General features: G+C 43.4%; 1 protein-coding gene and 2 long non-coding RNA genes across 3 annotated transcripts; 1 reads left to right on the top strand and 2 right to left on the bottom strand.

The window, feature by feature from the left end:
- Positions 1–19,648: 19,648 nt before the first annotated feature.
- Positions 19,649–30,830, bottom strand: LOC307037400 (secretory phospholipase A2 receptor-like). Its single transcript, XM_079678249.1, has 8 exons — positions 30,727–30,830; positions 28,461–30,089; positions 27,750–28,247; positions 21,974–22,061; positions 21,622–21,791; positions 21,018–21,246; positions 20,087–20,425; positions 19,649–19,981 (listed from the first exon to the last, which is right to left on the bottom strand). Exons 4-8 carry the CDS (start codon positions 22,008–22,010, stop codon positions 19,824–19,826), a joined length of 933 nt encoding a protein of 310 aa, XP_079534375.1. The 5' UTR covers positions 22,011–22,061; positions 27,750–28,247; positions 28,461–30,089; positions 30,727–30,830; the 3' UTR covers positions 19,649–19,823.
- A 7,940-nt stretch (positions 30,831–38,770) lies between these two features.
- On the top strand, positions 38,771–44,403 carry LOC307038211. Its single transcript, XR_013807924.1, has 2 exons — positions 38,771–42,357; positions 44,217–44,403. It is a non-coding gene; the product is annotated as an uncharacterized lncRNA (long non-coding RNA).
- A 1,468-nt stretch (positions 44,404–45,871) lies between these two features.
- Positions 45,872–48,390, bottom strand: LOC307038212. Its single transcript, XR_013807925.1, has 2 exons — positions 46,831–48,390; positions 45,872–46,610 (listed from the first exon to the last, which is right to left on the bottom strand). It is a non-coding gene; the product is annotated as an uncharacterized lncRNA (long non-coding RNA).
- Positions 48,391–72,089: the final 23,699 nt, after the last annotated feature.

Raw genomic sequence — 72,089 nt, forward strand, 5'->3', positions numbered from 1 at the left:
TCCAAGTCCTCCGACAACGTCTGATGAAAGCCTGGACAGACGGACAGGTAACTTCCTTCTCCAATGCAGAGAACAATGGGGGTTGAAAACCATATGCACACTGAAAAGGGGAAAGACCAGTAACGGAACTGATGAGGGTGTTGTGGGCATACTCCACCCACAGGAGTTGTTTTGACCAGGTCGTTGGATGATCGGAAGCCATGCAGCGGAGAGTGGTCTCCATCTCCTGATTCTTCCGTTCGGTCTGGCCATTGGCCTGTGGGTGGAAACCGGAGGTGAGACTGACCGTCGCCCCGAATAGTTCACAAAACTCCCTCCAAAACACAGAGGTGGACTGGGGCCCCAGGTCAGAAACCATATTAGTCGAAACCAAGGGCGACGTGGGACTGGTAATGGATGAAGGAGGCCAGCTGGCGCTTGGTGAGATGGTTTGTGCCGATTGCACACAGGACAGGCGTTCACAAACTCCCGGGTGTCAGCCTCCAGCGTGGCCCACCAGAACCGTTGCAGGACCATCCCTCTGGTACGCAAGCGAGGACGCCGATCACTCGAGGACGCCGATCACTCGAGGAGCAGGAAGAATAGTGTCCGGAATACCGCAGGTGTCTCCCTCCCTCCCGAACTTCCGGGACAGAGCGTCGGCCTTCACTTTGCGGGAGCCCGGGCGGTAGGAGAGGAAAAAATTAAACCGGGTGAAAAATAACGACCACCTGGCTTGCCGGGAATTCAGTCTTTGTACCGACCTGATGTATTACAGGTTCTTATGGTCGGTCCAAACCTGAAATGGTTGTTCTGTCCCCTCAAGCCATTGTCGCCACTCCTCCAACGTCAACTTGACTGCTAGAAGCTCCCAATTCCCCACGTCATAGTTTCTCTCCGCTGGACTCAATCTCCTCGAAAAGAAAGCACAGGGGTGGAGCTTCTGGTTCTCACCAGAACGTTGCGACAGGATGGCCCCCACCCCTACGTCAGAAGCATCCACCTCCACCACCAACTGACCAGCGGGGTCTGGTACTTGCAGGATAGGAGCCGACGTAAACCGGCCCTTGAAGTCCTGAAAAGGCTCCTCGGCTGCAGGGGACCATCGGAACGTGACCTTTGACGAGGCCAGGACGGTGAGTGGGACGGCCACGGTGCTGTAGCCACGGATGAACCGTCTGTAAAAGTTGGCGAATCCCAGGAAACGCTGCAGCTCCTTCCGGGAATCAGGAACCCACCACGAGGTAACTGCTGAAACCTTAGAGGGATCCATCTCCACACTTCCTTGACCCACGATGTAGCCAAGAAAGGCAACCGAAGAAGTGTGAAACTCGCACTTCTCCGTCTTGACGAACAGCGAGTTCTCCAGAAGTCTCTGGAGGACTATCTGGACTTGGTGGGTGTGTTCTTTGAAAAAATCAAAATGTCGTCCAAATAAACAAAAACATAACGATCCAACATGTCCCGGAGTACGTCGTTCACCAACGCTTGGAAAACTGCAGGGGTGCTGGTAAGTCCAAATGGCATCACCAGGTACTCATAATGTCCCGAAGAGGGGTTGAAGGCGGTCTTCCATTCGTCAACCCTCACAGATTCGAACAAGGTGATAAGCGTTTCGTAGATCCGGCTTAGTGAAGGTTGTAGCCCCCTGTAGTAATTTGAACGCTGAAGAGATGAGTGGCAGGGGATATCGATTCTTCACCATGACGTCGTTTAGACCCCGATAGTCAATGCAGGGTCTCAGGGTCTTGTCCTTCTTCGCCACAAAAAACCCCCTGCTCATGCGGGTGATGTGGAAGGACGAATAATTCCCGCAGCCAGAGAGTCATTGACGTAAGTCTCCATGGACTTCCTCTCCGGTGCAGAAAGCGAGTACAACCAGGCCTTGGGTGGGACTGCGCCTGGATGTAGCTCAATGGCGCAGTCATAGGGCCGATGTAACGGGAGAGATGTCGCCTTAGCCTTGCTAAAAAACCTCCTCAAAGTCCAAATATTCTGCCGGAACCCCTGTGACATCCGGAACCAGGTTCATATCCACAGATAGTTGAGGTGCGGCGGCCTGCTTGAGGCAAACCTGATGACAGGAGGAACTCCAACCTAGGATGGACCCAGTTGCCCAGTCAATGTTCGGGTTGTGGCGGCGGAGCCACGGATAACCCAAAATCAGAGGAATTTGGGGGGACCGTAGCACATGAAACTGGATTGTCTCATGGTGGTTCCCCGACATGAGCATATGGACCGGTGTTGTCTGGTGTGTCACCATTCCCAGCAGGTGACCATCCAAAGCATTAGCCGGTACCGGCTGGAGCAGCCGAACCTGTTGGATGCCCAGCTGTAGTGCGAGCTCCTCGTCAATGATGATGACATCTGATCTGGAGTCGATAAAAACAGCCAGAGCCTGAGATTTGCCTGTCAGGAGGAGTCGAGCATGGCACAAGGGTCTTAGATTGGGGATCAACTCAGAGGTTTGGCCCACCAGTATACTCCCCATTACTGATGAGCTCTGCCTTTTACCGTTCAACGGGAAACCATATGTCCAGCCTGACCACAGTAAAGGCAAAGATTACCTCTTCGATGTAATTCCCCCTCCTCAGAGGTAAGACTGGTACGACCCACTTGCATGGGCTCGACCTCCACGTACCATGAGTCAGAGTAGGAATGGGAATTCTCCGCCGAAACCGGAAGTCGAAATCTCCCGGAAACCGGAAGTTGTTGGTTTCCGGGAGATTTCGTCTGTTGCTCTCCTCTCGGGGTCTGGATTCGTCTGTCAATCCGAGAGGTGAGCTCAATCAACCCATCCAAGGAAGCAGGGAGATCATAGGAAACCAGCTCATCTCTCATATAATCCGCTAATCCTCTCATAAATGCATCACACTGCGCCGGCTCGTTCCAGCTGCTGCGGCTGTTGCTGGTGCGGAAGTCAATAGCGTAATCCACCACCGTGCCGGAACCCCGGCTCAAACTCAGCAGACCTCCGGCAGCGTCGGGATCCAGACGAACGGAACCGAACACCTTCCGCATCTCCGCGGAAAATGCAGCAAAAGAGGCGCAGGCTGGAGTCTGCTGCTCCCACTCTGCAGTTCCCCATAAACGGGCTCTCCCCGTCAGATGATTAACGGTGAAATCTACACGAGCCGCCTCGGAGGCAAAGGTGTGTGGCTGCAGTGAAAACAATATGGAACACTTTGTGAGAAAAGGACTGCATCCCTCAGGCTCACCAGCGTGGCGTTCCGGCGTTCCCACACAAGGCTCCGGAGCGTATCCAGTCGGGCCAGGGGCTGGAGCGAACATCGGAGCTGCGGGCGGAAGGACGGTAGCAGCCATGGTAGCGGCTAGCTGTTGTACGGTGGCGGCCATCTGCTGCATCTGGGAGGTAAGGTAAGCCAGCGTTTGTCCCTGGGTTGAGGTTGCCTGGTGGGTCTCGGTAGCTAAGGTAGCTATCGTGACCTCCTGTCTTTGGATGGCATCCTCAACCCTCTCAAAGCGGTCTCTAGGAGACCCGGTGTTTGCTTGGTCCATTTCTGGCCAGATCGTTCTGTCACAAACGAGCTGAGAACCAAAATGCAATACACGGGAAACCGGGGATAGTCGGTAACCAGCTTTATTGAAGGCAATAGGCTGGTAGGAGACAAAACGGCAGATAGTAGGCAAAGGGCTAGTCGGGGACAGGCGAGGGTTCCAGGAGAAAGCAAGACGGGAGTCGCAGGTACAGAACGGGTTAGGGAATGTTCCGGTATTTGGACAACATTAACATGGGATCACTCCGGTCAATGTACGTACTTCGTCTCACTGGAATATTAATGGCCAGATTGAATACAACATCGACCCAAATTCTCCGGTCAATGACAGGAGAGTTTTGAAAGTGACAAAACACTGTTCCACACATTTAAAAACACTTAATCAATGTTTACCCAGGATCCATGCACCTTTCCTGGCTTGTAAAATGTGGTGATGCGCCCTGGAGGTAGCGGGTAGGCTCTGTGCGTGGTGCTGAACCCCAGCCTGTCTATGTGGAATACAAAAACAAACAAAGACAAACACCTTTAAGGTCACCAGGGTCGTGAGGTTCTGGTTCTGGCGGTGTGCATGGAGGGGTTTAGTCCGAGTGAGGAGTGCTCGAGCGTGGGAGGATGTGTAAGGCAGAGGAGGGTAACAAAAGGTGTGTGCAGGAGCAGGGAGAAAAGAGAAAATAAAAAGACTCAAAGTGTTCCACCTTCCAGCAGCAGCAGCAGCAGCAGCGGGCCCGCGGTGCTGAACCCCAGCCTGTCTATGTGGAGTACAAAAACAAACAAAGACAACACCTTTAAGGTCACCAGGGTCGTGAGGTTCTGGTTCTGGCGGTGTGCATGGAGGGGTTTGACCTGGCTCCCCGACACAATGCACATAGTCTGGAGCAGCGGAGCAGCGGCTGGGCCGTGTTCCCCCTTCTGTCCATTTCCCCATCAGTTTGTTAACGAAGTGGACAGAGGCTGTTTTTTGCCCCTAAAAGTGACTTTTAATGGTGTTTTTTGTATTTAAATGATGGGTCTTATCGTTCTCCAGGGTCCCCGACACAATGAAACTAGTCTGGAGCTCGCTGGGGTCCCGCAAAATGCTTTAATCACGATTTTGTCCTTTTCCCCATCAGTTTGTTAACGAAGTGGACAGAGGCTGTTTTTTGCCCCTAAAAGTGACTTTTAATGGTGTTTTTGGCATTTAAATGATGGGTCTTATCATTGTGGAGGGTCCCCAAGACAATGCAACTAGTCTGGAGCTCGCTGGGGTCCCGCAAATGCTTTAATCACGATTTGGTCCATTTCCCCATCAGTTTGTTAACGAAGTGGACAGAGGCTGTTTTTTGCCCCTAAAAGTGACTTTTAATGGTGTTTTTTGTATTTACATGATGGGTCTTATCGTTCTCCAGGGTCCCCGACACAATGAAACTAGTCTGGAGCTCGCTGGGGTCCCGCAAAATGCTTTAATCACGATTTGGTCCATTTCCCCATCAGTTTGTTAACGAAGTGGACAGAGGCTGTTTTTTGCCCCTAAAAGTGACTTTTAATGGTGGGTTTTGCATTTAAATGATGGGTATTATCATTGTGGAGGGTCCCCAAGACAATGAAACTAGTCTGGAGCTCGCTGGGGTCCCGCAAAATGCTTTAATCACGATTTTGTCCATTTCCCCATCAGTTTGTTAACGAAGTGGACAGAGGCTGTTTTTTGCCCCTAAAAGTGACTTTTAATGGTGTTTTTTGTATTTAAATGATGGGTCTTATCGTTCTCCAGGGTCCCCGACACAATGAAACTAGTCTGGAGCTCGCTGGGGTCCCGCAAAATGCTTTAATCACGATTTGGTCCATTTCCCCATCAGTTTGTTAACGAAGTGGACAGAGGCTGTTTTTTGCCCCTAAAAGTGACTTTTAATGGTGTTTTTTGTATTTAAATGATGGGTCTTATCGTTCTCCAGGGTCCCCGACACAATGAAACTAGTCTGGAGCTCGCTGGTGTCCCGCAAATGCTTTAATCAGGCGTTTTAACACTTTTCCCCACGAAAACGATTTTTAATCATTTTTTGGGGGCTATATAAATCAAATTCCGGTTAATGCCGAGCACAATCGTACCTTTTACTATTTTAATGTATTTGCATGATATATCTTTGGGCTATAAAAGCGACATGTTTGGATGACTTTGTCAGTTTATGGAGCTTATCCCACAAATCCCGGATGATCCGGGCCAAATTTGGGAGCTCATAGGCAGCCTGCCATAGGCCCCCACCCGTGGAATGAAAAAAAAATGAAAGAAAACGGTCAATTATATGTTAAAATAATCAAAAAATGAACTTTTAAAATTACATGGGAGAGGGGATCTGAAAAATTGGAGAAGGGGAAAAGTGTTCGGCGCTTCGGGACGAAGCCCCGAACACTTTTCCCCTCCCCCGTTGCAAGGTACAACGGAGAGGGGAATCCAGACTTCCCCTCCTCCGTTGTAAAAAACCGTTCATGTTTTACAAGCTACCTTCTGCACGAAATCGGAAACCCGGTTTTTGAGAGGACTCAGAAAAAAAACGGCTGTGTAACTTCATGGAGGAATTCATCCGCTGTATGTGCACTTTGGCTCGGATACATTTTGTTGCCTGGAGACCCCCCAGCATGGTTCTTACCAAACTTAAAGTTTTTGAACTGGGCTCTGGAGGAAGGTGAGGGGAGTTGACAGGGGACTTTATCCGCCTTATGGGGCACTATTCTCGGATACATTTCAACACTTTTAGCCCTTTTTGATGGTTCTCCAAAAAATAACTCTGACTTTTTCAGAGTGTGGAGGAAGGTGAGGGGAGTTGACAGGGGACTTTACCCGCCTTATGGGGCACTATTCTCGGATACATTTCAACACTTTTAGCCCTTTTTGATGGTTCTCCAAAAAATAACTCTGACTTTTTCAGAGTGTGGAGGAAGGTGAGGGGAGTTGACAGGGGACTTTACCCGCCTTATGGGGCACTATTCTCGGATACATTTTTTCATTTTCACCCATTTTTGATGGTTCTCCAAAAAATAACTCTGACTTTTTCAGAGTGTGGAGGAAGGTGAGGGGAGTTGACAGGGGACTTTACCCGCCTTATGGGGCACTATTCTCGGATACATTTCAACACTTTTAGCCCTTTTTGATGGTTCTCCAAAAAATAACTCTGACTTTTTCAGAGTGTGGAGGAAGGTGAGGGGAGTTGACAGGGGACTTTACCCGCCTTATGGGGCACTATTCTCGGATACATTTTTTCATTTTCACCCATTTTTGATGGTTCTCCAAAAAATAACTCTGACTTTTTCAGAGTGTGGAGGAAGGTGAGGGGAGTTGACAGGGGACTTTACCCGCCTTATGGGGCACTATTCTCGGATACATTTCAACACTTTTAGCCCTTTTTGATGGTTCTCCAAAAAATAACTCTGACTTTTTCAGAGTGTGGAGGAAGGTGAGGGGAGTTGACAGGGGACTTTACCCGCCTTATGGGGCACTATTCTCGGATACATTTCAACACTTTTAGCCCTTTTTGATGGTTCTCCAAAAAATAACTCTGACTTTTTCAGAGTGTGGAGGAAGGTGAGGGGAGTTGACAGGGGACTTTACCCGCCTTATGGGGCACTATTCTCGGATACATTTCAACACTTTTAGCCCTTTTTGATGGTTCTCCAAAAAATAACTCTGACTTTTTCAGAGTGTGGAGGAAGGTGAGGGGAGTTGACAGGGGACTTTACCCGCCTTATGGGGCACTATTCTCGGATACATTTTTTCATTTTCACCCATTTTTGATGGTTCTCCAAAAAGACAAGTTAGTCTTTTTTCTTCCCCCTTCCTCTTCTGATTTCTCACTGATCGAATGGCAAACGCGACCCGCCATCGGAGGGCCTCCGCCGGCCCGGCCTCGTGCCGGTGCTCTGGCGGTTGGTTCCTCCGAACTGCGGGTTCGACTCTGATGGCCGGGAGGGACGAGGGAAACGTCGGGGGGGTCTGCTGGAGGCTCCTGCTGGAGTCTTGCGTTCACTGGGACCTGGCTCGAAAAACTCGAAACCCTGACTCCAGTGCGGTGTTGCGGCCATGCGCCTCCGGGTACCAGACTCCCCTGCCTCCTCCGTGTTGCGTGGGCTGCGTGGGGGTAACCCTGCGTGTCCGTTACCCTGCGTGTCTCTTACCTCCCAGGCCGACCGATATGAAGCGTTTCCAAGACGAACCGTCTGACTCAGGGGTCCCACCACAGGTTCCGTAGCGGGGTGGAAGTTCCACCTCCCCTCTTTGCCGCGGAATGCAAAACAAACACCTGTTTCTCTCATCCTCCACTGTGGCATAGCGGCCTTAGTCGGCTGCGGCATTCAGCAATTGGCCTTGCTCCGGGCACAGGACCCTACTTCATCAAACTACCTGTTTGATCCTGCGTAACAACCACATATATGCTTGTCTGCAAAGACATTGATCGAATGGCAAACGTGACCCGCCATCGGAAGGCCTCCGCCGGCCCGGCTTCGTGCCGGTGCTCTGGCGGTCGGTTCTTCCAAACTGCGGGTTTGACTCTGCTCCTGGGAGCACATATGCTTGTCTGCAAAGAGGGACATGCCTGGTCCCGCCCAGGTGTTCTTCTACGGCTAGTGTCCAGCCAGCTGCGGTATCATCAACTTTGACCCGCCATCGGAGGGCCTCCTCCCCGGGTCCAGCTTCCGGTGCTTGGCGGTCGGTTCCTCCAAACTGTGGGATTGACTCTGCTCCTGGGAGCACATATGCTTGTCTGCAAAGAGGGACATGCCTGGTCCCGCCCAGGTGTTCTTCTACGGCTAGTGTCCAGCCAGCTGCGGTATCATCAACTTTGACCCGCCATCGGAGGGCCTCCTCCCCGGGTCCAGCTTCCGGTGCTTGGCGGTCGGTTCCTCCAAACTGTGGGATTGACTCTGCTCCTGGGAGCACATATGCTTGTCTGCAAAGAGGGACATGCCTGGTCCCGCCCAGGTGTTCTTCTACGGCTAGTTTCCAGCCAGCTGCGGTATCATCAACTTTGACCCGCCATCGGAGGGCCTCCTCCCCGGGTCCAGCTTCCGGTGCTTGGCGGTCGGTTCCTCCAAACTGTGGGATTGACTCTGCTCCTGGGAGCACATATGCTTGTCTGCAAAGAGGGACATGCCTGGTCCCGCCCAGGTGTTCTTCTACGGCTAGTGTCCAGCCAGCTGCGGTATCATCAAATTTGACCCGCCATCGGAGGGCCTCCTCCCCGGGTCCAGCTTCCGGTGCTTGGCGGTCGGTTCATCCAAACTACGGGTAATCCTGGAGCGGACATAAACAAAGAATGATATTTTACAGGACATGATGGATATGTGTTTTTTCCAGGCTTTTTGGAAATAAACCAAATGTGATTTTGCAGTGCATGATATAGCTCATTTTACCCATGTGATGTTGTGCAGTACATTACTGAGCTCATTTAACGATATTGGTCTACCAGGTGAAGTGGGATGCTGCCATTTCCCAACTGGTCTCCGGAGGAATATAAGGAGAGTTGACAGGGGACTCTGCCCAGTGCTCATGAACCAAATGAGGGGTGTGTTAGAGGGGAAAGGCTCTGGCTGTTTCTGCAGCCTCTGCATCTACCTTCTCTCCCCACCCCGATACCAGCGCGTGCCTGCTGTAAAAGGCAGGTGCACGGGCTCTCACTTCCACTAACTCTGAGCCTGGCTCCCGAGCAGCACTTTCTCCCCGGCAGTCCGCCAGCAGATGAAAAACACCCACCTCTCCGCCTCTTCCGAGGGACGAGGGAACCGCGCGGGGGGGTCTGCTGGAGGTTCCTGCCGGGTGCTCCGTACTGCGTTTCACCGGGACCTGGCTCGAAAAACTCGGAACTCTGACTCCAGTGCGGTGTGGCGGTCTCGCCCTGGCCGTCCACCGTGCGCCTCCGGGTACCTGACTCCCCTGCCTCCTCCGGGGGCAGGTGCGAGGGGTTCAATGCCTCCTCCCCCCGCTGCGGCGAAAGCCGGAGCGGGACGGAGCGCCCGGAGGTACTGTTACCCCCACGTTTTGTACCCAAAACTGTCTTGTGAGTTCGTGGCAGAACCATGAAACAAAAAACAATCAATGTATCGGACCCATCGCCAGTCGCGTTGGTGCGGAGGTGGGACCATTTTAACCAGGTGGTAACCCAAGTCCTCCCCTTGGTCCGTGTTCCCTGCATTGAAGCATCGGACCCATGGTTGCAATCAGCAGTTGGCTAACGCATATAAACGGAGAAACAGAAAACCATTTAAATAGAATTCATTGTGTGTGTTTTTGGAAGGATGTTGACCGAATGCCCGGTGTGCAGCCTCCGCTATCTGGCTTTGAATAAGCACCTTAAGCACAAACATGCAGTGCGGAACCTGGATGAAAGAGGCATCATTCTTAAAATGGCCAGTGGTAGAATAAATGTTCGGACCAAACCCTGTCCCATCACAGGGTGTTCGTATGCTGGGAGGAAACTACACCGTCATGTAACTCGTGACCACCCTGAGTTCTCCCGAGATGAGGCACATCAGGTCATGGCAAGGCTGAAGCATAGTGTGGCCCTGCAGTTGCTCCATGACCTCCGAGAGACTAATCCCATCATTGGAATGGCTACATCATTGGATATAGACAATGAGGAGGAATACCCGGTGCACCCTCCACCCTTCTCCCCACATACCGAGTGTGACGAAGAGGACTGCATGCAGGTGAGGCTGGACAATGTGGCATTGAGGGCTCAGAAGGATGCCCTCATTGATGAGGTGAAGACCCTGCGCTCCAGGCTAAAACAGGGTCTAAAACCCAGGAAGCAGAATGCCACTGCTGCTCTGCTTGAGGAAGACGAAGAATGTATACGATTTAAGGGCGTAGCAATCCCAAGTACCCCCGACATGAACTCAGTAGCCTCCGGCAGCAATACCCCTCTCAAGACCCCGGTGAAGACTGTCATGCGGTCCATAGAAGCCTCTGCGAGTGAGACCCCCCTCAAGTCTGTGATGCGGTCCCCAGAAGCCTCCGGAAGCAAGACCCCGGTGAAGACTGTCATGCGGTCCGACAAAGCCTCCGGTAGTGAGACCCCGGTGAACACTGTCATGCGGTCCCCAGAAGCCTCCGGAAGCAAGACCCCGGTGAAGACTGTCATGCGGTCCGACAAAGCCTCCGGTAGAGAGACCCCTCTCAAGTCTGTGATGCGGTCCCCAGAAGCCTCCGGAAGCAAGACCCCAGTGAAGACTGTCATGTGGTCCCCAGAAGCCTCCGGTAGTGAGACCCCAGTGAAGACTGTCATGCGGTCCATAGAAGCCTCTGCGAGTGAGATCCCTCTCAAGTCTGTGATGCGGTCCCCAGAAGCCTCCGGAAGCAAGACCCCGATGCAGACTGTCATGCGGTCCGTAGAAGCCTCCTGTAGTGAGACCCCTGTATGCCAGAAGACCCGTGCGTCTGTCTCCAATAAGCTGAAAGCTAATCTGGCTAAGGACTGGCCCTCTTCCCAAAATCAATGGTGCACTGGGAAGGGACTGCGGAATACCATGCGTGAAATCACGTTGCCTAAAAGCATGGAGACGTACATTCAGACATACAGAGGTCATTGTGAGGGTCTTGCACCGACAGTAAAACGGAAAGAGAATTGTATGTCCAATGTCAGCCGGATAAAGAACTTCATAGTATTCATGGCCCATGGTTTTGACCGGCTGTCAGACTGGCTGTTTCTAAAAGACACAAAGAGGGTCCGTGGCTGGAGCAAGTATATTTCAGAGTCGGGCCGGACAGTCACAACATCGCTGTTGTTCCTGAAGACTGTGAACCATTTCCTGAGGTACTTGTCTGCATCAAAGCTCCGGGGGTGCAGGCTCACCCAGTCTGATATGACCAACATCATCAGAGAGGTGAAAGCCAACATTAACGATTTGAAAAAGTCTGTCACTCTCCACCAGTTTAAGGTGAAGAGGGACAAGCTGGATCGTCTGCCGAGCCAGGCGGAGCTTCTCGCCGCCATGGCGGCCGCTGAGAAGCGCATCCCTGATCTCCTTGACCTGATGGCTAGCAATCCGACCACAATCACCCAGTACCTGCTATATGGCTATCTAACCCTCCATTGGAGCCTCCTGTATGGCCACCGTCCGGGTGTGTATGCAAACATGACCAACACGGAGGTCTTTGAGGCGGACAGAAGGGGCACTGCTGAGGGCTACATCATCCACGTGCAGGATCACAAGACTGCCAAGACATTTGGTGAAGCACAGCTGGTGCTTACAATAAAGGAGTTTAGCTGGGTCATGCGGTGGATGGGGATAAAAGAGGGCTTGTCGGGTCCTCAGAATGAATTCTTCCTTTTCACATCGGGGAAGCAGGCTTCCAAGAACCTGAACGCTCACTTGAAGAGGGCTTGGGCTGATGCTGGGCTAGAAACAGCCGTCACCTTCACCATCTTGCGCACTGCCCTGGCTGACAATATCAAGCATCACCAAGATCCAGAAAGCAGGTCGATTCTGGCTAGGTTTATGTGCCACGACGTAAGCACTGCAGACCGGTTCTACGCGAATACGCCTGGAATAAAGGAGGCATTGAAGATCCGCTCCATGTTCAGGGCGGCGGCAGCAGCTGCAGCAGCATCATCATCAGAAGGAGGTCTACCACCGTCAGCTACCTCCGAAGAGGATTCAGGGGCGGAGAGCAGCGATACCTCTTCTTCAGGACCGATTGGTACTCCTGATGAGGGGAAAGGGGCCGTGGACTCAACCTTTTTTCCCCGGTGCACTGTACAAGTTAGACGGCTAATATGGCCCCCAGGCCCCTGTTAATCATGTTGTTATTATGTTTATTTTGTATACTGTTTTTGTAAAAGTGGTGTGATAATTAAATAAAAAATAAAAAAAAAACATTAGTATAACCTTGAAGGTTCCCAGGGGCAAATACAGTGCCTGTCATTTTGCAGGATATAATTTAACATGTAACCTCTCCTGGAAATGGACATACTCTGTGCATTTCCAGGAGAGGTTCCATGTTAAATTATATCCTGCAATATCCTCCAAAGAAGGGGTGGTAGTGTCATGAATAAGGCCGAATATGTATGCCGATGTGCGGACGGTAAAGCACCGCAAAATCCACCCCTTTAGGGTAACCAGGGGCATGAAGTTCTGTAGGGTGTGAACATCTGGGTTTAGTCCGAGTGAGGAGTGCTCGAGCGTGGGAGGATGTGTAAGGCAGAGGAGGGGAACAAAAGGTGTGTGCAGGAGCAGGGAGAAAAGAGAAAATAAAAAGACTCAAAGTGTTCCACCTTCCAGCAGCAGCAGCAGCGGGCCCGCTCTGTCCGTGGTGCTGAACACCTGCCTGTCTATGTGGAGTACAAAAACAAACAAAGACAAACACCTTTAAGGTCACCAGGGGCGTGAGGTTCTGGTTTTGGCGGTGTGCATGGAGGGGTTTAGTCCGAGTGAGGAGTGCTCGAGCGTGGGAGGATGTGTAAGGCAGAGGAGGGGAACAAAAAAAAACGAATACAAATAAGTTAAAGTGTGAACCTCCAGCAGGGCAGGTGCTGCTGCTGCTGCTGCTGCTGCTGCTGCTGCTGCTGCTGCTGCTGTGAAGGAGGACGAATATTGATGCTTGTGTTCGGACGGTAAAGCACCGCAAAATCCACCCCCCCTTAAAGGTGACCAGGGGCATGAGATTCTGCAGGGTGTGAACATCTGGGTTTAGTCCGTGGGGGAGTGCTTAAGTCCGGGGGCCCGGGGTCTCACGGTGCACGAGGTTATGGAAGTGCAGCAGGGCAGGTGCTGCTGCTGCTGCTGCTGCTGCTGCTGCTGCTGCTGCTGCTGCTGCTGCTGTGAAGGAGGACGAATATTGATGCTTGTGTTCGGACGGTAAAGCACCGCAAAATCCACCCCCCCTTAAAGGTGACCAGGGGCATGAGATTCTGCAGGGTGTGAACATCTGGGTTTAGTCCGTGGGGGAGTGCTTAAGTCCGGGGGCCCGGGGTCTCACGGTGCACGAGGTTATGGAAGTGCCACTGTTGCCGGAGGTCCTTAGTCCGTCCTTGGGGGCTCTGTCAGGGGCTACAGAGAGGTGGTTTTCCCGGTCCCTCTCCTGGAGGTATGAAATAACCTGAGCTCCATGTGAGGGAGCCGTGCTGGAGCTGCTTAGTCCGTCCTTTGGTGGTCTTTGAGGGGCTAATGAGAGGTGTTTTCCCCGGTCTATTTGATGGAAGTCTGACACGAGCAGAGTGTGCATGCTTTGAAACTAATCCACCCACACTTAGCATGCTATTTTAGGGTATAAATCGTACCTTGTCACCATGCACTGTGCTCCCTGGGACGACGCGCCCTCCTGTGGGGACACATGAGAACTGCACTCAAATCACTTTGTGCTTTTTAAACAGTTTAACATATTTTTTTCCACATTTAAAAAACGCTTTCTGCCCTGGAAATCATTTCTAATCATTATTACCGTTATGGAGGGGCTGCAGGAACACTTTCCCCGCCTTGCAAACATTTATTCCTGGTTCAAATAATCAATTTGTTCCGCCTGCTTTGCGTCAGCACCTCTGCGGCTGTCGGATTAACACAGATGAATGCACTTTTAACACTCACGCAGCCAGAATTCCTGCTCTTTTCCTGGGTTACAAAGTGAGGTGACGCAGCCTGTCCTCTGAGTCTCCCCGCCTCTCATAGACTTATTTCTGTGTAAAAAAAGCCATGTGCTCCGCCCCCTGGATCTCTGCATGTGTGTGTGTGCCTGTGAGTCTGTGGCTACTGTCCACATGCCCGCATTAGGAGGCACTATTTTCGGATACATTTTCTCATTTTCACCACTTTTCATGTTTTTATTATGTATATTGTTATATTATTATTATTATTATTATTATTGTATATATGTATACTGTGTATACTGTTTTTGTAAAAATCATGTGATTATTAAATAAATAATAAAACATGAATATAACCTTGAAGTTTCCCAGGGGCAAATACAGTGCCAGGTGTCAGACTATTTAAACAATGTTTACCCAGGATTCCGACACCTTCCCTGGCTTGTAAAATGCGGTGATGCGCCCTGGAGGTATCAGACTATTTTAAACAACTTTTCCCCGCCTTTCAAACACTTGTTCCTGGCTTATAGCCTGTCATTTTGCAGGATATAATTTAACATGGAACCTCTCCCAGGGGCAAATACAGTGCCAGGTGTCAGACTATTTAAACAATGTTTACCCAGGATTCCGACACCTTCCCTGGCTTGTAAAATGCGGTGATGCGCCCTGGAGGTATCAGACTATTTTAAACAACTTTTCCCCGCCTTTCAAACACTTGTTCCTGGCTTATAGCCTGTCATTTTGCAGGATATAATTTAACATGGAACCTCTCCTGGAAATGGACATACTCTGCGCATTTCCAGGAGAGGTTCCATGTTAAATTATATCCTGCAAAATGACAGGCAACAACTCTCTTCCAGACGTTTAAAAACACTTTTCCGACTATTTTAAACAACTTTTCCCCGCCTTTCAAACACTTGTTCCTGGCTTATAGCCTGTCATTTTGCAGGATATAATTTAACATGGAACCTCTCCTGGAAATGGACATACTCTGCGCATTTCCAGGAGAGGTTCCATGTTAAATTATATCCTGCAAAATGACAGGCAACAACTCTCTTCCAGACGTTTAAAAACACTTTTCCGACTATTTTAAACAACTTTTCCCCGCCTTTCAAACACTTGTTCCTGGCTTATAGCCTGTCATTTTGCAGGATATAATTTAACATGGAACCTCTCCTGGAAATGGACATACTCTGCGCATTTCCAGGAGAGGTTCCATGTTAAATTATATCCTGCAAAATGACAGGCAACAACTCTCTTCCAGACGTTTAAAAACACTTTTCCGACTATTTTAAACAACTTTTCCCCGCCTTTCAAACACTTGTTCCTGGCTTATAGCCTGTCATTTTGCAGGATATAATTTAACATGGAACCTCTCCTGGAAATGGACATATTCTGTGCATTTCCAGGAGAGGTTACATGTTAAATGATATCCTGCAAAATGACAGGCTACAACTCTCTTCCAGACGTTTAAAAACACTTTCCCCGACCATTTAAACATTATTTATGGCTTGTAAAGTGCGGTGATGAGCCCTGACAGTATCAGACTATTTAAAGGGTTACCAGGAGCATGAGAATATCCTCCACAGAAGGGGTGGTGGTGCCGTGAATAAGGCCGAATATGGATACCGATGTGCCGACGGTAAAGCACCGCAAAATCCACCCCCTTTAGGTTAACCAGGGGCATGGAGTTCTGTAGGGTGTGAACATCTGGGTTTAGTCCGTGGGGGAGTGCTTAAGTCCGGGAGTCCGGGGACTCACGGTGTGCAAGGTTATGGAGGTGCCCATGTCAGGGACACATGCTGGAGGTCTGTGGTCCGTCCTTTGGGGGTCTTGGAGGGGCCACAGAGAGGAGATTTCCACGGTCTCTGTCCTGGATGAGTGAAATAAACAGAGTCTCCATGTCAGGGACACATGCTGGAGGTCTCTCTCCCGAGAGTGGACGTCCATTGCCTGTAAATTGGTCTAACATTAGGTCTGTCACTTTGGCTAACCGCACCACTGTCTGTCGTCTCCCGCAAGTGGACATCCATTGTCACTTTGGCTAACCGCACCACTGTCTGTCGTCTCCCGCAAGTGGACATCCATTGCCCCTAAATAGGGTCAGGGAGCAGGCGAGGCAGGCTGGTCAGGGACAGGCAGGGTCGAAACCGGGAGAGCAATCTGGAGGGTAATGTGAGAAAGACTGGCATGCTGCAAAGTACGATCTGGCACTGAGGTGAAAGTGAAGTGGGCCTAAATACTAATGGAGCTGGTGGGTGTAACAGAGTGAGAGAGAGAGACAGGGTGTGACTACCAGGTGACTAAGGAATGTTAATGCAGAAAATAGGTGAGTGAGAAAGCAGACTGTGACAACAAGAGTGGTGGAACAAAAGGCAGACTAACTTTTCCATCTCTAGATCCATGTCTCTGGCATGGCTTGATATTCAAGATTGAGAAATAGAAATTATGAGAAAAAAAAAAATTTGCTTCATTGTTCTTTATGTTTTTTTAGTCCAGGTCTAGTTTCATAAATAATGGCATGAGAATGAGCAGACAGCTTTCCACTATCATCCCGGTTCCCAAGAAAACAGGATCTCAGGATTAAACGACTATAGACCCGTCGCCCTGACCTCTGTGGTTATTAATTCCTTTGAGCGCCTTGTCCTGTCCCACCTAAAATCCATCACAGACCCCCTCCTGGACCCCCTGCAGTTCACCTACAGAGCCAACAGGTCTGTGGACGACGCTGTCAACATGGCCCTTCACTTCCTCCTCCAGCACCTGGACACAGCACGAACCTACGCCAGGATCCTGTTTGTGGACTTCAGCTCTGCCTTCAACACGATCATCCCGGCGCTGCTGCAGGACAAGCTCTCCCAGCTGCACGTGCCCTACTCCACCTGCAGGTGGATCACAGACTTCCTGTCTTCCTCCCTGATCAAAAAAGCCCAGCAGAGGATGTTGTTCCTGAGGCAGCTGAAGAAATTCAACCTGCCAAAGACAATGATGGTGAACTTCTACACCTCCATCATCAAGTCCATCCTCACCTCCTCCATCACCATCTGGTACGCCGCAGCCACAGCCAAGGATAAGAGCAGGCTGCAGCGTGTCATCCGCTCTGCAGAGAAGGTGATCGGCTGTAATCTGCCATCCCTCCACGACCTGCCCGCCTCCAGAACCCTGAGACGGGCAGGGAAGATAGTGGCCGACCCAAACTGTTCACCCCCCTCCCCTCTGGCAGGAGGCTGCGCTCCATCAGGACCAAAACCTCTCGCCACCTGAACAGTTTCTTCCCCTCCGCTACCGGCCTCTTAAACAAGGCCCGGCCCCCCCACTGACACTTTACCTCAGTCATAATGCAGACTCTATACGCATTACATTAATGCACACAATGTTCAAATATTGTTCAAATATTGCTTACTGCACATATTTCGTATTTTATATTCTATGATTCACTGCATTCTATTTCGCTGTAAATTACTGCTTTATTGTATTGCTATCTATCCATATTGTTTTAAAGTGTTCTTAATATAGTTCTCTATCTGTGTAGTTTTAAAAAAAAAAAAGTTTTATATTTTATGACATCAAGTCAAATTCCTCGTACGTGTGACCCTGCAATAAACCCGTTTCTGATTCTGATGTTTGTTGCTTACAGATTTCAGATAAAACATTCAAATCAATCTGTGTTTGCATATAGTTAGTAAGGCTGAAGCAGCTCAACAATCGATCAACTCCGAGACTAAACCTGACAATACATCTGTTCTCCTTGGAGATCCACAATACTGTCAAAATACTGCATGAAATGAGTAAAACACCTCAATCAGGTGACAAAACAAACCTTAAACCGGTGCCATGGGGAGTCGGACAGCGACACCCTGTGGCACACACAGTGAATAACACCCAATTGTGACAGCCCAAAACCCAAACATGAACTCTCATCTCCGGCCCCTAAGCGACAGGCTAAAGTAAAAGTTTATACAGTATGTTAATATGTTCACTTTTTGCTTTTTTTGTACTGTGTCTGTACCTATGTACCCCTGATGTGATGTCAAGGTTTTGTGTGTATATAACGTTTTATGTAAATATATATTTTCTTGAATAAAGGAGAACAAATATCTATATATCTACATGGAGAGTCAGTTGGCTAAAAAGTGTCTAAAATCAGGGAAACCAATAATCCAACATGTGAGAAATCATTGAATAAATCATTCAAATAAATAACATCTCTTTATTGGATATAGTTTATTCTGCATCGTGATTATTTTTTAAAACAGAATATTAATTTCTTGAAGATACATGACAAAAAACAACATCAAATCTTATAATAGTTAAGAAACTGGAACCAGCGAATATTCAGCATTGTTGCCAGAAGGATGTTTGAGTAACGTAAAACGGTTCTAGATAATTTAAGGAAATTTGCTTCAAGTTTATATCCTTAATAAGGATGAAAATAATACAATGAATTATTTTCTATTTAAATTATTTGAAGATATTCTCACATTACATACATTACATTTTTTGTGGTCGCAATGCAACGAAAACTGATATTTAATTTGTTTAAACGTTAAAGGTAATCATTTTTATTTAATATCTTAATTTATAATCTAATAATATCTAATCTATCAAATGTCACACAAAAGAGTAAAATGCCTGTTATATATCCCACAGCCAGAGGGAATTAAAACCGAAGAGATTCAGTTTATGACCACATAGCACAAAGAAAAGCATTACATCTTCATATTCTGGAAGCTGATTCACCAATTAGAGGAACATGTCTTAAAGTTTCATGCCTAAAGAAAAGGAGCAATAAGCACAATGTTTAACTCATTTGAAGATATTAATAACAGTGAGTAATTGCAAACACATTTTTAGGATAAAATATAAGTTTCAAATGAAGAATTAAGTTGTTGTATGAAAATGACTTTAAAGATGCATTAGAGGTCATCATGTTGATTGGTAATAAGATTTCCTGGAATTGCCCTTTATTAAATCTTATATTATTTTAAAATGTCTCATTATATTTTATCTGAAAAAAACATATAAAAAGTCACAAAATAGGAAAATAAATCCAGTTTTTCGCAGGTCAAGCAGATACATGAACAGTTAAAACCCCAAACATATTAACTTCAAAACCATATAGAACAAGAGAAAACATTACAGCCCTTATCTTATCTCACTACTGATAGATTATTCAGATCATTGTTGCAGCTGTATTCTGTAACACGAGGACTTTGAGGAAAGAAACACACTTTTCTCTGATAAAAGCCGACACAGCAATTCAGCTTTAGAGCTCATCCCTCTTCTCCTCCTCCTTCTTGAAGACTTGTCCATCCGGCTGCTTCCTCCAGGCCAGTTGGACGTTATCGTCCAATCCCTGGGCCCTCAGGTTCTTTTTCGCCTGAGACACAAAAACTCATGATTATTATCGTTCCAATAAAAACAGATGATGTATCTTTAGTTCACTCATCTGAAATGGTAGCTGTTCCCCTTATTTCTTCCAGTGTAAAGGCTTACCTCAGGTTATGGAATAGTATTTGTACATGTTCCTAATGTATTTGGTGGCATGTGGCTAAGTTTCTGCTATTTACTTCTGCACATATTTACACGTCTTCTTCCTAAATGCTTGGGTCCTGTTATTTGTGGCCAAAGTATTGAATGTATAATGGATATAGAATTTCATTCATGTTCCTCTTGGTCCATTTCATTCGTATTGAAATTCATTTACTACATTTTCTTTAGTTGAATTCATTATTCTTTAATAGTTATTTGTTTCCTTCCTCTTTCGTCTCTTGTTCTCATGTCATGTGAATTTCCTTTCTGGTGATGTTTTTGCATAAAAGTAGAAAACATGATTTACCTCCACCAACATCGCATCCAGAAAAGCTTGGTCGTTCAGATCCACACCGTTTGGTTTCTCCACCCTCACCTTGATCACTTGCATTGAAACAGGCACAACAGCTAGAAACACAAACAAACTTCATCAGTCACAACGTTTATGGTGTCTTATTTTTCAACAGACTCAATATCATCACTTGCTTTGACGCAGCTGTGAATTTTACTCACGTCCGTAGCAAATGAATGGTTTCTTCACTCCACAGTCCAAGTCCTCCCATTTTCCAGAGTTGTGGAAAGCTGCAGCCACACAAACCTTTGAAGCTCTGAGGTCAGGTTCATTTACTTTCCAGTACTTGAAGGAGGAGTTGCTTCCATCGGACCACTTCCAGGAGTCTCTGTAGAGGCCGATCCAATAATAATATTCCCCTCCAGGTAACATCTCAACAAGCTGCTGGTTCTCTGTCGGGTTTCTCACACTGGCCAGGTCTGTGTGGTGTTCTCTGCAGTAGCTCTGGGCCTGAGTCCATGTCATTGTGCTGTTGATGAGGACAAATGTTGCATTCGGTCCTGAAAATGGACCCCAGAGAAGCTGAGTAGAGGCTCCACGACATACAGCCTGACATCAATGCCACATCTCTGGTGGAATTGATGCCTTTATAATATAAAATATTACATTTAAATCCCACATATTTGTACTTTGTAATTTGTATTTCTGGGGTTTTTCAACACATGAATGTTGGCAAGAAACTTTAGTAGTATCAGTGGAAGAAGTATTCAGATATTTTAATAAAAGCAGGAGTACAACAATGTGAATATACTGTGTTACAGGTTAAAGCTTCATTCAAATGATATTGATTCTATATTGTTCTTATTCTGTTTAGCACAGATATATAAGATGTAAAACGTAACTACAATTATAAAACAAGTTTGCAAAGAATTGTATATTCATAATTTCCTTTTACGTTATCTTTTAAATTAAACCATGTGAGAATTTTAGTGAAAAGGGAAATGTCTTTAGTGGAACTGCTAACAAAAGAAAAAGAGTCACAAAGAAAAAAGGTTGTGAACCGCTAGTTAGATAAAGACCAATGCATTGTATTTCAGAAGCTTAAGATATGATTTTAAATGTTTAATGTTAATTTTAAGTTTATATTCTTACCTGTGACATCAAAGCAGACCGCATAGAGAGGGGTATTACAAGAATGATCATACCATGTTCCTGTTCCTGTTCCACCAGAATAAAAAAGTGTGCATTGTTCATTTTGCCCGTTGCTTGGTTGTCCAGTCCTCCATGGTCTGAACTCCGTCTCCCCCGGTCCGTAGAAGCTTGGGTCTGACATCGACCACCTCCAGGCGTCCCGGTCATCGTGCAGCCCTATCCAGGCTGACTGAAAGCAAGACATTGTTATAATTATTACATCCTGTTGAAGCTTTTAAAGCTGCTGCTTGAGAAAATGTGTATGTTTAATAAAGAGAAGGTTTGTTTTGCCTTCATGAGACCAGCCTTGGTACGTGGTGATCTAAAGGGAATCCCCTCAAGTCAACATTCATTTACAGCCTTGTTACTCTGAACCTCTTCCACTTTATTACAGGGTTTGATGCTATAGCTTTGGCTTCAAACATTTTCAACTCTGTTTTAATACTCAGGTTCCCATAGGACTTTAAAACAGGTTTAGCTTTCTGTAATAATCTCTCCTTTTGAAATTTGACTCTAAAAGAAATGTAATTCATTTGAATCAAAAGACAGAGAAAAGTGACCTCACTTGGTTGTATTGGCCTGCCATGTTGTTCAGGAGCTCCACAACCTCCATGCTGTCTACAGTGGCCAGGTCTGTGTGTTTCTCTCTGCAGTATCTCTGGGCTTCAGGCATGGTCTTTGCTTCATAAACAAAATGGTACTGACGTTCAGCATGTGAGGAGACAGCGCTCAGCCCTGCAGAGACACAGACACTTTGATTAGATTCAATATCAATTACTGAACCAAATTCTCCAAATTACATTAAAGTTAAACTGTAATAAATTAAATAACTTAAGTAATTGTCAGTGGGAAACCAAAATAGAAAGTTCTAAAAATGGCTAATGGGATAACATATTTTAAATAAAAATAATAATTACCTGAAAGAGCGATGATGATCAGAAGAGCTTTTTCCATCCTTGTCTCTTCCCTGTTCCTCTCTTTTGGAATGAGACTGGAGATGTGCAGCTGTTGACATTATAGATTAGGTAAAATGCAAAGTGGATATGGAACGGACAGCTTTTTTACATCAGGCTTATTTAGTTACATTTGCACATGTATTTACATGTGCAAATGTAACTTTTACAGCTTACAAGCTAATACATTTAAAAGATCACAAAACCGGTGTAATAATTATTACACTCACTTCCAGCTTCATACTTTGGGTATTCCAGTAAAACATTTGGACATGCTTTAATGTTACATAACATTTATTTTTCTTTGTGTCTGGATACCTGTTTCAAACGCTTTGTTTTAGCTGCTCAAAAGGATTTTACTTTCACGGCAAAGGCTTAAGTCCATATTCACCCTCTGATGGTGCTTACTGCAAACCAACATGAACTGAGACACATTCAGAATGTTTAGAGCTGCTTTATATTTAAAAACCTCAAAACTTCAAGAATCAATTTATAGTCTAAAAGGCATTACCTATATTTAAAAAAGAAAAGCGTCTTGTCATCCAGGATCTTGCATATATTCCGGCCAAACATCTCTCACCACTCATCTTATACATTTCCCCCAACAAGAGGACATGCCCTCCATTACAAAGTGCACCATGATGGATGTGGCTGAGGTTGAATTGTTCTCAGGAAGGTTCATGTATAAAGAGAACTGAGCAGTGTCAGAAGCAGGACTCTGTTCATTCCTATATTCCACAATGTGTTTTGACAGAAATAGACTGAACTGACTCGACTTCCAGCATCAGCCTCCATGGCGTTAGAACAGGACTTATTATCGGAACTGAAACACTCAGGTAATCTGAACAACACAGTAACTGAACTCTTCAGACAGAAAGAAAGGAGGATGGTTTTTGGGTACAAATAATCAAACGTATTGGTGAGTACTGGCTATAATGACTTTTATTTAACATTGTTGATCTTTTCTCGTCATTTTATGAAGTAAATATTGTTGCTTCTGCTAGAGATGATGTGCGGCGCAGCAGTGAAAGGAGGCTTGTTGAATTGTGTTGTTCGGTGTTCTTGCTTTAGTAATGGCATTCATTCTCTACATTAGAAACCTGTCTGTGACGCAGCGCCCTGTTATACTGCGTTAATGTATCATATTAATGGTTTCTATAGCCGTGACGTCATAATAATGCTATTAGGAGGTGGATTCATTCAGGTAGACGCTACTGAAGGCCTAGGTGTGAAATGCACGGCCTGTTACTGTTTTCAACATAACTCATTTGAAGACATTGTGAGACAAAAAAACAATAATTAGGATGCAAATAAAGAAACATATTTTTGTATGAAATTTCATTAAAGGTCATTTTTTTTATTGGTAATTTAATCTTAATCAAAATTCAACTAAAGCCAAACATTTTATTATTATCTCCCACCGGCCAAGCAAACACATTCAATATTAAAAACCCTAAACATATTACATTCATAACCATATATAACAAGGAAAAGCATCACATTCTCTATCTTCTATCAAAATGATCGTAACTAATTGATTATTCAGATCATTGTTGCAGCTGAATTCTGTAACACGAGGACTTTGAGGAAAGAAATAAACTTTTCTCTGATAAAAATCACACAGTAATTCAGCTTTAGAGCTCATCCGTCTTCTCCTCCTCCTCCTCCTGGAAGACTTGTCCATCCGGCTGCTTCCTCCAGGCCAGTTGGACGTTGTCGTCCAATCCCTGGGCCCTTAGGTTCTTTTTCGCCTGAGACACAAAAACTCATTATCATTATGGTTCCAATAAAAACAGATGATGTATCTTTAGTTCACTCATCTGAAATGGTAGCTGTTCCCCTTATTTCTTCCAGTGTAAAGGCTTACCTCAGGTTATGGAATAGTATTTGTACATGTTCCTAATGCATTTGGTGGCATGTGGCTAAGTTTCTGCTATTTACTTCTGCACATATTTACACGTCTTCTTCCTAAATGCTTGGGTCCTGTTATTTGTGGCCAAAGTATTGAATGTATAATGAATATAGAATTTCATTCATGTTCCTCTTGGTCCATTTCATTCGTATTGAAATTAATTTACTATATTTTCTTTTGTTGAATTCATTATTCTTTAATAGATATTTATTTGTTTCCTTCCTCTTTCGTCTCTTGTTCTCATGTCATGTGAATTTCCTTTCTGGAGATGTTTTTGCATAAAAGTAGAAAACATGATTTACCTCCACCAACATCGCATCCAGAAAAGCTTGGTCGTTCAGATCCACACCGTTTGGTTTCTCCACCCTCACCTTGATCACTTGCATTGAAACAGGCACAACATCTAGAAACTAGGGGTGCACCGAATGGGAAATTCTTCGCCGATACCGAAAATAGGAAACAGTTGGCCGAATGCCGAAAGGCCGAAAATTATTAATATATATATATATTGTATACATTTTTTACCAATGTTGTTCAGCTAGCTGATTATGGAAAAAGACATGATTATGGCAAAACTTAACTTAAATAATAATCACTATTATGGGTCCATAAAACATTTATTCAGCACTTTTGAATGCATACAGTACATTAATTCCAAGTCAAGTGCATTTTCTTTTCTCTGTAGGATAACTACAACAAAGTGCATTCAGAACAAAGCCAAGGTGCTTTAAAACTGTATAAACATCTAGGCCAGTAGGCCTACAACAAAATAGTGTAAATAAAGACTGTAACAGCCAGGCCTTCAACAACAACAAATGCACCTATAAGTTTGGTAACGTGTTGTTGTGATGACGTAATCAAAACGCGGCGACAAGCACGGCGCGCGACCATGCTCGCGGCTGGCTCACAGCCAACATGTCTGCCGCTTGGAGATATTTAAAAATATCAGAGAGAGAGGCGCGGATTACGATTTGTAAAACGTGTTCAGCTGACATTTCTCGAGGGGGTGTAACTGCAAAGACTTTCACCACTTCAGGATTACTCCACCACTTGAAATCAAAACACCCGGACAAATATGCGGAGTATGATCAACGTAACCCTGTGCTCTGACATTCGGTGATATTTTTTCGGTGCTAAAACCATTTCGGCCGAAAGCCGAAATGGCCTTTTTAACCATTTTCGGCCGATAATTTTCGGTGGCCGAATATTCGGTGCATCCCTACTAAAGAAACAAACAAACTTCATCAGTCACAACGTTTATGGTGTCTTCTTTTTCAACAGACTCAATATCTTCACTTGCTTTACTCGCTGTAGCAAATGAATGGTTTCTTCACTCCACAGTCCAAGTCCTCCCATTTTCCAGAGTTGTGGAAAGCTGCAGCCACACACACCTTTAAAGCTCTGAGGTTAGGTTTATTTGCTGCCCAGTACTTGAAGGAGGAGTTACTTCCATCGGACCACTTCCAGGAGTCTCTGTAAAGGCCGATCCAATACAAACCCCCTCCAGGTAACAGGTGAAATAACTGCTGGTTCTCCGCTGGGTTTCTCACACTGGCCAGGTCTGTGTGGTGTCCTCTGCAGTAGCTCTGGGCCTCAGTCCATGTCATGTACCTGTCAATGCGGACAAATGTGTCACGATCACAGGTACAGATCAGAACCCAATAGCACGACTCAGATACAACCAGTGTATAGCAATGTTCAGTTTATTCAGGTCAGGGACAGGCAGGGTCAAAATCAGGAAATCCATCAGACAGGCAACCAGAACCAGACAGGGAGCAGGCAGGAACTCGAGATCCGTAAACAGGCAGGCAGGGATCAAAAACCGGGCAGCACAAAAATCTAGGCTAGAGAACAACACTCACTGGAGAGCTTGGCGGAAACGACAAGACAATCTGGCAAAGGACAAGTGATAGTGAGGTGGTATAAATACTGTGGAGTGATGAGGGAATGAGTAACAGGTGAGGGGAAGGGCTGGGGAGACCAGGTGAGGGAAGTGAGCTGATTACAAGGGCCACCAAACAAACAATAATAGAAGTGTCTAACTTGTGACAGAACCCCCTCCCCCCTCTATGGACGGCTCCTGACATCCCACGTGGTTGATCGGGATGAGCCTGGTGAAAGTCAGTAATGAGAGATGGGTCAAAGATACTGCAAGCGGGCACCCATGAACGCTCTTCAGGACCATAACCCTCCCAGTGTACCCAGGGTAGGATGAATCTTCATAGAAGGGGGCAGACGCAGGCGGACAGCTGCAGGATTGATGACTCATATGGGAAATGGGCCTACAAAACGGGGGGACAACTTCTTTGACTCAACTCTGAGAGGGAGATCCCGTGTGGAGAGCCAGACACGTTGCCCTGGGGAGTACTGTGGAGCTGGCTTGCGACGGCGATTGGCGGTCCGTTGATAACGGTCGGAAGAGCACAGGAGCGCGGAGCGGGCCTTTAACCACATGCGTCGACATCGGCTTACAAACGTCTGTGCAGATGGGACGCTGGCCTCACGTTCCTGTGCAGGGAAAAGGGGTGGCTGGTATCCGCAGGAGTATGGAATGGAGAAAGACCAGTATCAGAACTAGGAAGGGTGTTGTGGGCAGACTCAACCCATAGAATCTGCCTCGACCTGGAGGAGGGAGTGGAGGAGGCTAGACAGCGTAAGGCAGTCTCCATCTCCTGGTTCATTCGCTCTGTTTGACCATTGGACTGGGGATGCAATCCGAACGAGAGACTGAGAATGGCTCCCAGCAGCCTGCAAAACTCGGGCCAAAAACGAGAAGTAAATTGTGGTCCCCGATCAGACACAACGTCACTGGGGAGACCATGCAGCCTGAACACATGTTGTAGCATGATTTCAGACGTTTCCTTGGCAGTAGGTAATTTGGTTAATGGAATAAGCAGGGAAGACTTGGAAAACTGGTCTATGACTGTGAGTATGACTGTGTTACCGTCTGAGGGTGGTAGTCCAGTGACAAAATCCAAGGAGATGTGGGACCAGGGACGATGAGGGATAGGCAAGGGATGAAGAAGACCGGAGGGAGCTTGGCGTGAGGTCTTATTTTGGGAGCAGACTAGGCAAGCAGCAATGAATTCCTTGGTATCCTTCTCCATGGAAGATCACCAAAATCCCTGTCGAATCAGGGCTAGGGACCGTCTCACTCCTGAGTGACAAGCCAGGCGAGAAGTATGACCCCACTGGAGAACCTGGGTACGGAGAGTGGCAGGAACAAACAGACAGTTAACAGGACAGGCACTTGGGGCTGGGTGTTCAGCATGAGAGCGCTTGACCTTATCCTCCACCTCCCAGGTCACCAGACCAATGACACATGTAGAAGCGATGATATTCTCAGTAAGAGATGGAGAGCTCTCAGGGCGTCAGGTTTGATGTCCTTAGAACCAGGTCGAGACAGGCCGTCAGGTTTGATGTTCTTAGAACCAGGTCTGTATGAAAGAGAAAAATTAAAGCGCGTGAAAAACAGAGCCCACCTGGCTTGACGAGAGTTCAGCCGCTTAGCTGAACGGATGTACTCCAAATGTTTGTGGTCAGTCCAGACCACACAAGGCTGCTCTGCTCCCTCCAACCAGTGTCTCCATTCTTCCAGGGCAAGTTTCACTGCCAACAGTCCTCGATTTCCAATGTCATAATTTCTTTCTGCTGGGGACAGCTTCCGAGAGAAGAAGGCACACGGGTGCATCTTCTGATCCTCGGCCGACCGTTGAGAAAGAACTGCCCCAACTCCAGTGTCCGACGCATCTACCTCTACAGTAAACTGCTGAGTAGAATCTGGAAAATTCAAAATAGGAGCAGAGGTGAAGCGTGACTTTAACTTACCAAAAGCCCCTTCGGTCACAGAGGACCACCGGAAGGGAATGTTCTGAGAGGTGAGAGCTGTGAGAGGGGCTGCCACCAAACTGTAGTTTTGAATGAACCTCCGGTAGAAGTTGGCAAAACCCAGAAAGCGTTGGAGCTCCTTGCGTGTTGAAGGGCGTGGCCAGTCAGTCACCGCCTTGGTCTTGTCAGGATCCATCTTGATGTTTCCGGTGGAGACCACAAATCCCAGGAAAGGGACTTATGTGGTGTGGAACACACACTTCTCGGCCTTGACAAAGGGGTGGTTCTCCAAGAGCCTCTGGAGGACTAGGCGAACATGGACCACATGCTCCTGTTTTGACCTGGAAAAAATCAAAATGTCATCCAGGTATACAAAAACACAGATATTGAGTAGATCCCACAGAACATCATTCACCAACCCCTGGAAGACTGCAGGTGCATTGGTGAGTCCAAAAGACATGACTAAATACTCATAATGTCCACTAGGAGTGTTAAATCCTGAGAAAAAAGAGAGAACAAAGATGTAAGCAAATTGTGTTTTATACAATTGTATGTTATTATGACATCATAACTGCAATAGATATATGTTGTTTTAAAATTATGCCTATTGTCTATAAATGAAGACTATTGTTATAGATAGATAGATAGATAGATAGATAGATAGATAGATAGATGGGGTTATTAAGCCTACATTCTTCTGTGTGACTGTACCTGCAGTTCCTCCCTGACTTCCATCACTTTCTCTCTCTCTCTTTCTCTCTGCCTGTCCTGTCTCTTCCTTAGCAAAGCTGAGCTTCGACTGACGTAGTCTTTTCATTATATATAGTGTAAAAAGAAAACAATACAATATTATATCTTCAATGTTTTACTCAAATTGAAATGAAAGAAAAGCATTACAACGTTTGTTAAAAGGTAATCCTTCTGACATTGGATGGATGTAATTAACTTTAGCTCTCTAGCTAGTTTATTCACGCAATTTAAACCAAAGTTTAGCCTATAGTTGCAATATAAGTTAGTGTGCATGTTGTCGGACGTCCACTGACTGCTGGTCCTATGATGTCCTGTGAGGTACAGAAACGCAAGCAGGCCGCTGGACTCACATCTCTAGATACCTCATCACTCCTCCGCTGCAACGATACAAGCCCGAGCTGCGGTGGTTTGTTGATACAGCGCTGCGTTATACATGTTGTCTTCTTCTGTTTGCTTTAATCGAGGCCCCGTAGTTATGCAACGCCCCCATGGTCAGTAAATGGAAGTACTACAAAGAACCCCGTTTAGTGCAGTTATTTCACACATTTTGTTACAAAACAGCTCGGAAAATATTACCGAGGTCCGGACCTCGGTGACCTCAATGGTAGATACGGCCATGTCGGCGGCTATGGTACGAAACTCGATGGAGTAATCGGACACAGATCTCCCTCCTTGCGCTAGGTTAAATAGTCCCCGAGCGACCTCTCTTCCGGGTGTAGAGTGATCAAAGACTTTACGCAGTTCATCGGAGAATAGGCTTACAGACGAGCAGGCAGAGGATTGTCTCTCCCATTCGGCGGTACCCCAGTCTTTAGCTTTGCCCGTGAGAAGAGAGACAATATACGCCACCCGGGATCTTTCTGTTGGGAAGGCGGAAGGCTGAAGCTCGAAGGCGAGGGAACATTGGACCAGGAATGGTCTGCACGAACCTGGGGCTGCAGAGCAGCGTTCCGGAGGAGGCAGATGTGAATCCGATGCCGGAGGATTCTGGATTCGAACAGCGGAAGCTGGAGTTAGTTCCGGACTTTGGACCGTAGCAGGAAGGTTCTGAAGATGATCACGGAGATTCACAAAGGTCCGTTCGTGACGAGCGGCCATCTCCTGCATAGCTTCAGCCATGAAGGTAAGCTGCTGCTCGTGGCGTTGTAACATGATATCTTGCGTCTGCAGTTCTGTCGCTTTGTCGGCTGGGTTCATGTTGGCCAGATTGTACTGTCATGATCACAGGTACAGATCAGAACCCAATAACACGACTCAGATACAACCAGTGTATAGCAATGTTCAGTTTATTCAGGTCAGGGACAGGCAGGGTCAGAACCAGGAAATCCGTCAGACAGGCAACCAGAACTCGCGATCCGTAAACAGGCAGGCAGGGATCAAAAACCGGGCAGGACAAAAATCTAGGCTAGAGAACAACACTCACTGGAGAGCTTGGTGGAAACGACAAGACAATCTAGCAAAGGACAAGTGATAGTGAGGTGGTATAAATACTGTGGCGTGATGAGGGAATGAGTAACAGGTGAGGGGAAGGGCTGGGGAGACTAGGTGAGGGAAGTGAGCTGATTACAAGGGCCTGGAGGAAGGCGGGATCTGAAATGACAGGAGAGTTTAGATGAGCCACCAAACAAACAATAATAGAAGTGTCTAACAAAATGTTGCATTCGGCCATGAAAATGGACCCCAGAGAAGCTGAGTAGAGGCACCACAACATACAGCCTGACATCAATGCCACATCTCTGGAGGTATTGATGCCTTTATAATATAAAACATTACATTTAAATCCCACAAATGTGTACTTTGTCATTTGTAGTTCTGGTGTTTTTCAACACATGAATGTTGGCAAGAAACTTTAGTAGTATCAGTGGTGGAAGAAGTATTCAGATACTTGAGTATAAGCACGAGTACAACAATGTGAGTATATTCTGTTACAGGTTAAAGCTTCATTCAAATGATATTGATTCTATATTGTTCTTATTCTGTTTAGCACAGATCTATAAGATATAAAACGTACCTACAATTCTGAAACAAGTTTGCAAAACATTGTGTACACATAATTTCCTTTTACGTTATCTTTTAAATGAAACCATGTGAGAACTTTAGTGAAAATCATAGACATCTGAATCATGACAGGAGTCACAAGAAAAAAGGTTAGTTAGATAAAGATCAATGCATTGTATTTCAGAAGCCTTAAATGTGTTTAATATTAATTTAAAGTTTATATTCTTACCTGTCCCGGTCATCGTGCAGCCCTATCCAGGCTGACTGAAAGCAAGACATTGTTATAATTGTTTTTCTCTCTGCAGTATCTCTGGGCTTCAGGCATGGTCTTTGCTTCATAAACAAAATGGTACTGACGTTCAGCATGTGAGGAGACAGCGCTCAGCCCTGCAGAGACACAGACACTTTGATTAGATTCAATATCAATTACTGAACCGACTTCTCCAAATTACATTAAAGTTAAACTGTAAGTTAAACAACTTAAATAATTGTCAGAGGGAAACCACAATACAAAGTACTAACATTTGCTAATAGATAAGATGCAGTATTTTAAATAAAAATATATAAAACTCTTGCCTGAAAGAGCGATGATGATCAGACAAACTTATTCCATCCTTGTCTCTTCCCTGCTCTTCTCTTTTGGACTGAGACTGTAGATGTGCAGCTTTTTACATTATACATTAGGTTAAACATTAACTAACATTATGCATTGGTTAGCTGCACTCTTTGACCTAATGCAAAGTGGATATCGGTTTATTATATCAGGCTTATTTACTTACATTTGCACATGCATTTACAAGAAAAGACCAATAGAGAAATATGGGCTATGGGTGATACACAGTAGGGCTGCAACTAACGATTATTTTGGTAGTCGACTAATCGGTCGATTATTTTTTCGATTAGTCGACTAATCTAACGATTATTTCTGTCACACCCTCCATCTCTGCTTCCTGTGGGCACGGCTCCTTTTCCGGGCTCCAGTGCATGTTCTACCTCAAGTCTGCACACCTGTGAATGTCACCCTGTTGTCCAGTCCCAGGATCAATTCAATCGCATTTTATTCTTGTCATTTCGCAGACCCTTGTTAATTATTATTTTAAGTTTGGAATTAATTACAGCGTCCATAAAGCTCTAGTGTGCTCTACTACGCTGTAAGCTTGGCGCTGTTTAGCAGCTCGTTGGTGGACACGCAGCCTCAACATAACTGAAATAGCGTTTGCTTAGCAAGCATTAACCATGAGACGTTCTGTTTTCCAACATGTAAGCTAACGTAAACATGACTATGGCTAACTTGCTCAAACTTACCCATGATCCAAAGTAGCAGTCCTCACGGTTCCAGGGTGCTTGCGTTTTAAATGCTCGTGCATCACTGTAGTGCTGCCGTGGAATGCCAATTCCCCTTTACAAATTCTGCATTTCACTGACTTCTTTGGCTTGTCGTCTGTGAAATACTCCCACACTTTCGAAACTCTCGGTCTCGCTTTTTTGAGCTCTTCATCACCCTCATTCTCTCTCCTTTCCGCCATCGTTCGTATTCTTTCTTCTTTGTTGTTAGTACAGAATGCAGTCATGGCAGACAATGGAGAGTATACTGCCCCCAGCACTTCCTGTAGTGCATTGCAGTTACAAATGAACATTTGCGCAGTTTTGAATTAACGTTACCGGCTCTCTGATTGTTTTTATACGACGCGTCGACACTAAAATTCCGCGTCGACGAATTTTTATGATCGACGTCGTCGATTATGTCGACTAATCGTTGCAGCCCTAATACACAGCAGGAAAACCAAATGACAACTGTATTTCAATGCAGCCACCACGAAAATGTCCTTCAACGGCCGGCGCACTTCCTTGGGTCTTGGGTCGGGAAGGTTCCTAACGGAGTGAAATGACTCAAAGGTTCCTCAGTGTCAGGCGTGATAAGAGCTAATCAGATTCTCTAGATCAGGGGTCGGCAACCCCTGGCACACGTGCCACCATTGGCAGGCGGCACCGTAACCAGTGGCACACTAGGAATAAGTGGAATAAGTGTGCAAAATATTAAAATTGTATTTTCGGATCCTGAACGAGACCGCCGCCAGAGCGCGTCTCCCCGTTAACTGCAGAAGGAAGCCATGCATGCAACGCAGCCCCGCTCTCTTTAACGGCCCGTCCACACGGCGGCGTGCGTTGAAGCTTCAACGCTTCTGCCCTTTCACTTTGAATGGGGTGATGTCACGTTTCGCCGAAGTGTATTGTGGGAGTGAAGCGTAGATTTGCTCGCGTTGCTGTCGACGAAAGTTGAGCAATGTTCAACTTTTGAAGCTTCGGCGGAAGCGTCAGCCAATCGAATCGTATGCCAGTACAAGCTCTAGCCATTCAAACCGTGTGCCCGGGGCGGGAGATTCATGTGATTGGTTGTTGGTCGAGTTTCAGCCCCCCCCCCCGCCGGCAAGCGATAACACACGCCGCCGTGTGGACAGGCCGTAACTCCAGCAGGCCGTAACTCCAGGCCGTAACTCCAGGCGACTTTCTGCCGCTTTCCTCTGTGGTGCAGTGCTGATCGTTTCACCACGGAGGAAAGCACTTCAGTAATTGCAGTACCCATAAGGAGCTGTACAAATGCCGCAGTTTTTGCGTGGCTGTGTATTTAGTTGAAAGCCCAGTGGCGATCTGCTCATCTCTCATCTTAATAATATGCTACACAGGGGCGGACTGGCCATCTGTGTGTGATGGAGAATCACAGAACGGACGGTCATCCTTATTATTATGCCGTTCAAACCAATTATTTAAATTGATTTAAACGGCATAATGTAGCCTAAGTTGCGCTGACAGGTGAAAGAGGTACCCACACTGCTTCCCCGCAGCGAGGCTCCCCCCACCCTCCCGTTGACAGTTCACGAGCGCCAAGCTCCCCCCGTTGCCAATTCACGATCGTCGGCACAATGATCACAATCAAAAAGGTTGCCGACCCCTGCTCTAGATGATAGGAAAAGAGCTTCAGTGCTTCCTTTAGTTTAGGATACACTCGACCACCCTTTTCGAAATGAAAGGAGAAAATGTTGTATATTTTTTTATGTAATAATGTTGTTCACTGTTGTTCATGTTTATAAATCATCACCGCAAAGTATCTACATGCGCTTATAGTAATCTACTGCTTCCTCATGGCAGACACACATCAATAACATCCGCTGGCCAATCATTAACAGCCTAATGTAAGTGCAGTCAGATTCTCTTTGCACCGCAGTTGTGTTTTCCTGAGTCCTGATTTGTTCTCCTTTGCATCTTCTCTTAACCCTATGATGTTTAACTCAGAAGTTAAGGAATAGCGGTTTGGAAAAGACGATAGGATAATTTTTTGAAATTCAACCGCAACCTGTGTGGTCATCAATGCAACTTGTTAGAAAAATATCACTCGTCACTGGCTTGAGCTTCAATATCAGGATCCATATATTTATTATCCTCTCAATAATGGGAGTAGTCATTACATGCAGAGCATCAACTAGTTCATTCAGTATTTTCCCAAAACAACTCCAAGAGCCACATTACACTGAAGCACGAATGGCAAAATAAGGAAACGGAGGTAAAGGAAAGGATCACATATACATATTCAAAGTTCTGTGGCTTCCATTGACCTCCTGCTGACTCTTCCAATGAATTCATCAGTCCATCTTTGGTCTGTTCCCCTTTTCGTCATTTGCATATAGCTGATACTGCATGTTTGTTTTTAAAGTTTATGTGGGTGTCATTGAAAAAGCAGTGTGTTTGTTTTACATGTTCAAATGTTTGCATGTAGTTTGTTAGGAAATACTGTTGCCCATGTCTTGTCCAGGGCTCCATTGGATGATTCATTCTCAATGGGACTTGGTTGAATAATTGTATAAAAACAAGAAATTAAAAAAATATTGCGTGAGGCGATTGAAAAATAACTCAACTTAACTTATGTCAAACAATCAGTATCAGAATCAAAATCAGAATAACTTTATTCGTCGCACAGAGGGGACATTTGCATTTGTTACAGCAAGAAAAGAGCCAAAGACAGCTTAATGTTAACCAACAAGCATGCATACAAAATATTAAAGATACACAATTTACAAAATACACATCCTGTAACAGTTTCAACAGCTATGTACGGCATATGTATATATTGCACATAATTGGTATTGCACAACAAGGGGTGTTATAGTCTTTGTTGTTATATGTGTGGGGTCTACCAGGGACCATGATGGTTATACAGTCTGACCTCTTCATTAATAGATGAGAATAAGAATAATGCAAGATTTCTTTTCAGCACTGTAGCCAGGCTGACAGAGAGCCACAGCTCGACTGAGCCTTCTATTCCCATAGCACTCAGTAGTAATGATTTTATGTGCTTTTTTAACGATAAAATTGTTACTCTTAGAAACAAAATCAATGACCTCTTGCCTTTAACCAGTATAGTGTTATCAACAGCTCCCGGAAACGTAAGTTCTAATATTACACTAGATAGTAAACTAGAATGCTTTTTAGCCATAAACCTTGAACAATTAAATTCAATGATTCTCTCTTCTAAACCATCAACGTGTATCTTAGACCCGATTCCAACTAAGCTGTTAAAATAAGTTTTTCCATTAATTAGCACTTCTTTATTAAATATTATGAATATGTCTTTATTATCAGGCTATGTTCCACAATCATTCAAAGTAGCAGTGATAAAACCGCTTCTTAAAAAGCACAACCTCGATCCAGAGGTTTTAGCCAACTATAGACCTATTTCTAATCTTCCGTTCCTCTCAAAGATTCTTGAGAAAGCAGTCGCAAAACAGCTGTGTGATTACTTAAAAAACTATGATTTATTTGAAGATTTTCAGTCTGGCTTTAGAACACAACATAGCACAGAGACAGCTCTGGTTAAAGTCACAAATGACATTCTAATAGCCTCTGACAAGGGACTTGTCTCTATTCTTGACTTGCTCGATCTTAGTGCTGCATTTGATACTATCGACCATGATATCCTATTGCAAAGACTAGAGCACTTAGTTGGCATACAGGGAACTGCATTAGGCTGATTTAGGTCCTATCTATCTGAACGCTCTCAGTTTGTACGTGTCAACGATGAATCTTCCATGCAAACCAAAGTTAGCCATGGAGTGCCACAGGGCTCAGTGCTTGGACCTATTTTGTTCACCCAATATATGCTTCCGTTAGGCAATATTATAAGGAATCATTCTGTAAACTTTCATTGTTATGCGGATGATACTCAACTATATTTATCAATCAAGCCTGATGAAATTAATCATCTAAATAAAATTCAAGACTGCCTCAAGGACTTAAAAACGTGGATGACCTTACATTTTTTGATGTTAAACACGACCAAAACTGAAGTTATTGTACTTGGCCCGAAGAATCTACGAGACAAATTATCTAAAGATATATTAACTATGGATTGCATTAATTCGGCCTCCAGTGAGACTGTAAGGAATCTTGGTGTTATATTTGATCAGGATTTATCCTTTAACGCCCACATAAAATCAATTTCAAGGACCGCCTACTTCCATCTACGTAACATTGCAAAAATCAGGCATATCTTGCCTCAAAACGATGCAGAGAAACTAATCCATGCATTTGTTACTTCAAGGCTGGATTATTGTAACTCCTTATTATCAGGGTGTACCAAGAAGTCAGTCAAGTCGCTTCAGCTGATTCAAAATGCTGCAGCTCGTGTACTAACCAGAGTTAGGAAAAGGGACCACATTACTCCTGTTCTGGCTGCCTTACACTGGCTCCCTATAGAACACAGGATAGAATTTAAAATTCTTCTTCTCGCCTACAAAGCCCTTAATGGGCAGGCGCCATCTTACCTTAAAGAACTCATTATACCCTATTGTCCTACTAGGGCATTGCGTTCCAAGAATGCAGGGTTGTTGGTTGTTCCTAGAGTCTCTAAAAGTACAATGGGAGCCAGAGCCTTTTCTTATCAAGCTCCACTTTTGTGGAATCAGCTTCCAGTTTGTGTTCGGACGGCAGACACCCTATCCGTTTTTAAGACTGCGCTTAAGACCTTCCTTTTTGATAAAGCTTATAGTTAGGGCTGATTAGATTCAGCCCCTAGTTTTGCTGATATAGGCTTAGTTTGTCGGGGGACATCTTACTTCTTCCTTCTCTCTGTCTATACCTGTGTACTCTCATGTTTCGATTAACCCAGCTTCCCCAAATTTCTTTATTTTTGGTGTCTATATACGCCGGGATCCGGAGTCATGGATGATCCTGCGGTCCTGTGTCATGGATTGCGAGTCCTGGATCTTGAGTCGTGGCTGTGGTCCTTGATCATAAGTCCTGGATGGATATACTCATGGATTCATCTTCCTATTATACACACATGCATTTCCAAACATTTGGACTACCTATGTTGCAAATGTATTATCTTTTCAATTTACACACGGCATCTATTGCACGTCTGTCCGTCCTGGGAGAGGGATCCCTCCTCTGTTGCTCTCCCTGAGGTTTCTCCCATTTTTCCCTTTAAACTGGGTTTTCTCTGGAAGTTTTTCCTTGTACGATGTGAGGGTCTAAGGACAGAGGGTGTCGTATTGTCATACTGATATTCTGTACAAACTGTGAAGTCCACTGAGACAAATGTAACATTTGTGATATTGGGCTATATAAATAAACATTGATTGATTGATTGATTGACCGCTGCAGGAAGGAAGGAGCTGTGAATATCTCTCATGCCCCTTTCACACCAACGCGTTGTCAGCTCCGGCTCGGAGCTGGAGCATGAAAAGTACCGGTTTTTCCTGTTCACACCGCAGAGGCGCCGCCTCTTAGTTCCGGAATCCGGTTCACTTCCAGCTCCAAAAAATTGTTGGTCTAGAGGCAAGAGCTTCGAAGCTAAGAGGCGGCGTCGCTTACGTCGAGGCGTGCAGGAAACTAAACCCACCTCCCCTGAACATGGGTCGACTGAAGAGTCTCGTCATGCCTGACTTCAAGCAGTAGTGCTTATAAACACACTTTATAAAGTCAGGCAACACTAACCAGGCTTTGTGTAATTCTGTTTATTTGTACCTTACTTTCACCATCCGTTCACTGTTATTGATCATTGTGGAGAGCAGGCAGACGTTCTGTCGACGAAAGTTGAGCAATGTTCAACTTTTGAAGCTTCGGCGGAAGCGTCAGCCAATCGAATCGTATGCCAGTACAAGCTCTAGCCATTCAAACCGTGTGCTTGTGTGTCCGGGGCAGAAGATTCATGTGATTGGTTGTTGGTCGAGTTTCAGCCCCCCCCGCCGGCAAGCGATAACGCACGCCGCCGTGTGGACAGGCCGTAACTCCAGGCCGTAACTCCAGGCCGTAACTCCAGGCGACTTTCTGCCGCTTTCCTCCGTGGTGCAGTGCTGATCGTTTCACCACGGAGGAAAGCACTTCACTAATTGCAGTACCCATAAGGAGCTGTACAAATGCCGCAGTTTTTGCGTGGCTGTGTCTTTAGTTGAAAGCCCAGTGGCGATCTGCTCATCTCTCATCTTAATAATATGCTCCACAGGGGCGGACTGGCCATCTGTGTGTGATGGAGAATCACAGAACGGACGTTCATCCTTATTATTATGCCGTTCAAACCAATTATTTAAATTGATTTAAACGGCATAATGTAGCCTAAGTTGCGCTGACAGGTGAAAGAGGTACCCACACTGCTTCCCTGCAGCGAGGCTCCCCCCACCCTCCCGTTGACAGTTCACGAGCGCCAAGCTCCCCCCGTTGCCAATTCACGATCGTCGGCACAATGATCACAATCAAAAAGGTTGCCGACCCCTGCTCTAGATGATAGGAAAAGAGCTTCAGTGCTTCCTTTAGTTTAGGATACACTCGACCACCCTTTTCGAAATGAAAGAAGAAAATGTTGTATATAGTATGTAATAATGTTGATCACTGTTTTTCATGTTTATAAATCATCACCACAAGGAGCAAAGTATCTACATGCGCTTATGGTAATCTGCTGTTCCCTCCTGGCAGACACACATCAATAACATCCGCTGGCCAATCATTAACAGCCTAATGTAAGTGCAGTCAGATTCTCTTTGCACCGCAGTTGTCTTTTCCTGAGTCCTGATGTATTCTCCTTTGCATTTTCTCTTAACCCTATGATGTTTAACTCAGAAGTTAAGGAATAGCGGTTTAGAAAAGACGATAGGATAATTTTTTGAAATTCAACCGCAACCCGTGTGGTCATCAATGCAACTTGTTAGAAAAATATCACTCGTCACTGGCTTGAGCTTCAATATCAGGATCCATATATTTATTATCCTCTCAATAATGGGAGTAGTCATTACATGCAGAGCATCAACTAGTTCATTCAGTATTTTCCCAAAACAACTCCAAGAGCCACATTACACTGAAGCACGAATGGCAAAATAAGGAAGCGGAGGTAAAGGAAAGGATCACATATACATATTCAAAGTTCTGTGGCTTCCATTGACCTCCTGCTGACTCTTCCAATGAATTCATCAGTCCATCTTTGGTCTGTTCCCCTTTTCGTCCTTTGCATATAGCTGATACTGCATGTTTGTTTTTAAAGTTTATGTGGGTGTCCTTGTAAAAGCAGTGTGTTTGTTTTACATGTTCAAATGTTTGCATGTAGTTTGTTAGGAAATACTGTTGCCCATGTCTTGACCAGGGCTCCATTGGATGATTCATTCTCAATGGGACTTGGTTGAATAATTGATTAAAAACAAGAAATGTAAAAAATATTGCGTGAGGCGATTGAAAAATAACTCAACTTAACTTATGTCAAACAATCAGTATCAGAATCAAAATCAGAATAACTTTATTCGTCGCACAGAGGGGACATTTGCATTTGTTACAGCAAGAAAAGAGCCAAAGACAGCTTAATGTTAACCAACAAGCATGCATACAAAATATTAAAGATACACAATTTACAAAATACACGTCCTGTAACAGTTCGAACAGCTATGTACGGCATATGTATATATTGCACATAATTGGTATTGCACAACAAGGGGTGTTATAGTCTTTGTTGTTATATGTGTGGGGGTCTACCAGGGACCATGAGGGTTATACAGTCTGACCGCTGCAGGAAGGAAGGAGCTGTGAATATCTCTCTGTGAGACATTGGGCACAAAGCTGGCCTTCCTTACCAGTCTGTTCAGTCTCTTCCTGTCAGCAGCCGAGATGCTGCAGCCCCAGCAGGCCACACCATAGAATGGCTGATGCCCCAACAGAGTCATAAAATGTCTCAAGGAGTGCCCCCTGCACCCCGAAAGACCTCAGTCTCCTCAACAGAAAGAGTCTGCTCTGTCCCTTCTTGTACAGAGCCGCAGAATTATCAGTCCAGTCCAGTTTATTGTTCAGATGAACACCCAGGTATTTGTAGGATTTCACAATCTCAATGTCCGCTCCCTGGATTGTCACTGGTGTGGGGGGTGTTGGGGAAATATTTTCCTTGGAACATAACTTCGACCCAGTTTATCAGTTTGACCTCACTGAGGAAAGGCCTGAAACCTTGGGCTGCTCTCAGTGTTTTGTCTCCCTGTTCTGGCCTGTTGGCGTCAGCCAATAGCAGAGATGGAGTAGTCGACTCGGACTCGAGTCGAACTCGAGTGCCGATTTTCGGGACTCGACTCACGCACTGATTAACGCAGACTCAAACTCGGACTGGTGCATTCTCGCGCTCAATGACTCGGACTCGACTTGTACATTGACGCTCCGACATGGACTCGGATTTGAGCAAGTTTTGTCTCGAGTCAGATGTACTCCGTCTTGGCGTGTGCACCTGCGAGGCGAGTTCACGTACTGCGCCCCGCTATAGAGAGCCGAAGTCCCTCCGTTTCCGGTGGACCACCTTGGGACCTTATTTCGCAAAAAATATTTATTGAAGTCAATGGCGAGAGAGAAATTATCTTTCAATACCGTTTGAATTGTGCCATGAATTGCACATACGATGTTTGTCAATTTAAAAGATAATTTTGCAAGTCAAGAAAAAAAAGGTTTGTGGTAAAATTGTGAAGTAACACTTAATTTTGTGTGAAACCGCTCAATGAACTACATCTCTCGTCTCACACAACACACGTCACCAACACCAAGATGGCCGTCACCTTTGCACATTTCACCTCTTTCTTTCAGAATGAGGCGGAAAGTATTAAACGTCTGGGCATGTTGAGAGCTGCAAATACACAAAAGGGGAGTTAGTCGAGACCTCTCCAACTGCTACTTGGAGAGGTCTCACCTCCTTGGCCGTGGTGCCCTTGAGCAAGGCACCGGACACAGGAGATATGAAAGTGAGTATTCTATGAAACTTGAAAAGTGAACTAGGACATGTACAAGTGGAGCAGGAGTTCAAAATGAAGCTGGACCTGCTGTCAAGTTAGAAAGAAGTCAAAGCAAATACCTATTTCAAAGATTTTACATTTTCTCTGTTACTTTCCCTGAAAATGTTTGAAATTCCTTGAAATCAAATATGTTCTCACTTTTCTAAAGCGCAAACTTAACAGGGGAATATTTAACTTTAAAACAAACTATCAGTAAGTCCATTAAATAAAATATGATTTTGTGGTAAAAGTTCCTGGACGATAATTCTCTTCTATCAGCTCCACCTTTATCATCTGCAACAAAGTGATGAGCACATTAAGGTATCAATCCAGTAACATGTATTATTATAATCTTTATATTTTATCCGAAATGGGCCATCCTGCATAACTTGTATTGACTTTATTTATATTACATAGAATATTTTAGAACATTACTAAAGTAATTGTTCATTATGTAGAAACTTTTGTGAAATGCATTGGCTGCTTGAAACACCTGAAGCAAAACATTCATAACATTTTTTTCATTGACCTCCTGCTGACTCTTCCAACGAATGTATCAGTCCATCTTTGGTCTGTTCCCCTTTTCGTTCTTTGCATATAGCTGATACTGCATGTTTGTTTCAAAGTTTATGTGGGTGTCATTGTAAAAGCAGTGTGTTGTTTTACATGTTCAAATGTTTGCATGTAGGCTAGTTTGTTAGGAAATACTGTTGCCCATGTCTTGACCAGGGCTCCATTGGATGATTCAATCTTGATGGGACTTGGTTGAATAATTGTTTGATAATAATACATTTTAAAAAACATTACGTGAGGTGATTGAAAAATAACTCAACGTAACTCAAACAATCAGTATCAGTATCAGAATCAGAATAACTTAATTCGTCCCACAGAGGGGAAATTTGCATTTGCAGCAAGAAAAGAGCCAAAGACAGCTTAATGTTAACCAAGAAGCATGCATAACAAATATTAAAGATACACAAATTACACAATTTACAAAATACACATCCTGTAACAGTTCTAACAGCTATTTACGGCATACAGTATGTATATATTGCACATAATTGGTATTGCACAACAAGCAGTGTTATAGTCTTTGTTGTTATATGTGTGGGGGTCTACCAGGGACCATGAGGGTTATGGACAGGCGAAGTCCCGCCCATCTACTTCCGACCCATGGGACCCCGGAAGCGGAAAATTATACATTGACGTCAATGGAGAGAGAAAAGTCATCTTTCGATCCCGTTTGAATTGTGCCACGAATGACACATATGATGTTTGTCAAATTTAAAAGAACATTTTGCAAGTCAAAAAAATAAAAATGTGTCGTAAAACTGTGAAGTTACAATTTTTTTTGTGTGAAACCGCTCAGTGAACTACAGGTCTCTGGTCTCGCACAATACGCGTCACCATCACAAAGATGGCTGTCACGTTAGTAAATTTCACCTGTTTCTTTCAGAATGAGGCGAAAAAGTATAAAAAGAGGTGAAAATCACTACAAGTCTGGGCATGTTGAGAGCTGTACATACACGAAAGGGAGCGGTTCTGTAAGAGCCAGCATGCGGGACCGGCTTTACAAGGTTTCAGTGAGTAATATGAGTGCAATGTCTAAGGTTAATGTCAGCTAGCTAACAAGGTACACTAACGTGTTTTGTTTTAGCAACTAGTTTTCTCCTTAAGAACTTTGTGGTGTCTGTGTATGCTGTGGATAACATTAGTGTTCACAAGAACAAGATACACTCCCGTGTTTTGTTTTAGTTGCTCTTCAGATTGAAGCGGCCAGTTCTATATCGACTATGTGTGTGATCTCCTTTTTACATCTCGTTGTGTCATTTGAGTTTATTTGCTGTGTGTAGATTCAAGGATTTTGGTTATCTTGTCCAGGGATGCAAACTTGTCACCTTTCGGCGAAATTCTCCGTTTTGAATCCAAAATAGGTCGTTTTTATGATTCCTGTAGATCTGCAATAAAAATATTTTTGGGGTATGGGAGGGGGTCTGGGACCCGGATTAATGTGCAGCCGCGAGCTTTTTTTTATATATTATAATGAAGCACGAGCTGTGTGCTCGAGTCTTCCTGCCTGTCGGCTCTGCTCATGATGTATAATAAGCCTCTGCTGCTCGGCGATGATGGTCTAGCTTCAGCAGCTACATTACCTACGGTGCGTTCGTTAATATTAACTGTGCGTCCGGAGTCCCTGTGGCACAGACTGGACCGCTGGTGAACAGCTGTTAGAACGGGCCGTTCAGGTGTTCAGAGTAGAGCTCCCTGTCGGAGCGGCAGAGCGTGATATGCACTGAAAAGTTTTTTTTCCCCGTCGCAATATTATCGTTGAGCTAGCTAACTAGCATACATTGTCACTATATGCTAACGTTAGCTTTAGCCTTCGTTTTCTAATCGTTTTTTTCATAGGCTATAAACAGAGGTGGTATAAGTATATATCTTGTACTTGAGTAAAAGTAGAAGTACCAGAGTGTAGGAATACTCTGTTACAGTAAAAGTCCTGCATTCCAAATGTTCCTCAAGTAAAAGTAGAAAATTATTATTATCAAAATATAGTGAAAGTAGCGACAGTAAAAGTAGTCATTTTGCAGATTGGTCCATTTCAGAATAATATGATATGTTTTATAATGATTGATCATGAAAGTTTTCTCAAAGCTGGTAAAGGTGCAGCTAGTCTGAATGACTTTGTATACTGCAGGGTAGCTTTTGGATTTACTCCAGGTGGAACTAAAGTCTGATTTAACACTTGATTATATTTCACATCATTCATCCACATCTGTAAAGTAACTAAAGGTATTACATACATGTAGTGGAGTAAAAGTACATCATGTACCTCTGAACTGTAGTGGAGTAGAAGTACAAAGTAGCAAAACATTGAAATACTTAAGTAAAGTACAAGTATCTCAAAATTGTGCCCAAGTATAGTACTTGTTGAGTTTATGAACTTGGTTACTTTACACCAGTGGCTATAAGATAGAAAGACTAAGCCTTGCACAGAGGCATGAAAATACATTTTCAAAATGCTCAACAGTGCTGCCAAAATTATAAACTGACTGCTACACAATTAAAATAAATGCTTTTTATATATTTCTATTAGATGTGACTCTATGGCGTTTCTGTTAATATTAACACTGCTGCTTTAGTTGTTCTGACTGCTAAAATCCTCTGTTATTCCTCATTTTAAAGCCGATATTCTGTGGGGTCAGGGGGCTCGGATCCTTGTCACCTTTTTCATACCTGATGAGTTTGCATCCCTGTTGTCAATTTGTTTGGTTATCTAGGCACAGCTGTGTGTGACTCCCTCTGGTACACTGGTATGTGTTTTCCTAATGTAGAGAGCATTGATTAATTAATAAACTACACACTGACTCTAGATCCTGACCAAATCCTTATTTTTTGATCAAATGTTTTTCAAAAAAATATATTGTATATTATATAACAGCTGCACATCACAGACCGGAGTCTCTGCTGCTGTGGACCACGATGGAGGCGATCATCCTCCCCATCCCCAAAGACCCTGCATGGCATGGAAATCTCCTCCTCCTGGAACAATTCTACACCCAGCATATGCTCCCTGTGTTGGCCAGTAGAGAGGAGGACATTTAAATAAACATACTCTTAACACCCTCGGACTCTGCGTTGTGTTTCGTATGTGTGATGGGGTGTTATGCAGAGGGGAGGAAAACAGGACACAGCAGATTGGGATTGTGGTGGAGATGCTGAGCAGTTATTTAATTGTTGCGTGTAATTATTATTATACTGCGTGCTTCTTAGTTATTCCATCTTTTGCTGTAACATGGATCTGTATGTAACTCTATATTTACTTGTTATCTACCACACTTCCTTCTACATCATACACCATCATTATACATGATGGTGTATATAGGATATATATTTATTTGTATACATATCTGTAAATTGTATAATTTTATTTTTCGTATTTGGGATTTCTCTTTTGTCCACTCAAATACACTTGGCCCTTTCTCTTTTCCATGTGGAAAATGGTAGCTGCATATTCTGCTTTTCTCATCTGCTCCCTGTCTGCTCGTCTACGATGAGAAAATTATATAATTAATTACTAATAATCATTTAAACCTGTTATTACCAATATTTCACAAATTCTTCATGTCAACTTAAGAGCACAGCTGTATGTTGAGTGTCAGCTTTGCTTGGTTCATCTTACTGGGGGGCATAGGGCCCTATATTTTCCGCGATCGCGGAATCGCGGACGGAATCGCGGAAATTCCCGAAAAAAGCAGATAATCACGGAATTTGACATAATTAGACTGAAATGCTGTTTTCGTGAGGAAGTGAAACAAAAAACCTGGGAAAACTTTCCCGGGGGACGCTAATCAGCGTAACACACCCCTGCGTCACTGTCTCATGCGGTCCCGTCCCGCCACCCCCAACAAACACAAGTGAAATGCAAGCATGGCTGTCCCTCCGTCAGCTAAAAAGATACGGAATAAGGGGCTATCCGCTCAATCACGAGCAGAGCAGTTCCCCGCTGACTTCTACGTGTCGGGTGACGTGATGTATTGTAAATTTTGTCAACACTCTGTTGACTGGAAGCGCAAAAATACGTGCGATGACCACCTGTTATCCAAAAGTCACGTTAGGAACAGGGAAAAATGTCAAGCTAATGCTAGCAAGCCCTCCACGTCCCTACAGACTAGCGTTACTGCTTCGTTCAAATGAGTGCACGATTTCCAAGAGTTGCAGAAGTGGCCGTGCCCTACATCTACTTCCCAGTCAGCTCAGTTGACTGTGAGAGGAGCTTCAGCAAATACAAAACTCTCCTCACAGACAAGCGAGAGACACTCCCTGAGCTCAACACAAAGAGGCTGGCAATCATGTATTTCAATGGCGATGTCTCTGCTAGGTGGGAAACTTAGAAGAGACAAGATACTTGCTCGCAAGGACTAAGTAGTCCTACAAGTTGGATATTTGTTCAGAGTCACTTTATATAGTTTGAAAGTTGTTTCATAACTCAGGAACTTCCTGCTACTTTTTTGCCTTGTTTTTGATGCACTTTATGCACTGTGGAAAATATATTTTAAATTTGATTTATGTTTTGAATGACTCTGAAATTGAGTGTTTTGTTTAAAGCTGTCATTTTTCACTTGAAGAAAAAAAAGGCTAATTGAGCGCTTTATTTTTTTTTTTAAATGTCATTTGTTTTCACTGGAAAGTTGACAGCTCATAAGCTAACTTTTGTTGAGCACTTTATTTTTTTAAATGCCATTTGTTTTCACTAGAAAGTTTACAGCTCAAAAGAAAACTTTTGTTGGAACTTGAAGTGCAATGTTTTGTTGCAAGTTTTTCAAGTAAATAAAGTATTGAGGGAATGTGCAATATTGTGTCGCCTCAATAAATGGGAGGTCATTTCTATTTAGTGTACATTTTATTTGAAAACATTAAAACACACCCTTTTTTGTGGTAAAATACGAGTAAATAGGTTAAAAAAACAGAATTCCAAAACATTAAAACGGAAAAAAACGGAAAAAAACAGAATTCCAAAACATTAAAACGGAAAAAAACGGAAAAAACAGAATTCTAAAAAATTAAAACGGAAAAAACGGAATTTAGAAAGACACAAAACGGAATTTGGTGAAAATGAAAACGGAATTTATAGGGCCCTAGGGGCAGCTACATGGATGTCGGTGCAGTCCACAATCATTTTGCAGCTGAAGGCAGAATGAATTTATTATTGACTCAGAATGAAGCACAACTTCATGTCATACAATACATTGACTTTATTTGTAATTGTGTAAAAAAATATGAGCATTGATTAGCAAGCAGGACCTGCAGGAACAGAGAATGGTGATGGATGGAGCTGGGAAGAGAGAAGAATAAAGAAAACAGATCAACTTTATTATCGGATATTAAAAATTCAATTTCAAAACAAGTTGCCGCTCCTACAGTTTTCTAGTATGTAAAGATGATTTCACATGACCAATGCAAAATATCACACTCAATACATGTGTGTCTCTGGGGGGTGCATTGTGCCTTTGATGTATATAAATAATATACCATAACCAAATACTATTACGTACAGTGGAAATCAGGTTGCCAGAGCAGGTCAGTCCAGAGTGCATGTTCCTCAGGGTCTCAGCAGTTACAGGTGAGGTAAAGAAAATAAATGAGAAAAAGGTCAGTAACAACACTTTAAAGTAACAACACTGAATAATTATCTCTTTTAATAATTTTCTCTCAGTAATCACTCAACTACTGTCTTTCCAACAAACAGATTGACTCACTCTCACTATCATCACAATGAAACACATCCAGAAGAATGTCATGCAAAGCTGCCTGCCTGCCTTCCTTCCTTCGACTCTCCCTGAACTGCCTGATCTTTTAATGGTCAATGTTAACCATTTGTGCAGATAGCATTAAGTAGAAAAGATCGCTGATACTAATGTGGGGTTAGCCTACCTCCCGCCCCCTTAGCACCTGGTGGAGGGGGCGATAGGCTACTCTTCAAATGTTTCACAAAATACTTACCATCATGACTACTCTTACTGTTTAACATTTTGGTTTACTTCATGTTAAGGCTAATACAAATGACAAGGCTAAGTAATGTAATATAATGCTAACTAACATGCTCGCTACTAGCTAGGTAGCTAACTTGACTATGTTCCATGCAAAACATGTATATTACCTGATATGTTTGGTCCAACGACTCCTGGTCCTTTCATCAGACGGGAAGCGATAGAACGAGCAAGTGGTATGATCACTTTTGTGATTACAACCTCGTACAAAGCACAAAGGCATCTTGTAAAAGTGAATTTATTGGAGCAATCTGTTATATTTATTGGAGGGAATAAATCAGTCTTCTTCTTCCTCTTTGCTTTGCGAGTCACAACCAGTCTTGGAGCATTATCGCCTATGACATCACTTACGCGACCCAGAATGCATTTGGGATTTGTAGTCTTTCTAGTTGCGTATTATTCATAGTCTTATATTTCAGCAGTTTTACGACAAACTGTGACTTTTTTTGCATGGAAATGATTGTTTAAGATTGACAAACATATGTGTCATTCGTGGCACAATTCAAACGGGATCAAAAGATAACTTTTCTCTCTCCATTGACTTCTATGTATAATTTTCCGCTTCCGGGGTCCCATGGAGGCTCCCGGAAGGGGAGGGACTTCGCCTCTCTATACAGTCTGACCGCTGCAGGAAGGAAGGAGCTGTGTATATCTCTCAGCTGATAGCAGAGATAGGCCCCGTCTCAGGTCGGTTAAATTAAATCCTTGCTTCCCTCACTTGCGTCGTTTCCCTGTGTTTAGTCCCTCCCTCCAGGGAAGCATGGAGGGATGCAAGGAAACCACGAGAAGCAGGGAAATTAGTTTTAAGAGCAATTGGACGTCCTTTCCTCCGGAGCGTCACGTGAAGCGACGTCCGTTTGTGATGACGCCGCACAGCTGTTCGTCTGACAGCAGCTCTGTCCCCGTTATTTTCACAAACACCCCTGCCACACATTTACTGACACAAACATTTGTATCATCTGTTGTAGACCCCAATAAATAAAAGCAAATAAGAACTCATTCTCAAAAAAGATAAACGCCATTCTTAAAATGTATAAACGAACAATAGTTTGATTAATATTGATTAGAGCACAATAGAAATTAAATAATTGAGAGAAGAAAAAGAGATATGTTATCTCTCAAAACCCAGTTAGATTAACATTCATTGGATTGCACACTTTGTTTGTGTGGATATGTAGCACATTAACATTTTAATAGCACTTAATGACTGACTGAATGGAAATGACAGTAAATGAAAATATAAAACGAAAAAAGCGATCATGAAAATGTTTCCAAAAAATGAATAAAATGATTTTTGACCACTTTGTTGTTCAGATATATCACATATTTGTAACTAAATGATACATGAATTGAAACAAAACACAGTTTAAACTGAGGAGTGACTCCCGTGAGTTTCATTTATTTTCTTCACTCCGCTGGGAAACTGCTCTCATGTCAAGAAGCATCAGATCAGTGCATGCACTGCATCGTCCAATCAGTGAGCGATACACAGTAAGGGGGCGGGGCGAGTATCTGAGGATTTCATCGGAGGATGGTCTGGTGGTACCTCCATTATCGCTCCTGCATTATCGCTCCTCGCTCCTCGGTCCTCGGTCCTCGGGCAGAAATAAGAGCCATGGGACGGTACTCAAGATGGCGCAGACAAATCAACTTCCGGTGAGACCGAGGAGCGAGGAAATGAAAATAGTCGACCTGAGACAGGGCCATAGAGTACTCAAGTCCTGGACTCAGACTCGAGTGCCGATTTTCGGGACTCGTGACTCGACTCGCGCACTGATTGACTCGGACTCGACTCGAGCACTGATGCTCCGACTTGGACTCGGATTTGAGCAAGTTTTGTCTCGAGTCAGATGTACTCTGTCCTGGCGTGTGCACCTGCGAGGTGAGTTCACGTACTGGGCGCGCCCCCGCTATTCCAGTCTAAAGATGTCCAGAGACACACCCCGCATCGTGCTGTATGCTTTCACAGATTTTGCTTCGACATTGGGAAAGAGCAGCGCAAAATCTCCGTTATGTGAAAAAATGATCGAGTTCAGACATATAGGTAGGCTGTCTTGAACAAAATCATCAGAGTAATGTGATCAAATAATTAAATAAAGATTCAGCCGATAACACGAAAGCACATGGCTACTTAACATGCAGAATGTAGTCATTTTGAATGCTAAGTATAGCCATGTGCTTTCTGGGGCTTAATCTTAATTGAAACGTTCACTTGTTGGCTGTTGGACTTCATGATATAATATTTAATATATTATTAATAAATAATAATAATAATAATATTAGTAATAAGCTTTATATTTGTATAGCACTTTCTATACAAGTATTGTAGCCAGACTCGCTTCGCAGCAGTTCAATAGACACATTAGTATACAATGACAGGATAAAAGCAATGTAGAGGAGCTAGAGCTACATTTCAACAAATACATCCACTTAGATTAATACATGAAGACTTGTGACTCTGACTTGACTTGGACTCTTCTTGGGTGACTCGGACTTGGACTCCGACTCGGAAAGTGGGGACTCGAGAGTCACTTGGACTCGTGAATTGGCGACTTTTTTTTTTTTTTACATTTATATTTTATTAAAATAAAGACAAAAGACAAAAACACACAGACAAGGACATGGCTCACACACATCACAAGTAGGACACAACCGGAAAAAATATGCCTCTTCCTTCAGACTTTCTTACAGAGTCCCTCCTCCAACACAAACGAACGCGCATCATCAATGAGGCCACGAGATAAGTTTGTGCACAGATGGAAGGCTGACAGGCAGGTAGGCCATCCAGTTACTTTAGCCGGGCCGGCTCAGATGATTGGTCGTGCTTTTTACAGCACTGCGGCTTCCAGAGATTAATTTTTGTATGTATTTATTGTCAATTATTATCAGGTCAATCTTGGTAGGACATTCATCTGTAACACATTCACCCTTCCCCACAGCGATAGGGGTAAAGTAGTCCATCTTCTCAAGTCATCTTTAATAGTTCTAAGTAAGCCTGGACCATTCATTTAGAAGATCTTGTTAATTGCAGATCTGATGTTTATGCCCAAGTATCTCAATCCATCAGCTTTCCAAACAAAAGGAGCAGAGCCTAAGTGATTAGAGTGAGTCTGACAGTTTAGTGGCATGGCTTCACTTTTACTCCAATTTATTATATATTAGTCAACTAATGTTAAAAGGATATCATCAGCTTATAAGTTTATTTTGAGCTGATGTCCGCACTTTGGGATACCCATAATTCCTGGATTTTCCTGGGACAAGCCAAGGGCTCGAGAGCTCAAATGAATATTAGAGGGGATATTGGACATCCCTGCCGTGTTCCCCGATGCAGGGGGAAAGGATCAGAAAGCATGTTGTTGCTTCTGACTGAGGAGACTGGCTTATTGTAAAGAGCTTTAAACCATCTCATACAGACAGGGCCAAATCCAAATTTTGATCGAACATTAAATAAATATGGCCATTCTATTCTGTCTAAGGCTTTCTCTGCATCCAGTGATATTGCCATTGCTGGGAGATGGAGGGTGTTGGCGCTAAAAATAACCTGGAGCAGCCTTCTCATGTTATTAGCTGACTGGCGTCCGGCTACAAATCCTACCTGGTCTAGATTCACTAGGGATGGGATAACTTCCTCCAGGCGAAGGGCTAGGATTTTTGCAAACACTTTGTAATCATTGTTAAGAAGACTTAGGGGTCGGTAGTTGCTCATCTATCGATGATCCTTCCCAGGTTTCAGAAGTAGACATAATGTGGCGGTACGCATTGTTAGGGGCATTGATTGTTTTTCTATCATGTCGTTATACAACATAACCAACAATGGCGACAACACTTCCAGAAAGCATTTATAAAATTCAATACTAAAGCCATCACACCCAGGGGTCTTACCCAATGTAAGAGATTTTATGGCAGACGCTATTTCGTTTGGTGTGACAGAAGATTCCAACTCGTGTTTCTGAGTAGCATTTAGTACAGGAAGTGTAACATTCTTAAACAATGTATCCAGGCTATGGTCTTGTGCTGTGCACTCAGTTTGATATAAATTGGAGTCAAATGTTTGGAATTCGCATTTGCGGTTTATTAGCTTGGGATCATTTATAATATTATCTCCAGAGTCTCTTATAGCTGGAATTGATCATTTACCCTCTAGGCTAACTCAAGTCAACTAACTAAGTCACTGACTCACTGTGGACGGATTAAACAACAGTGTGTGTGTGTGTGTGTGTGTGTGTGTGTGTGTGTGTGTGTGTGTGTGTGTGTGTGTGTGTGTGTGTGTGTGTGTGTGTGTGTGTGTGTGTGTGTGTGTGTGTGTGTGTGTGTGTGTGTGTGTGTGTGTGTGTGTGTGTGTGTGTGTGTGTGTGTGTGTGTGTGTGTGTGTGTGTGTGTGTGTGTGTGTGTGTCTCTCTCTGTCTGTGTGGCCTAGCCTTACTATCCTTGTGGGGACCTTCATCTGTTTACACAGTCACGTGTGGGGACTCGCCTCCCTTATGGGGACATAATGGAGGTCTCCGTGAAGGGAATCCTTCATTTTATGGTGAAGACTTGGTTAGGTTTAGGGTAAGTCTCCAGGAAATGCATGTAAGTCAATGTAATATCCCCTGAAGTGATGTATACTGTGTGTGTGTGTGTGTGTGTGTGTGTGTGTGTGTGTGTGTGTGTGTGTGTGTGTGTGTGTGTGTGTGTGTGTGTGTGTGTGTGTGTGTGTGTGTGTGTGTGTGTGTGTGTGTGTGTGTGTGTGTGTGTGTGTGTGTGTGTGTGTGTGTGTGTGTCCTACCCGTGTCAGAGTGTGTAGAACTCTTCTTTGTGACGCTTTGGCCAAGTTGAAGTTGTCCACATTGTAGGCACAGATCCTGAATCCTGAATCTCCCTCCATCAGCAGGGAGAGGAGCGAGAGAAGGAGAGAGGAGAGGAGGAGAGGAAGAGGAAGGAAGCGCCACCTCATGGTCAGACTGGGGAGGGAAAACAACACATAATCTCATTGATGTGAAGCATTGAACGGTTCCATGTGAGGATAAAATAAAACAATGAAATAAGGTATGCTGAGTTTTGTCTTTTTGTTTAGCTATATGAAGTCATAAAGTTGATCTGAAATGAGGCTCCAACAACAGAGGGTGTCGTATGCAGTGTAGATTGTAAAGCCCCTTTAGGCAAAATTGTCATGATATTGATATATGATACGATAATACTTTATTGTTAGATCCAGTCTGTAATTTGTATTGCATCAAAGTAGCTTCCTCTGCAACATCACCAAAGACAATATTAAGACACGAAACAAGGAAACAGACATTTGAAAAACATCACAATCACTGAAGAGAAAAACCTGCTCAAGACCCTCTAACGTACTAAATATGTACAAAATCGTGGGACCTTTCATTTATATTCCCTGTTGTTGGCCAGCCTCAATATGTTACGTTATGGAGGCTGAGTCAGAGTCTGAGGGAGCAGTTTTGACTTTAAAGCGGTACACAAACACTTGTACCACTTAGTATTGCAATACTGTGGAATCACAGATTTAAAAAACAGAAGAAGAATTTGTCTACTCGCCTAAAGACCTGAAATTCTGGAGACAATGTGTGAGCCACATAAATAAACCTGATGTGACTAAAAGATGTCTATAGAAAGTTATCAGTGAGACAACGTTTTTTTAATGCCAGGTCTGAATCAATGACTTTAAATAAAATAATGGATAAAAGTTGTGTCCTTTGGAATGTAATACTGTATTGCACTGATCATTGTATCTTATGTGTCCTTAAAACCAATACAAATACCTTGATAAAAGTTACCTTACATTTGCTATTTATCAAATAATCTTTGCATATTTACAATGTTTTTTTCTCTTTGACAGTATGTGTTCAGCATAAGACTGCAGTGTCAGTTTGGGCAAGGGTAAATTCTAGCAGCTATGAATTTATTTGCCTGTTCTCATTTAACTTAAGCACACACCAATTTTCTAACATTTCTTTTTGTCAGACATGCTGGCCTCCATCTTGATTTCTTGAGTGTTTTTGAAAAAACGTGTCAACAGAGACAACGGTAGAAGACTTTATGGTTTCTATACTTCAAAAATATTGTGATTTTCTTAATATAAATAAAAGCAATAACCTTAAACAAATGAAAAATTGCAGATGTAGATAAAATATTTATATTTCTTATTGATAACCTGAACTCCTTGAGCTGTCATCGATTTGACAAATGACAAACTGTAAAAAAGGAATTTAACTAAGTGGAGGGGCCTTGATTACTTTTTTCTTTTAGTCACATTAAACTATATATTGACTTAGACGTGTACATCAAATATGTTTTCTATTGAAGTGAAACCAAACACAGTGCGGAGAGACAGCGACTCTTCCCTTGAGATGGTATTCTCATTTTACACACAGAGGAAGCAGCGAGTGGGTGGAAAAGCACTTTTAAACTGTGAGAAAGAAATGTCAGAAATGAAAGAAACGATGAACAACATGACTGCAGGAGAGTTTTCCCAACCAAGAAACACAGCAGGAATGTTGGTGAACTTTAGCAGCATTTCTCATTTCCACAGTAGAAACTGAGTGTAAATATGCGACAGGTTTAGAGGTTAAACTGGTCTGAAGGAGGAGTGAGAGCATGTTCAGACCTGAGGCGGGGGGGCGACAGTCACCTGCACCATCTCCTATTTATATATGTTTGTATTAGCAGCTACAAAGACAGATAACTAAATACTTTGTTAATTATTATTACATCCACACTGAGCTTAGACAGGGAATCTCATGCAGTGTTCTTCATTTCTCAATACATTAGAATCCATGTGAGTGTGAAGCCGTTTGGTTTGTATCACATGATGCATCCTCTCAACATCATTGTAAATCATAGCTTGCTATTAAATCAATACAATAATTGTCATGGATTCAGAGACCAAGGTCTCTTTTAAAAAGGCTAAAGGGGATTTACACATGCAGTGAAATCAGATGGAAGAGTTTGGAGAACTGAAATCAAAGTGTTTTTGTAATTCGATGTGAAGTTCATACTGCATTAAACCCACTGTCGTAGATAAAAACCCACATTTTAATCACATGAATATGCATTTAAAGGGAAGAGGCCCAGCTGTGTCAGACCTTTAAGCACCCATGAATACATCATAGTGTGAATAGCCCTGGTTAGGGTCTCAAGACATCCATTCAGAGGGCTGTGAAGAACTCAAGACGTGAGGAAACGACAACCATCTCTGTTTTCATTGTTGACACCTGAAGCTCACACTGATCTTGATCTTACTGTTGTCCTGCTGTTATCTACACGAACAGGGAGGTGACAGCACACGTTATCCTGCAGACTACAGCATTAAACAACAACCCTACACTAATGCTGAATGAATGCTGATCTGACACAGTTTGGCCTCTTCTGCAACTTCATATTCACTATGTCAAGTCATAGAGAAAAGATGTTACTGTGAGTTTACGGCATTAAGCACTTCCTCTGTAAACATTGGGATTTCAGTGAGAAGTGCAGAAACAACTCTCTAAACTCATCCTTCTGATCTCAGTGTGCATCTGTTAGTCGCTCTTAAATGAGATTATTAACCTACAGTCTATATGTGAGAACTTTCACCAATTCAACAATTTAATCAATTAAATTACAATTATTAAACAGAATACACTTTTTTTTGTTTTTTGTTGAAGCAATTGCAGTCTGTGGTGGAATGGTTGGATTTCTATTTAGTAGTAAAGACGGTTTTAGTAGCTGCTAGTTGCTATAAAATGTAACATGAAGCTGGGGTCAAATTAGTTAACACACACACACACACACACACACACACACACACACACACACACACACACACACACACACACACACACACACACACAAACACACTTAATACTAATAATTGAAATTAAATTTGATTACCAAAAGTGAATGTTTAAATTGGTGTTTTCATTCATAAGGTAATTTTACTTCGATACTATGTTATAAGAGTAATCTGAGTTTGCATTCAAGTCTTGCACTAAGAACCAATAATACTTTATGGTTTAATATGTTGATTTCATTGTCTTGAGTTACAGGATGCTGTGTTAACTACAATATTTCATTTGACTGAGTTACACACAGTAGGAGGTTATTCCTTCAAGAAAAGGGGAAATGCTGTGTCCTGTTACTGTAGCCAGAGGGCGCTGTAGGACAGAGAGTTGATATAGGATGCCTGAAGGTGGAAGTTGGATAAAGAAGAATAAAGGAGGAAAGGATAGCACACGTGCCTACGGCTCATACTTTCTACCTACTTGCATACCTACAAAATACCACAAACTTCCAGCTTTATACTTTGGGTATTCTAGTAAAGCATTTGTACATGCTTTAATGTTAAACAAACTTTATTTTCCTTTGTGTCTGGATACCTGTTTCAAACGCTTTGTTTTAGCTGCTCAAAGGGATTTTATTGTCACGGCCTCCATGGAGTTAGAACAGGACTTTTTATTGGAACTGAAACACTCAGGTAATCTGAACAACACAGTAACTGAACTCTTCAGACAGAAAGAAAGGAGGATGGTTTTTGGGTACAAATAATCAAACGTATTGGTGAGTACTGGCTATAATGACTTTTATTTAACATTGTTGATATTTTCTTGTCATTTTATGAAGTAAATATTGTTGCTTCTGCTAGAGATGATGTGCGGCGCAGCAGTGAAAGGAGGCTTGTTGAATTGTGTTGTTCGGTGTTCTTGCTTTAGTAATGGCATTCATTCTCTACATTAGAAACCTGTCTGTGACGCAGCGCCCTGTTATACTGCGTTAATGTATCATATTAATGGTTTCTATAGCCGTGACGTCATAATAATGCTATTAGGAGGTGGATTCATTCAGGTAGACGCTACTGAAGGCCTAGGTGTGAAATGCACGGCCTGTTACTGTTTTCAACATAACTCATTTGAAGATATTGTGAGAAATAAAAACAATAATTAGGATGCAAATAAAGAAACATATTTTTGTATGAAATTTCATTAAAGGTCATTTTTTTTATTGGTAATTTAATCTTAATCAAAATTCAACAAAAGCCAAACATTTTATTATTATCTCCCACCGGCCAAGCAAATACATTCAATAATAAAAACCCTAAACATATTCATAATCATATAACAAGGAAAAGCATCACATTCTCTATCTTCTATCAAAATGATCGTAACTAACTGATTATTCAGATCATTGTTGCAGCTGAATTCTGTAACACGAGGAAATAAACTTTTCTCTGATAAATATCACACACAGCAATTCAGCTTTAGAGCTCATCCCTCTTCTTCTTCTCCTCCTTCTGGAAGACTTGTCCATCCGGCTGCTTCCTCCAGGCCAGTTGGACGTTGTCGTCCAATCCCTGGGCCCTTAGGCTCTTTTTCGCCTGAGACACAAAAACTCATGATCATTATGGTTCCAATAAAAACAGATGATGTATCTTTAGTTCACTCATCTGAAATGGTAGCTGTTCCCCTTATTTCTTCCAGTGTAAAGGCTTACCTCAGGTTATGGAATAGTATTTGTACATGTTCCTAATGCATTTGGTGGCATGTGGCTAAGTTTCTGCTATTTACTTCTGCACATATTTACACGTCTTCTTTACTAAATGCTTGGGTCCTGTTATTTGAGGCCAAAGTATTGAATGTATAATGGATATAGAATTTCATTCATGTTCCTCTTGGTCCATTTCATTCATATTGAAATTAATTTACTGCATTTTCTTTCGTTGAATTCATTATTCTTTAATAGATATTTATTTGTTTCCTTCCTCTTTCGTCTCTTGTTCTCATGTCATGTGAATTTCCTTTCTGGTGATGTTTTTGCATAAAAGTAGAAAACATGATTTACCTCCACCAACATCGCATCCAGAAAAGCGGGGTCGTTCAGATCCACACCGTTTGGTTTCTCCACCCTCACCTTTATCACTTGCATTGAAACAGGCACAACATCTAAAAACTAGGGGTGCACCGAATGGGAAATTCTTGGCCGAAACCGATACCGAAAATAGGAAACAGTTGGCCGAATGCCGAAAGGCCGAAAATGATTAATAGAAATATATATATATATATATATATATATTGTATACATTTTTTACCAATGCTGTTCAGCTACCTGCTTATGGAAAAAGACATGATTATGGCAAAACTTAACTTAAATAATAATCACTATTATGGGTCCATAAAACATTTATTCAGCACTTTTGAATGCATACAGTACATTAATTCCAAGTCAAGTGCATTTTCTTTTCTCTGTAGGATAACTACAACAAAGTGCATTCAGAACAAAGCCAAGGTGCTTTAAAACTGCATAAACATCTAGGCCAGTAGGCCTACAACAAACTAGTGTCAATAAAGACTGTAACAGCCAGGCCTTCAACAACAACAAATGCACCTATAAGTTTGGTAACCTAACGTGTTGTTGTGATGACGTAATCAAAACGCGGCGACAAGCACGGCGCGCGACCATGCTCGCGGCTAGCTCACAGCCAACATGTCTGCCGCTTGGAGATATTTAAAAATATCAGAGAGAGAGGCGCGGATTACGATTTGTAAAACGTGTTCAGCTGACATTTCTCGAGGGGTTGTAACTGCAAAGACTTTCACCACTTCAGGATTACTCCACCACTTGAAATCAAAACACCCGGACAAATATGCGGAGTATGATCAACGTAACCCTGTGCTCTGACATTCGGTGATATTTTTTCGGTGCTAAAACCCTTTCGGCCGAAAGCCGAAATGGCCTTTTTAACCATTTTCGGCCGATAATTTTCGGTGGCCGAATATTCGGTGCATCCCTACTAAAGACACAAACAAACTTCATCAGTCACAACGTTTATGGTGTCTTCTTTTTCAACAGACTCAATATCTTCACTTGCTTTACTCGCTGTAGCAAATGAATGGTTTCTCCACTCCACAGTCCAAGTCCTCCCATTTTCCAGAGTTGTGGAAAGCTGCAGCCACACACACCTTTAAAGCACTGAGGTTAGGTTTATTTTTTGCCCAGTACTTGAAGGAGGAGTTACTTCCATCGGACCACTTCCAGGAGTCTCTGTAAAGGCCGATCCAATACAAACCCCCTCCAGGTAACAGGTGAAATAACTGCTGGTTCTCCGCTGGGTTTCTCACACTGGCCAGGTCTGTGTGGTGTCCTCTGCAGTAGCTCTGGGCCTCAGTCCATGTCATGTACCTGTCAATGCGGACAAATGTGTCACGATCACAGGTACAGATCAGAACCCAATAGCACGACTCAGATACAACCAGTGTATAGCAATGTTCAGTTTATTCAGGTCAGGGACAGGCAGGGTCAAAATCAGGAAATCCGTCAGACAGGCAACCAGAACCAGACAGGGAGCAGGCAGGAACTCGAGATCCGTAAACAGGCAGGCAGGGATCAAAAACCGGGCAGCACAAAAATCTAGGCGAGAGAACAACACTCACTGGAGAGCTTGGCGGAAACGACAAGACAATCTGGCAAAGGACAAGTGATAGTGAGGTGGTATAAATACTGTGGAGTGATGAGGGAATGAGTAACAGGTGAGGGGAAGGGCTGGGGAGACCAGGTGAGGGAAGTGAGCTGATTACAAGGGCCTGGAGGAAGGCGGGATCTGAAATGACAGGAGAGTTTAGATGAGCCACCAAACAAACAATAATAGAAGTGTCTAACTTGTGACAAAATGTAGCATTCGGCCCTGAAAATGGACCCCAGAGAAGCTGAGTAGAGGCACCACAACATACAGCCTGACATCAATGCCACATCTCTGGTGGTATTGATGCCTTTATAATATAAAACATTACATTTAAATCCCACAAATGTGTACTTTGTCATTTGTAGTTCTGGTGTTTTTCAACACATGAATGTTGGCAAGAAACTTTAGTAGTATGAGTGGAAGAAGTATTCAGATACTTGAGTAAAAGCACGAGTACAACAATGTGAGTATACTGTGTTACAGGTTAAAGCTTCATTCAAATGATATTGATTCTATATTGTTCTTATTCTGTTTAGCACAGATCTATAAGATGTAAAACGTACCTACAATTCTGAAACAAGTTTGCAAAACATTGTGTACACATAATTTCCTTTTACGTTATCATTTAAATGAAACCATGTGAGAACTTTAGTGAAAATCATAGACATCTGAATCATGACAGGAGTCACAAGAAAAAAGGTTAGTTAGATAAAGATCAATGCATTGTATTTCAGAAGCCTTAAATGTGTTTTAAATGTGTTTTAAATGTGTTTAATATTAATTTAAAGTTTATATTCTTACCTGTCCCGGTCATCGTGCAGCCCTATCCAGGCTGACTGAAAGCAAGAAATTGTTATAATTGTGTTTCTCTCTGCAGTATCTCTGGGCTTCAGACATGGTCTTTGCTTCATAAACAAAATGGTACTGACGTTCAGCATGTGAGGAGACAGCGCTCAGCCCTGCAGAGACACAGACACTTTGATTAGATTCAATATCAATTACTGAAACGACTTCTCCAAATTACATTAAAGTTAAACTGTAAATTAAACAACTTAAGTAATTGTCAGAGGGAAACCACAATACAAAGTACTAACATTTGCTAATAGATAAGATGCAGTATTTTAAATAAAAATATATAAAACTCTTGCCTGAAAGAGCGATGATGATCAGACAAACTTATTCCATCCTTGTCTCTTCCCTGCTCTTCTCTTTTGGACTGAGACTGTAGATGTGCAGCTTTTTACATTATACATTAGGTTAAACATTAACTAACATTATGCATTGGTTAGCTGCACTCTTCGACCTAATGCAAAGTGGATATCGGTTTATTATATCAGGCTTATTTACTTACATTTGCACATGCATTTACAAGAAAAGACCAATAGAGAAATATGGGCTATGGGTGATACACAGCAGGAAAACCAAATGACAACTGTATTTCAATGCAGCCACCACGAAAATGTCCTTCAACGGCCGGCGCACTTCCTTGGGTCTTGGGTCGGGAAGGTTCCTAACGGAGTGAAATGACTCAAAAGTTCCTCAGTGTCAGGCGTGATAAGAGCTACTCAGATTCTCTAGATCAGGGGTCGGCAACCCCTGGCACACGTGCCACCATTGGCAGGCGGCACCGTAACCAGTGGCACACTAGGAATAAGTGGAATAAGTGTGCAAAATATTAAAATTGTATTTTCGGATCCTGAACGAGACCGCCGCCAGAGCGCGTCTCCCCGTTAACTGCAGAAGGAAGCCATGCATGCAACGCAGCCCCGCTCTCTTTAACGGCCCGTCCACACGGCGGCGTGCGTTGAAGCTTCAACGCTTCTGCCCTTTCACTTTGAATGGGGTGACGTCACGTTTCGCCGAAGTGTATTGTGGGAGTGAAGCGTAGATTTGCTCGCGTTGCTGTCGACGAAAGTTGAGCAATGTTCAACTTTTGAAGCTTCGGCGGAAGCGTCAGCCAATCGAATCGTATGCCAGTACAAGCTCTAGCCATTCAAACCGCGTGCTTGTGTGTCCGGGGCGGGAGATTCATGTGATTGGTTGTTGGTCGAGTTTCAGCCCCCTCCCGCCGGCAAGCGATAACGCACGCCGCCGTGTGGACAGGCCGTAACTCCAGCAGGCCGTAACTCCAGGCCGTAACTCCAGGCGACTTTCTGCCGCTTTCCTCTGTGGTGCAGTGCTGATCGTTTCACCACGGAGGAAAGCACTTCACTAATTGCAGTACCCATAAGAAGCTGTACAAATGCCGCAGTTTTTGCGTGGCTGTGTCTTTAGTTGAAAGCCCAGTGGCGATCTGCTCATCTCTCATCTAAATAATATGCTACACAGGGGCGGACTGGCCATCTGTGTGTGATGGAGAATCACAGAACGGACAGTCATCCTTATTATTATGCCGTTCAAACCAATTATTTAAATTGATTTAAACGGCATAATGTAGCCTAAGTTGCGCTGACAGGTGAAAGAGGTACCCACACTGCCTCCCCGCAGCGAGGCTCCCCCCACCCTCCCGTTGACAGTTCACGAGCGCCAAGCTCCCCCCGTTGCCAATTCACGATCGTCGGCACAATGATCACAATCAAAAAGGTTGCCGACCCCTGCTCTAGATGATAGGAAAAGAGCTTCAGTGCTTCCTTTAGTTTAGGATACACTCGACCACCCTTTTCGAAATGAAAGGAGAAAATGTTGTATATTTTTTTATGTAATAATGTTGTTCACTGTTTTTCATGTTTATAAATCATCACCACAAAGTATCTAAATGCGCTTATAGTAATCTACTGTTCCCTCCTGGCAGACACACATCAATAACATCCGCTGGCCAATCATTAACAGCCTAATGTAAGTGCAGTCAGATTCTCTTTGCACCGCAGTTGTCTTTTCCTGAGTCCTGATGTATTCTCCTTTGCATTTTCTCTTAACCCTATGATGTTTAACTCAGAAGTTAAGGAATAGCGGTTTGGAAAAGACGATAGGATAATTTTTTGAAATTCAACCGCAACCCGTGTGGTCATCAATGCAACTTGTTAGAAAAATATCACTCGTCACTGGCTTGAGCTTCAATATCAGGATCCATATATTTATTATCCTCTCAATAATGGGAGTAGTCATTACATGCAGAGCATCAACTAGTTCAGTCAGTATTTTCCCAAAACAACTCCAAGAGCCACATTACACTGAAGCACGAATGGCAAAATAAGGAAGCGGAGGTAAAGGAAAGGATCACATATACATATTCAAAGTTCTGTGGCTTCCATTGACCTCCTGCTGACTCTTCCAATGAATTCATCAGTCCATCTTTGGTCTGTTCCCCTTTTCGTCCTTTGCATATAGCTGATACTGCATGTTTGTTTTTAAAGTTTATGTGGGTGTCATTGAAAAAGCAGTGTGTTTGTTTTACATGTTCAAATGTTTGCATGTAGTTTGTTAGGAAATACTGTTGCCCATGTCTTGTCCAGGGCTCCATTGGATGATTCATTCTCAATGGGACTTGGTTGAATAATTGTATAAAAACAAGAAATTTAAAAAATATTGCGTGAGGCGATTGAAAAATAACTCAACTTAACTTATGTCAAACAATCAGTATCAGAATCAAAATCAGAATAACTTTATTCGTCGCACAGAGGGGACATTTGCATTTGTTACAGCAAGAAAAGAGCCAAAGACAGCTTAATGTTAACCAACAAGCATGCATACAAAATATTAAAGATACACAATTTACAAAATACACATCCTGTAACAGTTCCAACAGCTATGTACGGCATATGTATATATTGCACATAATTGGTATTGCACAACAAGGGGTGTTATAGTCTTTGTTGTTATATGTGTGGGGGTCTACCAGGGACCATGATGGTTATACAGTCTGACCTCTTCATTAATAGATGAGAATAAGAATAATGCAAGATTTCTTTTCAGCACTGTAGCCAGGCTGACAGAGAGCCACAGCTCGACTGAGCCTTCTATTCCCATAACACTCAGTAGTAATGATTTTATGTGCTTTTTTAACGATAAAATTGTTACTCTTAGAAACAAAATCAATGACCTCTTGCCTTTAACCAGTATAGTGTTATCAACAGCTCCCGGAAACGTAAGTTCTAATATTACACTAGATAGTAAACTAGAATGCTTTTTAGCCATAAACCTTGAACAATTAAATTCAATGATTCTCTCTTCTAAACCATCAACGTGTATCTTAGACCCGATTCCAACTAAGCTGTTAAAAGAAGTTTTTCCATTAATTAGCACTTCTTTATTAAATATTATGAATATGTCTTTATTATCAGGCTATGTTCCACAATCATTCAAAGTAGCAGTGATAAAACCGCTTCTTAAAAAGCACAACCTCGATCCAGAGGTTTTAGCCAACTATAGACCTATTTCTAATCTTCCGTTCCTCTCAAAGATTCTTGAGAAAGCAGTCGCAAAACAGCTGTGTGATTACTTAAAAAACTATGATTTATTTGAAGATTTTCAGTCTGGCTTTAGAACACAACATAGCACAGAGACAGCTCTGGTTAAAGTCACAAATGACATTCTAATAGTCTCTGACAAGGGACTTGTCTCTATTTTTGACTTGCTCGATCTTAGTGCTGCATTTGATACTATCGACCATGATATCCTATTGCAAAGAATAGAGCACTTAGTTGGCATACAGGGAACTGCATTAGGCTGGTTTAGGTCCTATCTATCTGAACGCTCTCAGTTTGTACGTGTCAACGATGAATCTTCCATGCAAACCAAAGTTAGCCATGGAGTGCCACAGGGCTCAGTGCTTGGACCTATTTTGTTCACCCTATATATGCTTCCGTTAGGCAATATTATAAGGAATCATTCTGTAAACTTTCATTGTTATGCGGATGATACTCAACTATATTTATCAATCAAGCCTGATGAAATTAATCATCTAAATAAAATTCAAGACTGCCTCAAGGACTTAAAAACGTGGATGACCTCACATTTTTTGATGTTAAACACGACCAAAACTGAAGTTATTGTACTTGGCCCGAAGAATCTACGAGACAAATTATCTAAAGATATATTAACTATGGATTGCATTAATTTGGCCTCCAGTGAGACTGTAAGGAATCTCGGTGTTATATTTGATCAGGATTTATCCTTTAACGCCCACATAAAATCAATTTCAAGGACCGCCTACTTCCATCTACGTAACATTGCAAAAATCAGGCATATCTTGCCTCAAAACGATGCAGAGAAACTAATCCATGCATTTGTTACTTCAAGGCTAGATTATTGTAACTCCTTATTATCAGGGTGTACCAAGAAGTCAGTCAAGTCGCTTCAGCTGATTCAAAATGCTGCAGCTCGTGTACTAACCAGAGTTAGGAAAAGGGACCACATTACTCCTGTTCTGGCTGCCTTACACTGGCTCCCTATAGAACACAGGATAGAATTTAAAATTCTTCTTCTCGCCTACAAAGCCCTTAATGGGCAGGCGCCATCTTACCTTAAAGAACTCATTATACCCTATTGTCCTACTAGGGCATTGCGTTCCAAGAATGCAGGGTTGTTGGTTGTTCCTAGAGTCTCTAAAAGTACAATGGGAGCCAGAGCCTTTTCTTATCAAGCTCCACTTTTGTGGAATCAGCTTCCAGTTTGTGTTCGGACGGCAGACACCCTATCCGTTTTTAAGACTGCGCTTAAGACCTTCCTTTTTGATAAAGCTTATAGTTAGGGCTGATTAGATTCAGCCCCTAGTTTTGCTGATATAGGCTTAGTTTGTCGGGGGACATCTTACTTCTTCCTTCTCTCTGTCTATACCTGTGTACTCTCATGTTTCGATTAACCCAGCTTCCCCAAATTTCTTTATTTTTGGTGTCTATATACGCCGGGATCCGGAGTCATGGATGATCCAGCGGTCCTGTGTCATGGATTGCGAGTCCTGGATCTTGAGTCGTGGCTGTGGTCCTTGATCATAAGTCCTGGATGGATATACTCATGGATTCATCTTCCTATTATACACACATGCATTTCCAAACATTTGGACTACCTATGTTGCAAATGTATTATCTTTTCAATTTACACACGGCATCTATTGCACGTCTGTCCGTCCTGGGAGAGGGATCCCTCCTCTGTTGCTCTCCCTGAGGTTTCTCCCATTTTTCCCTTTAAACTGGGTTTTCTCTGGAAGTTTTTCCTTGTACGATGTGAGGGTCTAAGGACAGAGGGTGTCGTATTGTCATACTGATATTCTGTACAAACTGTGAAGTCCACTGAGACAAATGTAACATTTGTGATATTGGGCTATATAAATAAACATTGATTGATTGATTGATTGACCGCTGCAGGAAGGAAGGAGCTGTGAATATCTCTCATGCCCCTTTCACACCAACGCGTTGTCAGCTCCGGCTCGGAGCTGGAGCCTGAAAGTACCGTTTTTTCCTGTTCACACCGCAGAGGCGCCGCCTCTTAGTTCCGGAATCCGGTTCACTTCCAGCTCCAAAAAATTGTTGGTCTAGAGGCAAGAGCTTCGAAGCTAAGAGGCGGCGTCGCTTACGTCGAGGCGTGCAGGAAACTAAACCCACCTCCCCTGAACATGGGTCGACTGAAGAGTCTCGTCATGCCTGACTTCAAGCAGTAGTGCTTATAAACACACTTTATAAAGTCAGGCAACACTAACCAGGCTTTGTGTAATTCTGTTTATTTGTACCTTACTTTCACCATCCGTTCACTGTTATTGATCATTGTGGAGAGCAGGCAGACGTTCTGTCGACGAAAGTTGAGCAATGTTCAACTTTTGAAGGTTCGGCGGAAGCGTCAGCCAATCGAATCGTATGCCAGTACAAGCTCTAGCCATTCAAACCGTGTGCTTGTGTGTCCGGGGCAGAAGATTCATGTGATTGGTTGTTGGTCGAGTTTCAGCCCCCCCTGCCGGCAAGCGATAACGCACGCCGCCGTGTGGACAGGCCGTAACTCCAGGCCGTAACTCCAGGCCGTAACTCCAGGCGACTTTCTGCCGCTTTCCTCTGTGGTGCAGTGCTGATCGTTTCACCACGGAGGAAAGCACTTCACTAATTGCAGTACCCATAAGGAGCTGTACAAATGCCGCAGTTTTTGCGTGGCTGTGTCTTTAGTTGAAAGCCCAGTGGCGATCTGCTCATCTCTCATCTAAATAATATGCTCCACAGGGGCGGACTGGCCATCTGTGTGTGATGGAGAATCACAGAACGGACGGTCATCCTTATTATTATGCCGTTCAAACCAATTATTTAAATTGATTTAAACGGCATAATGTAGCCTAAGTTGCGCTGACAGGTGAAAGAGGTACCCACACTGCTTCCCCGCAGCGAGGCTCCCCCCACCCTCCCGTTGACAGTTCACGAGCGCCAAGCTCCCCCCGTTGCCAATTCACGATCGTCGGCACAATGATCACAATCAAAAAGGTTGCCGACCCCTGCTCTAGATGATAGGAAAAGAGCTTCAGTGCTTCCTTTAGTTTAGGATACACTCGACCACCCTTTTCGAAATGAAAGGAGAAAATGTTGTATATAGTATGTAATAATGTTGATCACTGTTTTTCATGTTTATAAATCATCACCACAAGGAGCAAAGTATCTACATGCGCTTATGGTAATCTACTGTTCCCTCCTGGCAGACACACATCAATAACATCCGCTGGCCAATCATTAACAGCCTAATGTAAGTGCAGTCAGATTCTCTTTGCACCGCAGTTGTCTTTTCCTGAGTCCTGATGTATTCTCCTTTGCATTTTCTCTTAACCCTATGATGTTTAACTCAGAAGTTAAGGAATAGCGGTTTGGAAAAGACGATAGGATAATTTTTTGAAATTCAGCCGCAACCCGTGTGGTCATCAATGCAACTATTGAAAATTGGCGATTGAAAAATAACTCAACTTAACTGAACTCAAACAATCAGTATCAGAATCAAAATCAGAATAACTTTATTCGTCGCACCGAGGGGACATTTGCATTTGTTACAGCAAGAAAAGAGCCAAAGACAGCTTAATGTTAACCAACAAGCATGCATACAAAATATTAAAGATACACAATTTACAAAATACACATCCTGTAACAGTTCTAACAGCTATGTACGGCATATGTATATATTGCACATAATTGGTATTGCACAACAAGGGGTGTTATAGTCTTTGTTGTTATATGTGTGGGGGTCTACCAGGGACCATGAGGGTTATACAGTCTGACAGCTGCAGGAAGGAAGGAGCTATGAATATCTCTCTGTGAGACATTGGGCACAAAGCTGGCCTTCCTTACCAGTCTGTTCAGTCTCTTCCTGTCAGCAGCCGAGATGCTGCAGCCCCAGCAGGCCACACCATAGAATGGCTGATGCCCCAACAGAGTCATAAAATGTCTGAAGGAGTGCCCCCTGCACCCCGAAAGACCTCAGTCTCCTCAACAGAAAGAGTCTGCTCTGTCCCTTCTTGTACAGAGCAGCAGAATTATCAGTCCAGTCCAGTTTATTGTTCAGATGAACAGCCAGGTATTTGTAGGATTTCACAATCTCAATGTCCGCTCCCTGGATTGTCACTGGTGTGGGGGGTGTTGGGGAAATATTTTCCTTGGAACATAACTTTGATCCAGTTTATCAGTTTGACCTCACTGAGGAAAGGCCTGAAACCTTGGGCTGCTCTCAGTGTTTTGTCTGCCTGTTCTGGCCTGTTGGCGTCAGCCAATAGCAGAGATGGAGTAGTCGACTCGGACTCGAGTCGAACTCGAGTGCCGATTTTCGGGACTCGACTCACGCACTGATTAACGCAGACTCAAACTCGGACTGGTGCATTCTCGCGCTCAATGACTCGGACTCGACTTGTACATTGACGCTCCGACATGGACTCGGATTTGAGCAAGTTTTGTCTCGAGTCAGATGTACTCCGTCTTGGCGTGTGCACCTGCGAGGCGAGTTCACGTACTGCGCCCCGCTATAGAGAGCCGAAGTCCCTCCGTTTCCGGTGGTCCACCTTGGGACCTTATTTCGCAAAAAATATTTATTGAAGTCAATGGCGAGAGAGAAATTATCTTTCAATACCGTTTGAATTGTGCCATGAATTGCACATACGATGTTTGTCAATTTAAAAGATAATTTTGCAAGTCAAGAAAAAAAAGGTTTGTGGTAAAACTGTGAAGTAACACTTAATTTTGTGTGAAACCGCTCAATGAACTACATCTCTGGTCTCACACAACACACGTCACCAACACCAAGATGGCCGTCACCTTTGCACATTTCACCTCTTTCTTTCAGAATGAGGCGGAAAGTATTAAACGTCTGGGCACGTTGAGAGCTGCAAATACACAAAAGGGGAGTTAGTCGAGACCTCTCCAAGTGCTGCTTGGAGAGGTCTCACCTCCTTGGCCGTGGTGCCCTTGAGCAAGGCACCGGACACAGGAGATATGAAAGTGAGTATTCTATGAAACTTGAAAAGTGAACTAAGACATGTACAAGTGGAGCAGGAGTTCAAAATGAAGCTGGACCTGCTGTCAAGTTAGAAAGAAGTCAAAGCAAATACCTATTTCAAAGATTTTACATTTTCTCTGTTACTTTCCCTGAAAATGTTTGAAATTCCTTGAAATCAAATATGTTCTCACTTTTCTAAAGCGCAAACTTAACAGGGGAATATTTAACTTTAAAACAAACTATCAGTAAGTCCATTAAATAAAATATGATTTTGTGGTAAAAGTTCCTGGACGATAATTCTCTTCTATCAGCTCCACCTTTATCATCTGCAACAAAGTGATGAGCACATTAAGGTATCAATCCAGTAACATGTATTATTATAATCTTTATATTTTATCCAAAATGGGCCATCCTGCATAACTTGTATTGACTTTATTTATATTACATAGAATATTTTAGAACATTACTAAAGTAATTGTTCATTATGTAGAAACTTTTGTGAAATGCATTGGCTGCTTGAAACACCTGAAGCAAAACATTCATAACATTTTTTTCATTGACCTCCTGCTGACTCTTCCAACGAATGTATCAGTCCATCTTTGGTCTGTTCCCCTTTTCGTTCTTTGCATATACTGATACTGCATGTTTGTTTTAAAGTTTATGTGTGTGTTATTGTAACAGCAGTGTGTTGTTTTACATGTTCAAATGTTTGCATGTAGGCTAGTTTGTTAGGAAATACTGTTGCCCATGTCTTGACCAGGGCTCCATTGGATGATTCAATCTTGATGGCACTTGGTTGAATAATTGTTTAATAATAATACATTTAAAAAACATTACGTGAGGTGATTGAAAAATAACTCAACGTAACTCAAACAATCAGTATCAGAATCAGAATCAGAATAACTTAATTCGTCCCACAGAGGGGAAATTTGCATTTGCAGCAAGAAAAGAACCAAAGACAGCTTAATGTTAACCAAGAAGCATGCATAACAAATATTAAAGATACACAAATTACACAATTTACAAAATACACATCCTGTAACAGTTCTAACAGCTATTTACGGCATACAGTATGTATATATTGCACATAATTGGTATTGCACAACAAGCAGTGTTATAGTCTTTGTTGTTATATGTGTGGGGGTCTACCAGGGACCATGAGGGTTATACAGTCTGACCGCTGCAGGAAGGAAGGAGCTGTGTATATCTCTCAGCTGATAGCAGAGATAGGCCCCGTCTCAGGTCGGTTAAATTAAATCCTTGCTTCCCTCACTTGCGTCGTTTCCCTGTGTTTAGTCCCTCCCTCCAGGGAAGCATGGAGGGACGCAAGGAAACCACGAGAGGCAGGGAAATGAGTTTTAAGAGCAATTGGACGTCCTTTCCTCCGGAGCGTCACGTGAAGCGACGTCCGTTTGTGATGACGCCGCACAGCTGTTCGTCTGACAGCAGCTCTGTCCCCGTTATTTTCACAAACACCCCTGCCACACATTTACTGACACAAACATTTGTATCATCTGTTGTAGACCCCAATAAATAAAAGCAAATAAGAACTCATTCTCAAAAAAGATAAACGCCATTCTTAAAATGTATAAACGAACAATAGTTTGATTAATATTGATTAGAGCACAATAGAAATTAAATAATTGAGAGAAGAAAAAGAGATATATTATCTCTCAAAACCCAGTTAGATTAACATTCATTGGATTGCACACTTTGTTGGTTTGTGTGGATATGTAGCACATTAACATTTTAAGCACTTAATGACTGACTGAATGGAAATGACAGTAAATGAAAATATAAAACGAAAAAAGCGATCATGAAAATGTTTCCAATAAATAAATAAAATGATTTTTGACCGCTTTGTTGTTCAGATATATCACATATTTGTAACTAAATGATACATGAATTGAAACAAAACACAGTTTAAACTGAGGAGTGACTCTCGTGAGTTTCATTTATTTTCTTCACTCCGCTGGGAAACTGCTCTCATGTCAAGAAGCATCAGATCAGTGCATGCACTGCATCGTCCAATCAGTGAGCGATACACAGTAAGGGGGCGGGGCGAGTATCTGAGGATTTCATCGGAGGATGGTCTGGTGGTACCTTGATTATCGCTCCTCCATTATCGCTCCTCGCTCCTCGGTCCTCTGGCAGAATCTGTACTCAAGATGGCGCGGACAAATCAACTTTCGGTGAGACCGAGGAGCGAGGAAATGAAAATAGTCGACCTGAGACAGGGCCATAGAGTACTCAAGTCCTGGACTCAGACTCGAGTGCCGATTTTCGGGACTCGTGACTCGACTCGCGCACTGATTGACTCGGACTCGACTCGAGCACTGATGCTCCGACTTGGACTCGGCTTTGAGCAACTTTTGTCTCGAGTCAGATGTACTCTGTCCTGACGTGTGTACCTGCGAGGTGAGTTCACGTACTGGGCACGCCCCCGCTATTCCAGTCTAAAGATGTCCAGAGACACACCCCGCATCGTGCTGTATGCTTTCACAGATTTTGCTTCGACATTGGGAAAGAGCAGCGCAAAATCTCCGTTATGTGAAAAAATGATCGACTTCAGACATATAGGTAGGCTGTCTTGAACAAAATCATCAGAGTAATGTGATCAAATAATTAAATAAAGATTCAGCCGATAACACGAAAGCACATGGCTACTTAACATGCAGAATGTAGTCATTTTGCATGCTAAGTATAGCCATGTGCTTTCTGGGGCTTAATCTTAATTTAAACGTTCAGTTGTTAGCTGTTGGACTTCATGATATAATATTTATATTATTAATAAATAATAATAATAATAAGCTTTATATTTGTATAGCACTTTCAATACAAGTATTGTAGCCAGACTCGCTTCGCAGCAGTTCAATAGACACATTAGTATACAATGACAGGATAAAAGCAATGTAGAGAAGCTAGAGCTACATTTCAACAAATACATCCACTTAGATTAATACATGAAGACTTGTGACTCTGACTTGACTTGGACTCTTCTTGGGTGACTCGGATTTGGACTCCGACTCGGAAAGTGGGGACTCGAGAGTCACTTGGACTCGTGAATTGGCGACTTTTTTTTTTTTTACATTTATATTTTATTAAAATAAAGACAAAAGACAAAAACACACAGACAAGGACATGGCTCACACACATCACAAGTAGGACACAACCGGAAAAAATATGCCTCTTCCTTCAGACTTTCTTACAGAGTCCCTCCTCCAACACAAACGAACGCGCATCATCAATTAGGGCGACTGTGGCTGTGAGGGAGTGTGGTCGTCTTTCAACCATAAGGTTGTGGGTTCGATCCCAGCCCATGCAGTCAACATGTCGATGTATCCTTGGGCAAGATACTTAACCCTGAGTTGCTCCCGATGGCATGGCCAACGGTGTGTGAATGTGTGTGAATGTTAGGTCCTAGAGGAAGGTACACTGCTCTGTATGAATGGGTATGAATGGGTGAATGACATGTAGTATGTAAAGTGCTTTGAGGGGTCTTAAAGACTGGATAAAGCGCTATATAAGTACAGTCCATTTACCATTACCAATGAGGCCACGAGATAAGTTTGTGCACAGATGGAAGGCTGACAGGCAGGTAGGCCATCCAGTTACTTTAGCCGGGCTGGCTCAGATGATTGGTCATGCTTTTTACAGCGCTACGGCTTCCAGAGATTAATTTTTGTATGTATTTATTGTCAATTATTATCAGGTCAATCTTGGTAGGACATTCATTTGTAACACATTCACCCTTCCCCACAGCGATAGGGGTAAAGTAGTCCATCTTCTCAAGTCATCTTTAATAGTTCTAAGTAAGCCTGGACCATTCATTTAGAAGATCTTGTTAATTGCAGATCTGATGTTTATGCCCAAGTATCTCAATCCATCAGCTTTCCAAACAAAAGGAGCAGAACCTAAGTGATTAGAGTGAGTCTGACAGTTTAGT

Source organism: Notothenia rossii (genome assembly GCF_949606895.1).
Source record: "Notothenia rossii genome assembly, chromosome: 4".
Taxonomy (NCBI): Eukaryota; Metazoa; Chordata; class Actinopteri; order Perciformes; family Nototheniidae; genus Notothenia; species Notothenia rossii.

Coding starts and splice junctions, on each gene's coding strand:
- LOC307037400 (XM_079678249.1), bottom strand. CDS start 22,010: ATGGAAAAAGCTCTTCTGATCATCATCGCTCTTTCAG. Junction 21,247..21,621: donor TGGCAGGCCAATACAACCAA/GTGAGGTCACTT, acceptor TCTTGCTTTCAG/TCAGCCTGGATAGGGCTGCA. Junction 19,982..20,086: donor ACCATTCATTTGCTACGGAC/GTGAGTAAAATT, acceptor TTGTGTTTCTAG/CTGTTGTGCCTGTTTCAATG.